The sequence below is a fragment of the Pseudorasbora parva genome, chromosome 25 (genome assembly GCF_024679245.1).
Source record: "Pseudorasbora parva isolate DD20220531a chromosome 25, ASM2467924v1, whole genome shotgun sequence".
Lineage (NCBI taxonomy): Eukaryota > Metazoa > Chordata > Actinopteri > Cypriniformes > Gobionidae > Pseudorasbora > Pseudorasbora parva.
The window spans coordinates 35,110,222-35,182,310 of NC_090196.1; the positions used below are offsets into that span (position 1 = coordinate 35,110,222).

The following is a 72,089-nucleotide window of genomic DNA, read 5'->3' on the forward strand; positions in this document are numbered from 1 at the left end:
GACTGAGAGCCAGGCCTTCTCGTCCAACATCAGTGCCTGACCTCACAAATGAGCTTCTAGAAGAATGGGCAAAAATCCCCATAAACACACTCCTAAACCTTGAGGAAAGCCTTCCCAGAAGAGCTGGAGCTGTTAGAGAGGGTGGGCCGACTCCAGATTAAACCCCACGGATTAACAATAAAATGGAATGTGCGTGTAAAAGCAGGCGTCACAACACTTTTGGCAATATACTGTATATATAATTTTTTCTATTACTATTTTGGTTTGGTTTCAGTGGAACATCTTTTAAAACTCTGTTGTCGTCATTCAGGTCCATCAGGGCGGATTCCTCTGGAGATGTTATACGAGAAGCTCCTTAAACCTCCGAGTGGTTTTGGCCATGAGACACACAGCCGATTGGACCAGCTTTTGTCTCGGACAGACCCGTCTCATGGCCTCAGACTCCAGAGAAAGCGACTCACAGCCTCAGAATAATTCACACACGCCGAGGCTTTCTGCTTCCCAGTAAATCCCGTTACTTGGCTCTGTGAATGCGGCGCTGCAACTGTCCCAGTTTCAGAGGAATCCTCACACCGGAACGAAGCTCTTGATGGTGTTTTCTCCTGCAATCCCACCCAGAGTTGAATTTCATCAGAGGCCATTAAATCACAGGCCAGAATTTACTTAACATACACACACAGTCTAACAAGAGCAGCTCAGAATCCTGCGGGAAAGTTTATTTGTGGACGTCAAAGAAGCATTTCAGCAGTTCCAGCTTTACCATTCATCACACAAACCAGAGCAGATTTATCAATCCTGACACATTCAGTGCATTAAACACACACACACACTCACACACACACACACACACACTCACACACACACACACACACACACACACACACACACACACACACACACACACACACACACACACACACACACACACACACACCATATCTGTCTTCAACAATAAACACACTTTCAAAATACAGTTATGACAACGTTTTTACAGCTTGCCATATATTTCCAGTCATTATGGGATGGATATTCCGGCTCATGTGACATTTTAACTCGCATGAGGAGAACTGAATTATTGTTTTAATGTTTTCTCTTCCTCCTCAAGGCCACAAAATGAGGAGAAACGACACGCTGCATGTGCTGTAAGGTATTTTATAATACATTTATGAAGTGATTTCATGTTGACCTTAAAAGAAAGAGACAACAGCAGTAACACGAGGAAGCCCAACGGCCTGCTGGGAGTGTGTGTCTGGGACGAGGCTTCGCTCCAGCGCTCTGAATTAATGGCAGAAACACCAGAAGGGTCTGAGAAAGACAGCGGAGATGCACAAAAACACCAGATTTAGAGAACAAAACACTGCGTCAAATGAGCTTCTTCCTCTGTGGTTCTGTCTGGTTTTCCTGCACAAATTTCGAAGCGTTCTCACATTAAGACACATTTACTGGAGAAGCAGAATGACTGAAGATATGAAGTCTTGTTTACTGACTAAATCACCAAAATGAACGGAGTTTGTACGGCCAAAAATGAGTGCAATCGAAATGAATGGGATACAAATGTCCCTAGTGGAAGCGTTTGGTACTGCGCCTAAACAAAATCTGACTGAAAGCTCATTTTCTGAGATATCATCCTCAAATCTGTAACACAACTTATATATACATACACACACACACACACACACACACACACATGATTTTCTCACAGATTTAGAGGAAAAGGGCACGTCTCAAAAACAGAGGCTATCGCGCTTTTTCTGTAATAGGCCCTCAGCTGTGCAATAGTCTCCCAAATTATATTCGAGCTGCCTTTTTTTATCCATTTTTAAGTCTACTCTTAAAACGTATTACTTCGCTCATGCATTTAATATTCCGTGACTTGCTATGCAATGATCGTTTATTTTTAATGCACTTCATCTATTATATTGTGTGTTTGTTGATTGTCTTGTTGACTGTTCTGTTTTGTGTACTCTGTGCAGCACTTTGGTAGACTTCGGTTGTTTTAAATGTGTTATATAAATAAACTTTGTATTGTATTGTATTGTATTGTAAAATATGTTTTGGAAAATATGTATTTCATTAAAAAATTTAAGGATTTTTGTACATTACAATAAACGTACAATAGAGTTTACTTTTTTACTTTTTTTACCGTCTTTAAAAAAAGACCAAACTTCAGTCTGTGCTTCAAAGTATTCAACATTTATGACTATTTAAGTTGGAAATTTCATTTTCAGTGAATAAATGGATTGTAACTACCGCATAAATATAATTTAGTACCATGACATCCTCTAAAACCACAAAATATTAAATATACAAAAACATCCAAATAAAACGTAGTACATTTGTTTTTATTTTTAAATAAATAAAAAGCATCAGAGTGTAATTATGTTTAATAATAGAAACTGAGAAATAAGACTAAAATACGGAAAGAAACGCAGGAGCACTCATCAAAACAAGTCTCAGTATTGTATATGCAGTCTTGCTTCTAAATAAGTGTCTTGTTATAACTGAAAAGCAAGAGAAAAACCTCATCACTCATGGGATATTGTGCAGTGCCGAGCTCCATAATTCAGTCAGACTGGAGTTTAGTGGCATTAGTGGCTGATGTGAGCGAGTCAGACTCATATGAGTCCGCACAGGCCGAGTATTGTGTCCTCCAGCCTCCCCCTCCTCCTCGGATCGCGCTCCGCTCGCCAGGAATCTGCCAGGGATCAAAGCCGGGAATGCAGAACACAACCAGAACCATCGCGGAAATTTGTCCAGTAGACTCGAGAGCCGCTCGCCTGATGAAATGAGGAAATCATTATTTAGGCCTGAAATATTAGGTTTTTGACTTGCATATAACGTCTCCATGCATATTTGTCAGTCATGCATCAATGAGACTTAATATGTTTTAAATACACTATTACCAGTGTTATACATCTATCATCAATTGATCAAATCTGTTTTAAAACTAGTTTTGTTTATTGGTTTTATGTTAAATGCATGGACATTTGTATGCCATAGATCTTTAATTTAAGCCTTAAAGTGTGACAACATGTCTTTACAGTGAATTAACTCATCAAAATATAAGCCATTTTCAACTTTGTTTGTGTTAAACAAGATTCAAGCGATTTGTTAGGTCAGTTTAATGTAATTTAAGTTGAAATTACTTTAAAAAAAAGTATTTTTACAGTGCATTTAGCATGTTTTATGTAATATTTTAGTAATCACCATAATTAGGAACTCAAAAAATTTGAGTTAACTCAAAATTTTCAAGTTAAGAAATGTAAGTAAACAGAACATGCAGATTTGTTTTATTTTGTACTCATACATTTTAATTGCTCTTAACTTTAAATAAGTGTTAGCTAATTCATACACTGTAAAAAAAAAAAGTTGTTTTTTGTTGGTTTAACTTAAAAAAGTAAGTAACCTGGTTGCCTTAAAATTTTGAGTTTATTGAAATTAAAAATGTGAGCTGATACAATGAAGGAAATTTGTTTCATAAATAGAAACTCAAAATATTATATATCTCAACCACGTAAAAAAATGTATAAATCATGAAAATAGCACAATTTGGCTGCGTCATCAGAAATAAAACACACAATTACCCAATATGCTTACAAAATCTTTTAATTATATTTTAATAAAGGTTGTCGAATCTCAAAAAAAAAACTCAAAAAAACTTTGTATTAACTCAAAATATTAATTTCAATGAACTCAAAATTTTAAGGTAACCATGTAACTTTTTTCTCAATAATTTTTTACAGTGTACATTAAACTTAAGAATATCATGTAATCTCAAATGTTTAGTCGTGGAAACTTTTCTAGCTTTAGCTAGCTAATAGCTTTATTGGTTACGCAATGCTTTGGTAGCATTAGTATAGCATAGCACTTGCTGAATGAGGATAACAGTATAATACATTTATCATATAACTGTCCTCACACTTAACTTTGGCATTTACAGTCCCTTTTGAGTGTCAAAGCATGCTGGGAAATAGAAATCCCAGGCCAGTTTCAGTTCAATTGAAGTTAGTCTAAATAAAAAATAAAAATAAAGTTCATAAAACTCAAAACAATTAAACAATCCAGATCCTTAAAATGTGTCAGTTTTGTGAACTCAAAAAAAGTTCTAAATGCTCTTAAAAGTTCATTTATTTGAACTTATTTGTTTATTTTGAGTTGGCTCAACTCAAACCGATTAATTATTTGAAGCGTTAGGGTTCATCCTGTGGAGACCCATTTTAGAGGCTCAATTTCTGATATCAACATCAAATTTGGAACACAATTTATAGCCATTTCAGTGCAATTTTTTTTTTTAAATATATATATTTTGTACACTGTAAAAAAATGTGGTTGTTTTTTGTTGATTTAACTTAAAAAAGTAAGTAACCTGGTTGCCTTAAAATTTTGAGTTTATTGAAATTAAAATTTGAGTTGATACAATGAAGGAAATTTGTTTAATAAATAAAAACTCAAAATATTATTGTATCTGAACCACATAAAAAATTGATAAATCATGAACATAGCACAATTTGGCTGCGTCATCAGAAATAAAACACACACAATTACCCAATATGCTAACAAAATCTTTTAATAATATTTTAATAAAGGTTGTCGAATCTCAAAAAAATTTCATTGTATTAACTCAAAAATTCTATTTCAATGAACTCAAAATTTGAAGGCAACCAGGAAACTTATTTTCTAAATAATTTTTTACAGTGTAGAAAATAATTCACTGTAATCTTCTATAACCTTTTTACACTTTCATATTTTAAGTTGCTTCCACTGTTGAGTGTATCTTTAAAATGAGACCAATCCCAAAGCATTCATGAAGTACCAGCATTTAAGTTCAGATCAAGGTTAATTGTAAAGTGATTACTTAAGTTACATGTAAAGCCAAGTAAATCACTTAAACAGTTTTCTTATTAGCGAAGTGCTAATGCCGTTTTCTGGATCCAGGTAACTAGTTGTAATCTGAAATGTCTGTGCATTTAAACATTGACCTTTATATGCACTCTCCTGTTCCTGACAGATCTGAAGCCGGCTCTGATTGAGGACAAAACACGGATACGAATCCTTGATGTTGAGCTTGAACCCTAGAGGAGAGACGTCATGTCAAAAACGTCTTATATTACTACTCAAGAGTTTGTTTTCCTTCCTACAGAAGGTAAGGCTTTGTTTTAGACTCTCCCTGATTTAATTCTTTCACTCGTTCTCCAGGGCGCTCCAGACTGAAGATGACATGTGACAGTCACAACAGCACGTTCCTCATGGCCTGATGTCCTGAAATAGATGCTTTAAACGTCGCGGGACAATATAAAGACAACTCCAGCTAACAGGGACGTTGTGGCATGCTTCTCCCAACGTTATAAACTAACTATTTTCCAGTAACATTAATAAAACGTTCATTGAGAGTTATCTTTAATAATGTTCTGTTAGCACATTTTCACATCAATCATGGAATACTTTCTGTCTGAAGTTTTTTAAATGTAACAACTTTGTGTCGGAACATTCCGAGAATATTCAAAAAGTAACAAACAAAACTGGATGTTTTCAAAGAACATTAATTTCATAACCTAATGGGAACATTAGCAAAACATATAGAACACGCACCATATTGCCAAAGGTTTTGGGATGCCTGCCTTTACCTGAACATCCCATTGTTAACCCGTGGGGTTTAATCTGGAGTCGGCCCACCCTCTCTAACAGCTCCAGCTCTTCTGGGAAGGCTTTCCTCAAGGTTCAGGAGTGTGTTTATGGGGATTTTTGCCCATTCTTCTAGAAGCTCATTTGTGAGGTCAGGCACTGATGTTGGACGAGAAGGCCTGGCTCTCAGTCTCCGCTCTAATTCATCCCAAAGCTGTTCTATCGGGTTGAGCTCAGGACTCTGTGCAGGCCAGTCCAGTTCCTCCACACCAAACTCCTCATCCATGTCTTTATGGAGCGACGCTTTGTGCACTGGAGCGCAGTCATGCTGGGACAGGAAGGGGCCGTCCCCAAACTGATCCCACAAAGTCGGGAGCATGAAATTGTCCAAATTGTCTTGGTGAAACATTAAGAGTTCCTTTCACTTGAACTAAAGGGCCAACTCCTGAAAAACAAACTCACCCCATAATCCCCCTTCACCAAAGTTTACACTTGGCACAATGCAGTCAGGCGACTCCCGTTCTCCTGGCGATGGCCAAACCCAGACTCGTCCATGTGATTGTCAGACTGAAGCGTGATTGGTCGCTCAGAGAACACGTCTCACTGCTCTAGAGTCCAGTGGCGGCTGCTTTACTCCACTGCATCCCACGCTTTGCATTGCTCTTGGTGATGTAAGGCTTGGATGAGCTGCTCGGCCATGGAAACCCATTCCATGAAGCTCTCTCCGCTGTTCTTGAGCTCATCTGAAGGCCACAGAAGTCTGGAGGTCTGGAGCTGTTGACTCTGTGACTTCTGCGCACTGTGACCCTCAGCATGTGCTGACCCCGCTCTGTGACTTATTGCACAGGTGTCAGCCTATCACGGTACCACGCTTGAGTTCACTGAGCTCCTGAGAGCGACCCATTCTTTCACTAATGTGTGTAGAAGCATGCTTGATTTATACACGTGGCCATGAAGGGATTGAACACCTGAACTTTGGAGGGGCATCCCAATACTTTTGGCAATATAGTGTATCTTGATTTAAGAATGTTTCGATATTTGAGCTAGAAAAGCTAAAAGTACTAATAAACTGGTGTTGTGCAGTGTATGAGGGGTCATGTGGAGGTTGTGACCCGTTGACCAGTTCTCTAGTTCAGCCTGTCCATCAAACGCTGCTTGATCTTAAGTTTGCGTCTCCACAGCAGACGGGGTTGTTTTAAATCAGCTTCATCTGCTGGATGTTATTCTGCCCTTCAGATAAAATTTCAAAGAGTCTTATTCGGGGAACATACAGATCCCGGATCAAAATGAAACGTCCCAAATCACAGTTCCTTTGTGGTTTGCAAATGCGAGTTATTCCTGCATCGGTAAATAAGCAGCAGGAGCTCTTAAAGGTGTCAGTCGGTCGTTCTGCTCACAGATATCATATCTTCAGACCTGATTTATCTGCCTGAAGACATGCTAACCCATTAGCCCCCTCGCACTCACTCTTATCTGAGGCTTATCTACGCTTTATCTGCCTCGATATTTATGGCAGAGCCTCGTAAAAATGCTTTCAACAACATGATTGAGTTGTAAACTAGCAAAGGCCTCCACTTACAGCGTTTTGTAATGGACTTTCCTTCTACTGTGTCATTTATCTTCAGATTTATAGGCTTCAAGAGAAGGACTAGCAACAATAAACCACAACATTAACAGCAACAACCAAAGACAGAACGTTCCCCTACCGTTGGTTACATTTTTGTTATTTTGGGGAACCAACTCTTAAGAATCATTCACACCAAGAACAATAACTATTAGGAGAACTATATTATCGTCCACACCAGTGCGTGATATCCTGTTTATTATAAAAGCTGAAGTTTTGACATTTTATAAACATATACATAATGTGTGTGTATATATTTATACACTGTATATATATGTATGTATATTATGCACAGTACACACACACACATATTATGTAAACATAATATTTTTCAATAAACTTTTATTTTGGATGCAATTAACCGCAATTAATAGATTTGACAGCACTACTGTAAAGATAACTATAGCGATAACTATAACGATAACTATAGCGATAATTTTAACGATAACTATAATGGTAACTATAGCGATAACTATAACAATAACTATAGCAATAACTATAACGATAACTATAATGATAACTATAGCGATAACTATAACGATAACTATAGCGATAACTATAGCGATAACTATAACGATAACTATAATGATAACTATAGCGTTAACTATAACGATAACTATAGCGATAACTATAACTATAACGGTAACTATAGCGATAACTATAACGATAACTATAGCGATAACTATAAAGATAACTATAGCAATAACTATAACGATAACTATAGCGATAACTATAGCGTTAACTATAACGATGACTATAGCGATAACTATAACGATAACTATAGCGATAACTATAACGATAACTATAGCGATAACTATAACTATAACGATAACTATAGCGATAACTATAATGATAACTATAGCGATAACTATAACGATAACTATAGCGATAACTATAGCAATAACTATAGCGTTAACTATAACGATAACTATAGCGATAACTATAATGATAACTATAGCGTTAACTATAATGATAACAATAGCGTTAACTATAATGATAACTATAGCGATAACTATAACGATAACTATAGCGATAACTATAACGATAACTATAGTGTTAACTATAACTATAACTATAGCGATAACTATAACGATAACTATAGCGATAACTATAACGATAACTATAGCGATAACTATAATGATAACTATAGCGTTAACTATAACGATAACTATAATGATAACTATAACGATAACTATAGCGATAACTATAATGATAACTATAGCGATAACTACAATGATAACTATAGAGATAACTATAATGATAAATATAGTGTTAATTATAATGATAACTAGCGATAACTATAATGATAACTATAGCGTTAACTATAATGATAACTATAGCGATAACTATAATGAAAACTATAGCAATTACTATAACGATAACTATAGCGATAACTATAACGATAACTATAGCGATAACTATAACGATAACTATAGCGATAACTATAAAGATAACTATAGTGATAACTTTAATGATAACCATGATGATAACTATGAAGATAACTATGACTATAACTATAGAGATAACTATAATGATAACCATGATGATAACTATACCGATAACTATACCGATAACTATAACGATAACTATAGCGATAACTATAAAGATAACTATAGCGATAACTTTACTGATAACCATGATGATAACTATGACTATGACTATAACTATAACGATAACTATAGCGATAACTATAACGATAACTATAGCGATAACTATAACGATAACTATAGCCATTACTATAAAGATAACAATAGCCATAACTTTAATGATAACCATGATGATAACTATGAAGATACCTATGACTATAACTGTAATGAAAACTATAGCAATTACTATAACGATAACTATAGCGATAACTATAACGATAACTATAGCAATAACTATAAAGATAACTATAGCGATAACTTTAATGATAACCATGATGATAACTATGAAGATAACTATGACTATAACTATAGAGATTACTATAACGATAACTATAGCGATAACTATAACGATAACTATAGCGATAACTATAACAATAACTATAGCGATAACTATAAAGATAACTATAGCGATAACTATAATGATAACCATGATGATAACTATAACGATAACTATAGCGATAACTATAGCGATAACTATAAAGATAACTATAGTGATAACTATAACGATAACTATAGCGATAACTTTAATGATAACTATAGCGATAACTTTAATGATAACCATGATGATAACTATGAAGATAACTATGACTATAACTATAGAGATTACTATAACGATAACTATAACTATAGCGATAACTATAAAGATAACTATAGCGATAACTATAATGATAACCATGATGATAACTATAACGATAACTATAGCGATAACTATAACGATAACTATAGTGATAACTATAACGATAACTATAGCGATAACTATAACGATAACTATAGCGATAACTTTAATGATAACCATGATGATAACTATGAAGATAACTATAGCGATAACTATAACGATAACTATAGCGATAACTATAACGATAACTATAGTGATAACTATAACGATAACTATAGCGATAACTATAACGATAACTATAGCGATAACTATAAAGATAACTATAGCGATAACTTTAATGATAACCATGATGATAACTATGAAGATAACTATGACTATAACTATAGCGATAACTATAGCGATAACTATAACGATAACTATAGCGATAACTATAATGATAACCATGATGATAACTATAAAGATAACTATATATTACTATAACTAAGGTACATTATATGTATATAACTATACATTATAGTTATGTGTATCATCCTTTCTGTGAATATTATTTGTATTTTGTTTTAAAAACACAAACTAGCATTCCCAGAACTTTTCAGCAAGGTTTTTTATATAAGAAGAACGTTCTCTAAATGTTCTCTACTGGTTATTTTTAGGTTTTAGTCATAAACCATAAGCTTAACCTTTCACAGTATTTTATTTACATGGAAGAGTAATTCATTTTCAGACTGAACCAATTAGCCGGTCAGGATTAGTGTGGGTCGGTCAGCGGGAGCGTGAAACTGTCGAACACATTTCCACTAATGACACACTGGACTGTGAAAGCGTGAGCGAGCGCTTCCGCCACCTGATTCACGACGTGTGCACTGAAAGTTTAATCCCTTAAATAAGATTGAGAGCTCAGAGCGTCTCCCACAGGGTAAGCGCTCCAACAAACTCTTGCTAATTAGGCAAAGATGCCATTTTGCCGTGGACCACTTCCCAACGTCCCACTGGAGAACCAGCTCAAGTTCTTCATCTCCTGCCGGGATTCTCCTCCTCTTTCCTCCCCCTTCATCCCTAGATGCGTTTTTATCTTTGAATGGAAATCTAAAGCTGTTTTCCCCTTCTTCTTTTTTTACCCCTTCCAATAATTAATTGAGAGTTTTCCGGTGTGAAAATGGCTCTTGGCTGAAGGATAATGGCAGTGTGGTTTGTTTGGCTGCACTACTTATGCCATATGAACTTAACAAATGCAAAAAAAAGTCCCAAAAATGAAAACAACAGAAGCTCAAAATGTTCACTTTGATTTAGCGTGTAGCCCAGAAGAAAAACAAACCCTCACTCAACCTGGGCTATTAAATAAACTGGTCACTAGATTTGAAGTAATCGACCGGATTGTCCTCCAAAAGAGCGATGCTGTTGCACAGTTTACTCAGGAAATCTCTAGAATAAACAAAGCCAGGAAAGCAAGCAAACAGAAGGAGCCGAACGCCAGTCCACCATCAAACATCAGCTAATCAGACCTCAAACCTGAAGTCCTGAACGCTTGTTTGCTCGAGCTGCTGCTGTACAGCGTCGCAGATTGACCAACGAGTTTGTATTACTAAAGCAAACATGCTTTAGCTTTACTGCATAAATGCCAGCATGCTTTAATTCAATATAAGCTCATGAACTGGTGCAGAGTTTCAGTGCAGAGTTTCTCAATTTTAAAGCATAAAACTGACTTTTTATGCTTTAAAATTGGGACTAAGTCACTTTTTTGGAATAAATATAAATTTAAAATATAATTTTTTTTTGTATTTTAAAAAGAACGCTTTTTTGGCATATTCTCATGACATTTACCCAACTTGACCTCCATATTCTCATGCACTTAACAGGTTTTCTCTTTACCCCCCAAAAAAGTATTGGGCCGCCCCTCCAGATCACTGAGTTCAGGTGTTCAATCCCTTCTTGGCCACAGGTGTATAAATCAAGCATGCAGACGCTTCTACACACATTAGTGTAAGAATGGGTCGCTCTCAGGAGCCGCCACTGGACTCTAGAGCAGTGAGACGTGTTCTCTGAGCGACCAATAACGCTTCAGTCTGACAATCACATGGACGAGTCTGGGTTTGGCGGTCGCCAGGAGAACGGGACTCGCCTGACTGCATTGTGCCGAGTGTAAAGTTTGGTGGAGGGGGGTTATGGGGTGATGTTTTTTTTCAGGGGTTGGCCTCTTAGTTCCAGTGAAAGGAACTCTTAATGCTTCACCAAGACATTTTGGACAATTTCATGCTCCCGTCTTTGTGGGATCAGTTTGTGGACGGCCCCTTCCTGTCCCAGCATGACTGCGCTCCAGTGCACAAAGCGTCGGCCCATAAAGACATGGATGAGGAGTTTGGTGTAGAGGAACTTGACTGGCCTGCACAGAGTCCTGAGCTCAACCCGATAGAACAGCTTTGGGATGAATTAGAGCGGAGACTGAGAGCCAGGCCTTCTCGTCCAACATCAGTGCCTGACCTCACAAATGAGCTTCTAGAAGAATGGGCAAAAATCCCCATAAACACACTCCTAAACCTTGAGGAAAGCCTTCCCAGAAGAGCTGGAGCTGTTAGAGAGGGTGGGCCGACTCCAGATTAAACCCCACAGATTAACAATGGGATGGCATTAAAGCTCATGTGCATGTAAAGGCAGGCGTCCCAAAACATTTGGCAATATAGTTTACATTTAGAGGAAAACAAAAATGACTGAAGATATTAAATCTGCCAATGGGGTCAGAAAAAGAAAGTTTTTAATATTTCTTCTGGCTAGGATACATAAACTCATAAACCTACTTTATTTTTATTATTATTATTTTTTTTTTAACCTAATCTCTTCAGTCATTTTGCGTCTCCATTAATGTATGTTGATTTAAGAATATTTAGATATTTGTTCTTGAAAACAAAACAGAAATGCTAAGTAAGGGAAATATTTTGCACTGTAGAACTTCAGAAATTGCACGCGTATTACGCAGCCGTCTGTGCGCGCGTTGCGTCATGTGACACGCGGACGCGCCGCGCGCTTTAGGTACGCGAACCTCCCCAACACACACACACACTTACAGAGCTCACACACACACACACGCTCGTTCCCCTCATCCGAGTGTGTTTCAGATATGCAGTTTAAAGCTCCGGATCAGCAGTGACCGACGCGCGGAGATTTTACCGACGCCAAGAGCGCGAGCGCGGATCTGCTCGGCGAATAACGAGGATTTGTGCTGGAAACGGGATTGGTTGTTTTGGGTCGGACAGGAGAAATATTCGGGTAAGTTCTGATGTTTAGCGTTTCATGCGTGTGTGAAAGACTTGTGCTCTATAATGGATACAGTATAACTGGGTCTGTTTAGCTTTTTGTAACATTTGCATTCAGAGACAAGCTCAGACTGATGTCTAATGTTATTCGGGGCGTTTTGTTTTGAAGTCTGGAAAAACTCTGTGGAAAAGCTCAAAGGAAAAGTGTCCCAAGAGCTTCTGGTCTATTTCTAAACTCATTATCCAGGTCATTTTCTACAGAAATGGCTGTGAAGTTGCCAGATACACTGAAGGGTTTCTTGCGTGTGTGTTTGGACTCAGCTGTGCCTGTCACTTCAGTGACAACTGCTCCGTCCCAAACACTGAGTTATCTGCCATCTCCAGGGTTCTGATCCTAATCTTAATCCAGAGTTTTCCATCAGACTCCTCAGGGGCTGTTCTTTGCTGTTCCTCATTGATCTGTACCGCTGCCTCTTTCCAGAATCCGTGGGAAAAGATCAGTGCAAAAATGACACTTCTGTCATCATTTAGGCTACTCGTCCTCAGCTCTTTCTGCCACAGAACAACAACAAAAAAGAAGGTAATTGTGGCTTTTCATATCACAACTTTTCCTCACAATTTAGAGTTTATATCTCACAATTTGGACTTTCTTCAAAATTGCAAGATATAAGCTCATAACTGAGAAAAGTCAGAATTGCGAACTCAGAAATCAGAGATAATTGCCAAAGTTTTGATATTTCCACTCAAAATTCCAAGAAAAAAGTCCAAATAGCAAGATTTAAACTCCAAATTCATAAGAAATAAGTCAGAATTGGGAGACTTAAACTCAGATTTTCAGAGAAAAATTGCGAGATTTAGGCTGCATTCACGTGCTATCAGAAGATTCTGACTTCTGAAGTCGTGATTACGAGATAATTGCATTCAAGTTTCAAAATGTCAGGGCTTTCATGTGAAATTTTTACCAAGGAAACTTGTCTTTACAATTTAAGCAGCATTAAACTACTAAGAATTCAGAGAAAAATGTTGTAATTGCGAGATTCAAACTCAGAATTAAGAGGAATTTTTTTGTGGAATTATGACATAAAAAGTTGCAATTACCATTTTTACTGTTTTATTCCGTGGCGGAAGCAAGCAGAAGAATTGACTCAAGAATGAACTACAGTGCATATGGGCTACATTTATGATACTTTTATGGGTGTTATTTTTAGGAGCTTGATAGTCATGTTAGCCTATTCATTGTATGAAAAAAATGCTGCATGAAGAATTTCCAGAACACCTCTTTAGTTTTCCACTGAAGAACGGCAGTCAAACAGGTTTGGAGCGGCGTGGCGGCGAGTAAAAGATGATGTTTTACTGTGATAAGCGCAGTTTGAGCCAGAAGGGAAGTTGAAATCAGCTTTACCGGGGTACAGTAGGAGTTTATCTTCACTCATATCTATGACAGCAGTCATGAAGCCGTTTGCTCTGATGCCAGCTGGCAGAGTTTGGCCCCACAGGGGACCCCAAATGTCAACAGGACTCTGTTTCCATATGTAGACGCATTCACCAACACCAGGCTTTGAGAGACACATTCTCTCTTCACCCCCTTGAACTGGGATTGAGACGAGTGAGGCCTTAAAAGCCATCAGGAGAAACTGCCATTGATGCATGCTTGAAATAATTACTGATCTTTTAGAGCTCAGGGTGTTAAACGCCTCTTAGTGATGATGGTGAAGTAGTTTAAGATGGTGGCGCTCTCTTGTGGTGCTGAGAGGCGATGCATGCAGACTGTGTTTTAGTGAATCTTGCAATCCTTAGTGTGTTTAAACTTCTTTAGTGGCTTTTCTTCTTTATTTAAACCAGTGTTTCTTCAGAAGAGGTCTGAGGCTCTCAGCAAACTTACAATTAATGATGATTTAAACTCAAGCTTAGACAACTAAAACTCAAGATGGTTCTGATTTTAATTCCCCCCGTCAGCAGCTGTTTTCTGTCTCTGAAGAACCACGAATCACACGGAAAACCTTACTTTAAAAGTGATTGCTATACCTGGAAATGTCATGGAACTGTAATAATGAATATGCAGATTTGTAGTTGTCGGTAGTTATTGGGTAGAAATTGTGAGTAAAAATATAAAATTGCAAGTTTTAACTCACTGAAAAATACAGAAGTGCAAGTTTTAAATTAGAATTCAGAAAAAATGTCAGAATTCCAAGAAAAATGATAGAAAACTCAGAATTTCAGGAAAAATATAGAATTGCAAGTTTTAAACTCAGAATTTCAGGAAAAAATATAGAATTGCAAGTTTTAAACTCAGAATTTCAGGAAAAAATATAGAATTGCAAGATTCAAATTCAGAATTTCAGGAAAAAATAAAGAATTGCAAGTTTTAAACTCAGAATTTCAGGAAAAATATAGAATTGCAATATTCAAATTCAGAATTTCAGGAAAAAATATAGAATTGCACGTTTTAAACTCAGAATTTCAGGAAAAAATATAGAATTGCACGTTTTAAACTCAGAATTTCAGGAAAAAATATAGAATTGCAAGTTTTAAACTCAGAATTCAGAGAAAAAATATAGAATTGCAAGTTTTAAACTCAGAATTCAGGAAAACAATTTAGGATTGCAAGATTCAAACTCAGAATTTCAGGAAAAAATAAAGAATTGCAAGTTTTAAACTCAGAATTTCAGGAAAAAATATAGGATTGCAAGATTCAAACTCAGAATTTCAGGAACAAATATAGAATTGCAAGATTCAAACTCAGAATTTCAGGAACAAATATAGAATTGCAAGATTCAAACTCAGAATTTCAGGAACAAATATAGAATTGCAAGATTCAAATTCAGACTTTCCGGAAAAAATAAAGAATTGCAAGTTTTAAACTCAGAATTCAGAGAAAAAATATAGAATTGCAAGTTTTAAACTCAGAATTCAGAGAAAAAATATAGAATTGCAAGTTTTAAACTCAGAATTCAGGAAAACAATTTAGGATTGCAAGATTCAAACTCAGAATTTCAGGAAAAAATAAAGAATTGCAAGTTTTAAACTCAGAATTTCAGGAAAAAATATAGGATTGCAAGATTCAAACTCAGAATTTCAGGAACAAATATAGAATTGCAAGATTCAAACTCAGAATTTCAGGAACAAATATAGAATTGCAAGATTCAAACTCAGAATTTCAGGAACAAATATAGAATTGCAAGATTCAAATTCAGACTTTCCGGAAAAAATAAAGAATTGCAAGTTTTAAACTCAGAATTCAGAGAAAAAATATAGAATTGCAAGTTTTAAACTCAGAATTCAGAAATTTTATCAGAATTTGCAAGATTTAAACTCACAACAACAACAACAACAAAAAGAGTAATTTCAATGAATAGTTTAAGTTAGGAATCTCATAACCTCAGGATTTCTGAAATGTAATTATTTTAGTTTAGTGATCATTTTAGAGGAGCTTTGAATACTGTAGTGGACTTATTCGGCATTAGATCTGTTCAGTTCATGAGGCGTGTCGGATTGCTTGTGTTTAGTAACAAAGGCAATAAGAAAAACAACCCTTTTTTGCTTTCAAATAAATTATTTATAAAATTATAGATAAAACATTTGTATTATTTCTGTGCATTTCCTCAGAAAATGTGCATCAACAACCGACATTAGTTCAAATAACAGCTTAGTATGCAAACCACACAATACAAAATAAAGATAATTGCGACTTTTCATTTCCCAGTTCTGTTTGTATAGTTTATAGCTCGTAAAAAAAGTCTTAATTCTTCTCATAATTGTGAAATAAAAACAAAAAAACTGTTTTTTATTTTTGCTTCCGTGGCAGAAACAGGCTTTGACTAGCAAATGCATGCCTCTTGTCACCTGTCATGTAAGAGTGTTGGCAGTCTGCAACTATGATCATGTTAATGTGGATGTTCAGCGTGAGAGTCCAGCCTCAGACGGAGTGTGTTGAGTGTGAGACTGGAGTTTGAGCCAGTGTGTGTTGATTTAATGCCTCACACACAGAGCGGCGCTTGTGTCGAACCCAAACCCTCCGGCAGGCTTTATAGAGCCGCTGAGAGACGGCACGCGTGGAGGGCGACTGGACGTCTGAAGAGAGAATAAAGCGTCTTTCATGGCCGAGCGCAGGACTGGCCACGCATTGAGATCATGGCAGAATGATGGGATTTATGACATGAACAGCAGCGAAACTGACTGCTGTGAGCATTGAGCTTTCGTTGTTCATGTTGATGAAGAATAGTGAAGCTCATTTAGGCTTCTTCCTCTGTGTTTCTGTCAGCTTTTCTCAGCACAAATATCTAAACCTTCTTCAATCAAGACACATTTACTCGAGAAGTAAAATGAGTAATGCTTAATTCAGTTTATTGATATTTGTTCTGACCCCATTGGCAGATATTTTTCTCGTTTTAAGCTCAAACTTGCTTGTTGATGGCTTTTCCTTAATATCTTGTCATTTTGCTTCTCTGGTAAATGTATCTTGAAGAACATCAGTTCTTTGCAGTGTAAATTATGAGGGTAATGGTTTCAAAGTTGATGTATTTTTTTATCATCTGAAGCATGCTGTACTTTAATACTGCTACAAGCACACACAAACACACGTTTGAGCCAGGTTTATTTAACACAGTTTCACTTTCAGTAAATTAGTTTAGGCTTGCCTTTGAAAATGTTGTTTGTAAGGACACTATACATTATACGGAAGAGGATTAGGGCCAAGCAATAAAAAAATTAAATAAAAAACATCCTGAGATTAAAGTCATTATAATGAGAGAATAAACTCCTTATATTACAAAAAAAAAACGAAATACAATGTTGAGAAGAAAATTATTACATTTAAAGTATAAAGTCATTGTGTTTCAAGAAAAAACTTGAAAAAATTAGTTTAAAAAAGATTTTTTTTTGAGAATAAACATCAAATTTTGAGAATAAAGTCGAAATAAAATATTCTCTGTGTAATAAAATAAAAAATATAAATAAAATTTCACTGTGTTTCGACAACAAAAAGAGAGAAAAGTAGAAAAAAACAACATTTTGAGAATAGTCGTGTTTCCACCAAAAAAAAAAAAAAATTGGGTGGAAAAAGTGTAAATAAAATGTTGAGAATAAACATTAAATTGAGAATAAAGTTGTTGTGTTTTGACAACAAACTTACATTTATATTAAATAAAATATAAAATATTCTTCATTTTGTTTATTCTCATCAGTCGTTGTGTTTTGACAACAAAAAAATGCAAATTTTAAGAAAAAAAAGTTGAAATAAAATGTAGAGATAATCTGAGAATAAAGTCGTCGTGTTTCAGGAAAAAAAACGTGTAAAATGTTGAGAAAAAAATAGAAAAGTGTTTTGTTGAACACAACTTTATTTGCAAAATTTAATACATTTATTCTCAACATTTCATTTAGACTTTTTTTCCCAAAATGATATTTATTTATTTATTTATTTATTTATTTATTTATTTATTTATTTATTTATTTATTTATTTATTTATTTATTTATTTATTTATTTATTTATTTATTTATATTTTTATTTTTTGTGGAAAGACTTTAATTTACGTTTTTTGTTGTCGAAACACAGCAACTTTGTTGAGAATAAACGTAACATTTTAATCATTGTAATTTAAATATTGCATTGCCAGGTTTTGAACAGTATATTAAATGTAATACCAGGAAGAACAGAACTTTGGACAAATGCTATGGTAATTTAAAACATGCATACACAGCCATAGCTAAACCACCTCTGTCAAATTCCGACCATAACACTGTCCATTTGATCCCTATATACAAGACAGCCCTAAAGAGCTGTAAACCCTTGGTTAAATCCATTAATGTATGGTCAGAAGACGGCATAGAAACATTGAAAGGTTGTTTCTTATCCACTGACTGGGATATTTTCTCTACGGAGTCAAACTTGGACAATGCCACAGAATCTACCACAGATTATATAAAATTCTGTGTAGACACTATTATCCCAAAACGTAAAATAAAAATATATCCCAACAACAAACCATATATCACAAAGGAGGTGAAGGACTGCATAAATAGGAAAAAACTAGCATTTAAGGCAAAAGATCATTTACAACTTAAAACTGTACAAAGGGAGTTGAACCAGAGGCTCAGGGAAGCGAAGGAACATCATAGGGAGTCGATAGAGGTAAACCTCCAAAAAATGAACTCAAAACAATTATGGGACTCAATGAAAACCGTTACTAACATGAAACCCACAAGGAAATATTTACATGTTGGGGATGAACTGGCTAAAGCTAATGAATTGAACTATTTTTATGGGAGGTTTGACATTCATAATGTCTCAGCGGAATGTGACATGGTGCTTGATAGTGTTGCTATTGATGATGCTGATAGGCTTGAGATCAACAATAAATCCATCAATAAGGTTTTTAAGCAAATCAATGTAAATAAAGCAACAGGCCCGGATGGCATTTCTGCTTTTCTACTAAGAACATTTGCAGATGAACTGACGCCTGCATGGTGTCCTATCTTCCAGAGGTCCCTACACTCTCACACTGTACCCACACAATGGAAAAAGGCAATCATAACACCGGTCCCTAAGAAATCCCACCCACTGGAGAATAATGATTTCAGACCCATTGCTTTAACTTCTGTTGTAATGAAGTGTATGGAAAAGCTCATTGTGAGCAAATTACAGATGGATGTAGGCCCACAGTTAGATCCTTTCCAGTTCGCTTACAAACGACAGAGAGGCACTGATGATGCGATCAACAGTATAGTGCATCTAGTGACTAAACATCTTGAGAACCCTAGAGCCTACGCTAGATTACTGTTTGTGGACTTTACCTCAGCCTTTAATACATTGCAGCCCCATGTTCTCTTACAGACACTGCAGCGGTTGAGTGTCAACCCATTCATTATTAGGTGGTACCATTCATTTCTGACCAATCGTAGTCAGCAGGTCAGTATAAATGGGACGTTGTCTGAACCTATGACCATCAGCACTGGCGCCCCTCAAGGATGTGTTAGTTCCCCAGTCCTGTTCACACTGTACACTAATGAATGTACATGCAGGACTGCTAACAACTACATGATTAAATTCTCTGATGACACAGCTATCCTGAGTTTAATATCAGACGCAACGGATTTAATAGCATATAAACATGAGATCCAGAATTTTGTTCAGTGGTGTGACAAACACTCTCTTACAATCAATATTAAGAAAACAATGGAGATGGTGTTCGACCCCAAATCCATTGGTGACCATTCACTAATGGTCATCAATGATCAGAATATAGTCCAAGTTGATTCTTACAGATATTTGGGCATATTCATTGACAGTAAACTGACATGGAGTGTCCATATAGAAAGTATCTGTACTAGGGTCCAACAACGATTACATTTTCTTCGTAGGCTCAGGGTTTTTGGTGTTCAGCAGAAAGTGTTGTTTCTTTTTTACCATGCTGTAATTGAGAGCATTATGAGATATGGCATCGCAGCTTGGTTTGGCAACCTCAGTGTACAGTTGAAAGCCCAGATTACACGGCTAACACTGAGAGCCATGAAAATCATGGGAGTTGAGCAGCATCACACACTTCAGGCCGTCTATGATGAAACAGTTATCAGACAGGCCCAAAAAATTATATCTGACCCCACTCATATCCTTCATCATGAGTACCAGCTACTTCCCTCGGGAAGACGCTTTAGAGTCCCTAAGTGCAGACTCAACCGCTTTAAGAACTCCTTTGTACCCCTGTCTATTATAGCCTTAAATAAGCATTAAGGTTACCTCTGAGATGTATTTTAAATTTTAGAACTGTAGTTTAAAGGGCAATGTGCAGTTGGTTGTTTGATTGTAGTTTGTATATGTATTGCAGATATTGTGTGCGTGTGTGTAAAGTGCGTGTGTACAAGTGACATTCATGCATTTATTTATTTACGTATTTATTATTATTTATTTTTTTATACAGCAGACAGTGTTTTTGTATGTGTCCAAGACAAATTTCCTTCGGGATAATAAAAGGTCAATCAATCAATCAATCAATCAATCAATCAATTGAGAATATTTTATTTCAACTTTATTCTCAATTTTATGTTTATTCTCAACATTTTATTTCAACGTTTGACGTTTCAACGTTGACTTTATTCTTGAAATGTAATAATTTTCTTCTCAACATTGTATTTGCTATTTTGTTTTTGAAATGTAACGAGTTTAATCCCTCATTATAATGACTTTAATCTCAGGATGGTTTTATTTCATTCGTATTGGTTGGCTCTAATCCTGTCCTTATAAATCCATGTTTATATTCCTGTTCTGAATAGTGTTCAAATGAAAGGGTTTGCTGTGTAGTGACAGGAACTAAAACACATTTACAGTGTTTAGATTACATTATTGCAGAATGTAGTAATAAAATAAAAGACTTATCTGTGATTTATTGAATTTTTTTTTCTTCTCTTAACAATGCAACTTTCACCGAGTGTGACTTGTTTTCTGGACAATACGGAATTTTAAAGTCAAGTTTCTTCCATATTTTGTCTTATATCAAGTGAAACGCTTCTCAAACAAGAACAAATGCAGGGCGGGGCTTGAGCAAATGCAAGGCGGGGCTTGAGCAAATGCAGGGCGGGGCTTGAGCAAATGCAGGGCGGGGCTTGAGCAAATGCAGGGCGGGGCTTGATCAAATGCAGGGCGGGGCTTGAGCAAATGCAGGGCGGCGCTTGATCAAATGCATGGCGGGGCTTGATCAAATGCATGGCGGGGCTTGATCAAATGCAAGGAGGGGCTTGATCAAATGCAGGGCGGGGCTTGATCAAATGCAGGGCGGGGCTTGATCAAATGCAGGACGGGGCTTGATCAAATGCAGGACGGGGCTTGATCAAATGCAGGTCGGGGCTTGATCAAATGCAGGACGGGGCTTGATCAAATGCAGGACGGGGCTTGATCAAATGCAGGACGGGGCTTGATCAAATGCAGTGCGGGGCTTGAGGAAATGCAGGGCGGGGCTTGATCAAATGCAGGGCGGGGCTTGATCAAATGCAGGGCGGGCCTTGATCAAATGCAGGACGGGGCTTGATCAAATGCAGGACGGGGCTTGATCAAATGCAGGACGGGGCTTGATCAAATGCAGGACGGGGCTTGATCAAATGCAGGGCGGGGCTTGATCAAATGCAGGGCGGGGCTTGATCAAATGCAGGACGGGGCTTGATCAAATGCAGGACGGGGCTTGATCAAATGCAGGACGGGGCTTGAGCAAATGCAGGACGGGGCTTGAGCAAATGCAGGGCGGGGCTTGAGCAAATGCAGGGCGGGGCTTGAGCAAATGCAGGGCGGGGCTTGATCAAATGCAGGACGGGGCTTGATCAAATGCAGGACGGGGCTTGATCAAATGCAGGACGGGGCTTGAGCAAATGCAGGGCGGGGCTTGATCAAATGCAGGGCGGGGCTTGATCAAATGCAGGACGGGGCTTGATCAAATGCAGGGCGGGGCTTGATCAAATGCAGGACTGGGCTTGATCAAATGCAGGGCGGGGCTTGATCAAATGCAGGACGGGGCTTGAGCAAATGCAGGGCGGGGCTTGAGCAAATGCAGGACGGGGCTTGATCAAATGCAGGGCGGGGCTTGATCAAATGCAGGACTGGGCTTGATCAAATGCAGGGCGGGGCTTGATCAAATGCAGGGCGGCGCTTGATCAAATGCAGGGCGGGGCTTGATCAAATGCAGGGCGGGGCTTGATCAAATGCAGGGCGGGGCTTGAGCAAATGCAGGGCGGGGCTTGATCAAATGCAGGGCGGGGCTTGAGGAAATGCAGGGCGGGGCTTGATCAAATGCAGGGCGGGGCTTGAGGAAATGCAGGCGGGCTTCATTGTGTCTGTAGGGAATTGTGATTGGATGGTTGTGGTTTGCTATTGGTGAGTGTGAGTTATTCTGACTCAAGAGACGCATTAATTATGAAATATTCCATAAAAAACAAGAATTGTCAGATTTGATGTCATGCTGACTTTAACACACATTCCTGCTCTTATTACGAGTGTCTGATTATTCCAAAGGAAAACTAGCTTGTCTTCCTGCATTCCTCATCCTGACGCCTATCACCACCTCCTGCCCTAATATCCCATTTCACTGGGAAATATGTTCGATTATGGAAATATAATGCATTTCATGTTGACTTTAATCAGGCAGGAACAGTCCGAGCTGATTTCCTCTGGCTGTGCGAGTGATAAAAGCCTCATTAGCCGAGACTTTCTCAAGGATTATTGGCAAAGCGCTGCCAGGATTCGGCTCAGGCCTCATTAGCACACGGGCCGCTGGGATCAATCCCAGGCTGATTATATTTGGCGATCGGGATCTGACACATGCTACGCATTATTCCGGCCGGATTACGGGAGGCTGTGTGTGTGTGTGTGTGTGTGTGTGTGTGTGAGAGGCAGCGGATGGGGATATTTAAGAATAATGAAGAGAGAGTTCCAGCTGATAATGACCCTGGTGTGTGTGTGTGTGTGTTCATGTACTGTATGCGGATGTGGTGAGCAGAGGTCAGAGGTCACACTACAGGTGAGTCAATATTGACAGAATGACACGGTGAGGACAGAACATGATTCAGAGACTGTGTGCGTGTGTGTGTGTGTGTTCAGATGGACGGAGGTGATCAAAGAGGAGTTTGTTTGGAAGGATCACACCGTCTTCCTGCTTGAGGCTGAAAAAAAAACATTAGAACAGCGGAAAACCAGATGTACACACACACACACACACACACACACATATTCACAAATACAGTCGCACAAACACATACACACACTGAGACACGCTCTCTCTCACTCACACTGACACATACACACACACACACACACACACACTGAGACACGCTCTCTCTCACTCACACTGACACACACATACACACACACACTGAGACACGCTCTCTCTTCTCTCACACTGACATACACACGCACACACACACACTGAGACACGCTCTCTCTCACTCACACTGACACACACACACACACACACACACACACACACACACACACACACACACACGCTCTCTCTCTCTCACACTGGTGTGTGTGAGTGTCTTCAGTGGAGTTAGTGTGTGTGTGTGTCTTCAGTGGAGTGTGTGCGTGTGTGTCTTCAGTGGAGTTAGTGTGTGTGTGTCTTCAGTGGAGTGTGTGTGTGTGTGTCTTCAGTGGAGTGTGTGTGAGTGTCTTCAGTGGAGTTAGTGTGTGTGTGTCTTCAGTGGAGTGTGTGTGTGTGTGTGTCTTCAGTGGGTGTGTGTGTCTTCAGTGGAGTGTGTGTGTGTGTGTCTTCAGTGGGTGTGTGTGTCTTCAGTGGAGTGTGTGCGTGTGTGTCTTCAGTGGAGTGTGTGTGTGTCTTCAGTGGAGTGTGTGTGTGTCTTCAGAGGTGTGTGTGTGTGTGGAGTGGCTCTTTCTCCATTGATTTACACTTGAATTTGGATCAAAGGTTGTGAAGGGGCTGAGCTTTAGGGCCAGTAAAGTGAAACGTGACTCAAAGGGGCCACTGTAGGCCCAGAGGTCAGAGGTCACCGGCCTCACACCTTTAAACCAAAGCCACGGTCAGGTCCATGATGAGCGGCTAATGAAGCCGCTTTGAGGACTGTGGGTCGTTTGGTTAACGAGAGCCCTCATCAGAGATCTGAAGCTGGATCTGGGCCTCTTTCCTCTGGATTCTGACTTTACTGCCTCTCTTAATGATTTAAATTGTGCCCAATTAAGTGCGTCTGAACTGCAGACGCTAAACGAGTGCAGCGGAGCGTGAGCTCAATGATCTGCGTATGAAGAGCTGTGATGGAGTCCTAATGAGCCCACGCTGGGGACGGGCTTCTCCAAGATGCACTTACTAGATCAGAAAAATGACAATTTGTTTCTTGTTTTCTGGGGATAAATATCTAAATATATCTAAAATAATATCTAAAAATATCTAAAACAGGCAAAATGATCTGCCAATGGGGTGAGAAAAATAATCTTATTTCTGATTGAAATCTTGTTTCTTGTTTCCGTCCCAATCAGAAATAAGATTATTTTTCTCACCCCATTGGCAGATCATTTTGCCTGTTTTAAGCAAAAACTCTCTTCATTTAGATATATTCCCCCAGAAAACAAGAACAATATCTCATGTCGCTTTACCGATCTAGTAAATGCATCTTGATTTAAGAATTGTTAGATATTTAGACTAGAAACAAGAAAAAAATACTGAGTAAGAAGAGCATTTTTTGCAGTAATAATATTAAATATATGAATTATCATAAATATATTTTAAATATAAATAAAAATTATTTATAAACCATCGGTCATGTTTCACAGCTTTGAATTCGTGTTAATTTTTACTGCCCTTAATTTAAAGCGCTTTTTTAGCGTTCGTGGCTTCGAGACTGTTCTCCAAGATGGCTGCCGTCTATAATCGCGTAATGTACCGTCTTTATAAAGTATCTTCTTATTAAACTGTTTGTACTCTTACAGTTCTCAGTGCTTCAGGTCTGCATGTAGGGACCCTCATCATGCTGCCGTGTTAGTGTGAGGCTATTTTGAGCTGTTAGTGGTATTAACTAGCGGTTTAATTTCACTTATTGTCTGCCCCATACACTCGCGTTATAAGCTAATCTGTGTTTAGAGATAAAACTCTTTACATTCGAGTTCCATGAAAACGCATCCCAGAGAACGATCTACTCAGTAACCATCTGTTCATTACCCCTAGGTTCATTTCTCACCGGAGTTGTACTTTAAGTAAAAAATTCAGATGTTCTTAAGAAAATATTTGAGAACCTCTTAAGAATTTGCACTTAGGAACATTCTTACGAACCTCTTAGAACTTATTTTAAGCATTTTCTTAACTTCTTCCTTAAGAACATTTTCGTGAATCCGGCCCCTGAACATGTCTACAGTATTAAAGTTAAAACTGTTCATTTAAATGAGCATAAAGGTCCTGTTCTTCGCGATTCCATCTTTCAAACTTTAGTTAGTGTGTAATGTTTCTGTTAGAGCATAAATAATACCTGTAAAATTATAAAGCTCAGAGTTCAATGCCAAGCGAGATATTTTATTTAACAGAAGTTCCCTTTCAAAGCCGACAGCGAGCGGCCGGTCTGGACTACAGCGCTGCACTTCCTGCTGTGATGACGTCACTAGAGCCGTCTGTTGACGAACCCTCCGCCCACAAGAACACGCAAAATAGGGGGCGTGGTCTCGTTGCTCTCCCACGTGGAGAAGAGCGCATTCAGCGCTGTCATCGCCCCGTTATGGGAAGAGGCGGGACCTTTCCGGGGAAAGTGCGCTAAGCTGCTGTCCAATCACAACACGGGAAGCGCTGGCCCAATCAGAACTCGTTACGTGTTTCTGAAGGAGGGACTTCATAGAGCAAGGAAATCATCAGGCCGTTTGTAGGACAGAGGAAACAGCGCTGGACAGATAAGGCAACTGTGTGGAAAATACTCGAAACATGAACTCATGTTATATTGCACACTGTAAACATAATCAAAGCTTCGAAAACACACGAAGAACGGGACCTTTAAAGACAGTAAAAAATGTATTTAACAAGCATCAATTAAACAAATGGCCGTGCTGTATACTTTTCTCATTTAAATATATATTTTTATACATTTTACTATTTAAAAAAAAATCTAATACATTTTTTATTGCATTACAGTAATGAGAACTGAAGGTAAATGTTGAATGTAAATGTAATAAAAGTGGTGTAATCTATCCTAACGGCCCTGAAGCGGCAGCAGAATAAGGTCTCCTGATGGTTTGTGGAGCTTGAGCGGCAGGTTTCCTCCAGGGCCGCTTTAACAGCTCAACTAAAGAGCTGATTGCCAGTCTCTGTCTTTGTTGTGTAAGTAAACCGTTACATTGACACTAAACCGTCAGCAGCACAAAAGCCCACTCGACCTCAATGCCCTCAGTGTGTGTGTGTGTGTGTGCAGACGGTCATTGTGTCGTTATAGTCGGCTCTATAAAGCAGCTTCCTGCCCTTAAACACCCCGGGGTGCTGCTCCGTCCACAATGAGCTCGCCTCTGTCATCGTATGGGTCAAAAGGGTCCATTTTTGGATTATGCCAAAAATCATTAGGATATGAAGATCATGTTCCATGAAGATATTTAGTAAATGTTCTACCGTAAATATATCAGAAGTGTATTATTACTGTTTTTAAGCCAGCATTTTTCAGAGTGTAGTAATATGCATTGCTAAGGACTTGATTTGCTCAACTTTAAAGGAGATTTTGCCAATATTTAGATTTTTTTGTGTGCAGATTTTCAAATATTGTCCTAACAAACCACTCATCAATGGAGAGATTATCTCATAATTGACTGGGTTTGTATGGCATTATAATATGACGTCTGGTTGACTTCCGTCGGAGATTTAGGCCTGTAGTTTGATCACTGCAGATATTCAGAGTGATAGTTGGCAGATTTCATAGTTGACACTTTTCAGTCCTTTTGAGTTCATTTAAATCATATTTTCTTTCCAGTAATGACACACTAAATTAATGAAAAGTGACAGTAAAGACATTTATAACTTTCAATTCAAAGAAAAGCTGTTATTTTGAGCTTTTTATTCATCAACGAATCCTGAAAAACAGAATCTGTCAGTTTCCACAGAAATATGACCTGTTTTCCACACTGATAATAATCATAAGTGTGTGTTGATGATCATAAGTGTGTGTTGATGATCATAAGTGTGTGTTGATCATCAGATCCTCATCTCAGAATGATTAGTACAGAATCTGGGCCCGGTTTTTTAAAAAGTTTAGTCCAGATAAAATTGATCCGGATTTAGTAATCCTTTTTGTGCGATCCGTGATCACGCAATCCAGCTTACTTTTGGAGCCAGTTTTTTAAAGCAACATCGGATTGGATCAATCTGATCCGGATAGGAACTTTTCAGGATCACCAAATCTGGATAACCAGTGCCCAAACAGGATAGAGAATCACAATGTAGAACTATAGATATGTAAAGAGCAACACGTAGAATAGCCAGTGTGAGGTCAGTATAAGTGAATTTTTATTTGAAATGAAAACACACACACATTAAAAATAAAAATAAATAAAAAATCAGTGATTGCCATTCTTTGCATTTTTTGGTTATTCTGTAATCATTGCATGCATCACTTATAAATATTTAAATATATAAAAAAATATTTTCGATTGTGATGAATATATATATCAGTTAGTGACAGAATAAAATGTATTGTTTTTGGTCAGTTTTGACAGCTGTTTGGGGGATTATTTCATGAGGCCAAACTCTTTCTGTTTTGCCGTAGACCTTTACTGAAAGGCTGAATACGTTAAAGCCTTCCTAATCACTGTAGCCTGACGGATGAACAAATACAATTAAAACCTTATGAATAAATAGGATATATTGTAGGATACTGCATGATCCAAATATAGTATTATTTGATACATTTTTAAAGTTTTCACATTTTGGGCATGATATTCCTCGCTGAATCCAGCCTTCTGATGGGATCATTTAATCCGGATTTTTTGGGATCAAAGTGATCCAAATCCTACAAAAAAGTTCTGAAAAACCCAAACCAAAGGTTTGATCCGGATCCCAGATTGGATCCCGTGATCTAATCCGATTGTGATCCGATTTTCCTTTTGAAAAACACTTTTTCAAGATTTGATCCAATCCGTTATCCAAAATCCTAGTGGATTACTTTTGAAAAACTGGGCCCAGGTGACACTGAAGACTGGAGAAATGATGATAAATCGGTGATCAGTGGCGTACATTTTTTAAAAGTGGGACAGGTGTGTGTATGGGGTGTTAGCATTGCTAATACAATGTTATTTCAGATGTAAAATATGTGCAATAATTGCAGAAAAAATTATATTAAGATGTCCAGAAATACATTCAATAGTTCATTTATTGATGTAGATCTCGTTTAATTCTGACATCTAAACACTATATAGCGTTAGTGCCAAGATTCTCACTGGGCTATTCCATCTTCAGTGGATCAATCAGTCAAACGTATGGCTGGTGGATCATATTTTTGACGCGATTAACACGGTTTCGAATCCGCCTTTTGCAGAGCTTGCTCTTCTCTGTTTCTCATCACAAATAACATCGGAAAGGCATTCCGACTTTCAACAAAAAGTAAGAACATTTTCTAAATGTGGAAATAAAGTGCCTAACGAAATGTTTAATTATAATAAAAGCATTTATTGGGTTAGGGGTCGGTGTAGGGAGGGCTTTTATGGTCCCTTTAAGGCGGCATCCATTTAATAATTTAAATAAAAATAATAATTTACCGAATATCCTCAGTGTTTGTACATCAAGAGCAGGGACAGTTTTTGTGCATTTTGTGTATCACTGAGAACAGCGGCAATGAGCTACAGATCGCCTTATTTAACAAACCAATGAAATGATGCTCTTCTAGTTAAAGGTGCACTATGCAGCTTTTGTCCACTGGAGGGCGCCTATGCAAAACAAATGCGTAGTTTGATGACGCAAATTGTGAGCGCAGCATCTTGGGAGATGTGGTCTTCTCCTCACAGCCGGTGGAAAATAGGACTCGGGCAGAAATCACGTTCATGCATGCGGTTATTAACGTTACTGTAGTGTAAAGCAGAGCAGGACCGAGTGTTGTGGAGCTGAGCACAGCTGCTGGAGCGATTGGTTATTAACGTTACTGTAGTGTAAAGCAGAGCAGGAGCGAGTGTTGTGGAGCTGAGCACAGCTGCTGGAGCGATTGTTAAACAAATACCCGCCTCGGGAATACTGTGACTTTTATTATGACGGGACGGGACACAGTCGCCGGCTGCCTGCACAGATCCGCTCTTCCGGTTATGATTTTGAGGTAATGGAGCTCTGTTTATCATATTAGATACATTTAAGTGTGTTTAAAACGATGTTATGACTTTACTCCGTGCGTTCACTTGTTCACACTGCTAAGAGTAAAGCGCTCCTGCCAAATAAAAGCCGAAACCGAGGGTAGCGCAGATATGACGCGATTGACAGGCGACTCCCTCAAACGTTATGCTGAAAGGTCCCGGTCCGCCGTTAAAATAGCAATTTTCTCACAATTTACAAATAGTTTTAAACATCTGGGATATTGTAAGAACTCAACTGAACAAAATATATAACACTGGCCTAGTGGTTTTTGGATATTTTACTGCAAAAATACTACATAGTGCACCTTTAACCAGAGATGATGTGTTTGTCTTAGTTCGGTTCATCCGTGCAGCAACATGTCTCAAAAAGTGGCGAGGACACGCCCCACCCGTAAATCACGCCTATGGCTTTGATCACAGGAATAAATACACTTTACTATATATTCAGATAGAGAACCGATGATCTACACTGGGGGAATATTTCACTGCTTTACTGGAGTTCTGATCAGATTAATGAGCAGAAGAGACTCTCTCAGAAACATTAAGCAAGGTCAAGTGGCAGTAGCCGAATCTTCAGTCCCTATCCTCTAGATTTAATTCTGCACTCCAGAAAATGGCTGTGAATGTTTTTGACCTGTGTTTGTCAGTGATAATCTCTCTAAGTCAATATCAGGCCAGCGAGGGCTACACAGGTTGACCTCTCGCTGTTCTTTAGGGCCACGGGCATTGCTTTTTACAGTAGGATAACAGCGTTTTATTGTGCTTTATGGCTGTAGCTTTGTTAGGCCTGTGTTCTGATAACGGCCATTGGCAGGTCATTAAAGCCCCAGAACAGCCTCTCTTTTATGATAAGGAGTGGACACTACTGAGGACTATCTGGAACAATGGCTGTTAATGGTCATAAATAGCAGCCAAACTCAGGGCCATCGCGCCAGTCTGACCGCATAGCATGCTGGGATACCTCCGGCCAATACGCTGGCCCTTGAAAGAATACACTGCAAAAAATGCTCTTCTTAATTAGTATTTTTGTCTTGTTTCCAGTCCAAATATCTAAAAATTCTTGAATCAAGATGCATTTGCTGGATCAGTAAAATGACATAAGATATCTTTTCTTGTTTTCTAGTGAAAAATATCAAAATGAAGTGAGTTTTTGCTTAAAACATTTAATTTCCTTTATTTAACCAGGTAAGTCAATTGAGAACAGATTCTCATTTACAATGACGACCTGGCAGCATTAAAAGCAGGTATAATACAGTAAAAATATAAAATCAATACAAAAATCAATAAAATAAACATACCATATAAAACACACAAATAACTAAAAACAAGTACAGCGATCTTGTATCATTGACCAAATTGAATTCTTAAAGGAGGATAGTGAAATAAACAAACTAAGCTTTAAAATAAGAATAATCTTATTTCTGTTTGGGACGCAAACAAGATTTCAATCAGAAATAAGATTATTTTTCTCACCCCATTGGCAGATCATTTAGCCTGTTTTAAGCAAAAACTCTCTACATTTAGATTTTATTTCCAACAAAACAAGAAAAAATATCTTATGCCGTTTTACTGATCTAGTAAATGCATCTTGATTTAAGAATTATTAGATATTTAGACTAGAAACAAGACAACATTACTGAGTAAGAAGAGCATTTTTTTTTCAGAATACCAATGTCTGTTTAGCAGGAACATGTGATAATCGGCCCACATTAGGAGTCTGAATTTAGGACGCTGTCAAATATGGGTCAATCCTGAGTCCTAGAAGAGCCCTCGAGATCATGTTAAGCATTGGATGTTAACGGCGGAGGCTCTTCCGAATGGAAAGGTCAAAGCAGCCTTTCGTTTTTACGGCCCGAGAGTTTGGAGCCAGGTGTGAGGAACCACTGTGACCATGAGGAGGCCGGAGGGGCCAGATTTACGACCCCCGTTGTGCTTAGAAAAAGGATCCCAGGTCAGGGATGTGTGACTTGACCTGTTTTATATTCATCAGGAATCCTTGTTCAACCCTGAACTGTGAAACAAGAGCCACAACAGCGCATCGGCGTGATGGATTGGTCTATTTCCAGGCCCGTCCTGAAAACCAGCACAGATAGAGCACTCTTCTCAAGGGTTTTGGGAAACCAGTGGTATTTTTGGCTCCGGAGTTCGTGCAAATGACTTCATTCACATCCGTCAGAGATTCGACACACTACGGCTCATTCACATCACTGATTTTCTTGCTCGAATTTGTCTGGTTTTCCAGTATAAATATCTAAAGTCTTAAAACAAGTCGGCAATTTCGGAGGCTCTTTTTGTCTTAGTATTTTTGTCTTGTTTCTAGTCCAAACATCTAATAATTCTTAAAACAAGAATTATTTACTAGACAAGCAAAGGTAATTGTCTTGTTTTGGGGAAAAATAACTCAAAATGAAGAGAGTTTTTGCTTAAAATAAGATAAATAATCTGCCAATGGGGTGAGAAAAATAATCTTAATTCAAACAGAAAACAAGATTATTTCTCTCACCCCATTGGCAGATTATTTATCTTATTTTAAGCAAAAACTCTCTTCATTTTGAGGATTTATTCCCAAAAACAATAATTTTTACTTGTCTAATGTTTCTTAATGTAAGAATTGTTAGATATTTAGACTAGAAACAAGACAAAAATAATAAGTAAGAAATTCATGTTTTGGCGTGTAAGAAACAGTTGGAAGCTCCCTCATCATTCAGTCAAACGATTCGTTAAAAAACGAATTAAATTCATGTAGAAACATCACTGTGTCGCTCTGAGACGTGGAATGGCTCTTTGGATTCGTTTGGAACTATTTTCATCGATGAAATAGTGCAAAAACAAGACGTTAAGCAGGGTTTCCACGCGCCTATAATTGACCTTCCAATACCATGCCATTATTAAATGAGGGCCCCACAAAAAATGCTTTTCTTACTTAGTATTTTTTTCTTGTTTCTAGTCAAAATATCGAAGAATTCTTACATTAAGAAACATTTACTAGACAAGTACAAATTATTGTCTTGTTTTGGAGAAAAAATAACAAAAAATTAAGATAGTTTTTGCTTTAAAAAAGCAAAAGAATCTACCAATGGGGGTATAATCTTGTTTTCTGTTTGAATTAAGACTATTTTTCTTACCTCTTGTTTTAAGTTCAAATATCTAAAACTTCTTACATTAAGAAGCATTTACTTGACAAGCAATTGTGCTGATATTCGGGAAAACGGCACTCGATGGCCTGATATTAATATTAAAAGCAAGAGCTTATACAAGGACATTTTTGACACATATCTTGAATTTTGGGGGCATTTTTATTCATTTTAGTGGCATTTTTGTTTTCAGGAAAAAGATTTTTTTTAAAAAGCATCTAACAATTCAAAGTAAAAACCAGTTTGTTGTTCTGAAACCATTGCACTTTTCTCACATTAATCTGAGAAGAGCAGCTCCAACTGAGATGAATATATTGCTCGGTTTACTAACACCGAGAATCTAAATGAGACCAAAACTATGTTCCAGTGGTTGTGAATGAAAGACGATGTGGTCGAAGTGACTTTTTCCAGTTTCTGAAGCTGTGAATTCGAATAGAGGACCAAAAAAAGTAGCAGTCGACTTGATCTTGTAAATCTGACCGCAAACAATCCTCCATTTGGACTCAAAGCCAATCTCTTGAAGTCCTACACTCTTCAGTATGTTCCTCAACGTTTCGGATGCATGAGAAGCCTTTTAGCGAGTCAGAGGGTTTGTTTATCTTTCGCTTAAACCAGGGGGTACAAATCCCCTCTTCCTCTTTGTTTCTGTAACACAAAGGGCTGTGCTTTGGTCCAGGTCCTGCTGTGTTTGCACCTCTGTGGCCTTGAACGCAACAATGGTGTTGTCCTCCAAAAAACCTCCATCCCATTACCAGCTCTTTTATTCAAGGCAGCCGTCGTAAAGAGCTCAGTGGACATCGCCACACTGCAAAAAATGCTCTTCTTATTTAGTATTTGTTTCTTGTTTCCAAATATCTAAACATTCTTAAATCAAGATGCATTTACTAGATCAGTAAAACGTCATCAGATATATTTGCTTGTTTTCTGGGGATAAATAAGTGAGTTTTGGCTTAAAACAGGCAAAATGGTCTGCCAATGGGGTGAGAAATATAATCTTATTTCTGTTCGGAAACAAGAAACAAGATTTCAAACAGAAATAAGATTATTTTTATCACCCCATTGGCAGATCATTTTGCCTGTTTTAAGCAAAAACTCACTTCATTATGATTTTATTTTTAAGAAAACAAGGAAAAATATCATGTCGTTTTACTTGTATAGTAAATGCATCTTAACGTAAGAAGAGCATTTTTTTTTGCAGTGCATCTGTTATAGGCTTCCTATATTTGTAGGTTAGATTTGATGTTTTGGGCTGCAGTTGTTGTCCAGTTTGGTAGGACAAGATCATTGGCCAGTTAACTGAGCTGTTGAATCTGACACTTCTTGCAGACCCCAAGGGACGTTTCCATTTTCATGAGCACAAAGTTGTTGGTTTGTGGTGAAATGCTAAAGGTAACAACAAAGACCACCCTGGGTAGAAGAATTGAGTTTCATAACTTCCTCAACCATCCCTCATTCAGGAAACCACAAAGCACAAACTCAGAGCTTCGTTTGTTTGAACAACAGGAAGGTCTTCACCTTTAGCACATTCCACAGGAAATTAAGGCGAGATGAGGCGAACTGTCTTTTCCAGGCAGGACACTGAGGTTTTTGGGGTCACTGTTTGGGCACATAAGGTATGGTGTCCATAAAGGCAGAATTCAGTTGCAGTCGGTTTCCAGCTGTTCAAATTTGTTTTTCTGTCAAAAAACCTTGTTCCTTTGGGTCTCCTGGTGGTTTGGCAACTGGTTTTTGAGTTCAGATCCTACACTGCAATAAATGCTTTTCTTACTTAGTATTTTTGTCTTGTTTCTAGTCGAAATATCGAAGAATTCTTACATTAAGAAACATTTACTAGACAAGTACAAATTATTGTCTTGTTTTGGGAAAACAACTCAAAATGAAGAGAGTTTTTGCTTCAAAACTCAAAATAATCTGCCAATGTTTGAATTAAGATTATTTTTCTCACCCCATTGGCAGATTATTTTGAGTTTTGTTGTATTTTCCCAAAACAAGACAATAACTTTCGCTTGTCTAGTAAATACTTCTTGTTTTAAGCATTTTTAGAGGTTTGGACTAGAAACAAGACAAAAATACTGAGTAAGAAGAGCATTTTTTGCAGTGTAAAAGTAACTCCAGAACCAGCCTTCCTGGTGTCTCAATGCCACTGAAAGACAAAAAGTGTGTATTTCCCCAAACAGTGTGTATGCTAACAGCTAAACACCCATACGGAAGTGGATTGGGACGGCCTTTCTGATTTGCATGGTATATGCTGTAAGGTGCCATGTGGAGACTTTAGGCATTGTGCTCTGGATCCGCTGACATTGTTGACTTGAGACGTGAAAGAGTGACTTTTGACTGAAACAGCATTTAATGCATAACGGGACCACATGATATTTGGTCGCACCACATCATATTTTTAAATTCACTCAGAATGTACATGCATAGACTTGGCCACCAGATTCCCACAAAAGGTCACTATGAAACTTATAATAAAATATATATTTGTAGAAACAACTTAATACTTGATACTTAATACTTTTTTTTTTTTTGAGGTCACACCACATTATATTCAAATGAGGCAACTGCATACCAAATGTTTTAACATTTACCATTTTTTCCAAATTTGAGAGAGTTACAAATTGGTATATGATGCATAAATGGATTTAATTGGATTGCAACATAAAAGTCAAAAATTTGGTAATTTCTTGATGATCGCACCACATGATATTTTATAAAATGGACGTAATTGGACAATGTCTTGTATATTATGAAAGAAATAAAAAATTAAAAAAATGCTTTGCAATTTTGTGCCGGATTACAAAACACTTTGGAAAGCATATCAAAAAGTGTAGAAATAAATTTGAAGTAAATTCAAAGATGTTTCCAAAACAGAAATTATGGCCGGATAGTCGCACCACATGATATTTTGCAGTCTGGTCTCATTGGAAAAACGTACCTGTGGCAACGTTTTCACAAATCACAAAATACGAACCAATAGGTACATATCACTGCAGTTTCAAAGTAAAATGCCCACTAGGTGGCACTAAAAGCGTAGTTTTTTTCCGGAACACCCACGCTAAACCCTAAACCTACCCGATAGTGTTAACAACAGCAAATGTGACAAATTAAATCATATTTCATTTTAGCTTGTGTTTGGAACTCGTCTTTGAGCTCTTTTATTATGACTCGCTTCTCACAGGATTCGTTTCAGAGCTTCAGCATCGCAAGTACAAATCTGTACCAGCCGAGCTATCGAGCAAGCTTAAAGGGTTGATTAACCCAACATTGTAAATTGTGTGATTAATTCCTCCTGTGGTTGGCCAGCCGTCAGACCTCCGCTCATCTTCACACACAGATGAAGATATTAGTGTTGAAATCCGATGGCTCAGAAAGGCCTTCATTGACACCAATGTCAAGACAAAGATTCGAACCGTTATGACTCAGTGAATCGATTCATGATTCGGATCGCGTGTCAAACTGCTGAAATCACGTGACTTTGGCGATTCCGAATCATGAATCGATTCACTGACTCATAACGGTTCGAATCATGAATCGATTCACTGACTCATAACGGTTCGAAGCTTTGTTCTGAAATCGGCCATCACTATATAAGTCATTTAGTGTTTTTGCGCACTAACTCTATTCTGGCCTCTTCATCAATGATTGTCGAGCCGCTGTAGTGAGATGGGCTTTGTAACGACGTCTTTAGTGCCTTTATGGGTCTTGAGAGAGGAAATGACATTGGTGTCAATGAAGGCCTTTCTGAGCCATCGGATTTCAACACTAATATCTTCATCTGTGTGTGAAGATGAGCGGAGGTCTGACGGCTGGCCAACCACAGGAGGAATTAATCACACAGTTTACATTTTTGCCTGAACTAATCCTTTAATAGGTCAGAAAATCTGAACATATGGAGCTGATTAAGTGACTCAAACTCCAAAATGTATTCGTTTACAAATCGTGGACTATGGTAAAAAAAAACCTCGATTTAGAAATGTTTGCCGTTTTACTGCCTCTAGTACGTTTTTTTGTGGTTTGCAAAAACGTTGTCACTGGTAAACGTTTTGCCAATGAGACCAGGTTGATATTTTGACACATTAAATAACAGAAAAAATTACATATAACGAATGTTTTTGGAAAAATGAAAGTGAGTAGATACATGGCAGAGGTACTATATATATTTATATATATATGGCATCTTTTTATGCATTTAAACCAGTTTTTTAGCAATCGAACAGAGCATTGACCCTTGTATGCATAAGTACATGAGTATCCCAGTGCGTTTAGACCCTAAAAGAGTCGCTGAAGAAACCTGCGGAAGGGCTGGGAGAAACTGAGCATTGCTGTGAAGTGTGTGTGTGTGTTTGAAGAGAAGGGGGTTTGGTTTAAAGGGTCTGGAGCCCACGCTGAGGGCCGAGTTTGGGTTTTCGGGGGAGTGGCTCCGCAGGACTGCAGTAAATGGAAGAGACATCTGCTGGAGTTGCTCTTCACACACTCTACTGTACGCGTCCTGTGGGCTCACACACACACGTGTCTGCTTTGGATTTAGATGGGATGAGGCTCAAACTGAGAACATGTAGTCAAGGAACCACGGGACTTTTGGAGAACACGGTTTGATTCGGAAAGCATTGCATTGCCTGAAGACGTTGCTGAGCGAGCAGGTATGGTTTTGAGACTTTGGTGCGTGTGTCACATTTTAAAAGACGGCTTTGAGTGCACATTTAACCTATATTTTGATGTGTCACGTCCTACTTCTGGTTATATTTGGAAGCTTTTATAAACTAGGGCTAATTGTAGGTGGTGCAGCACAGATTTGAAGACTCTGTTGAAAAGGAAAAAGGTGTCAGAGGTGTGTTGTGGGTAAATATCAGACGCTTGTAGTCATCTGGTCAGAACGCAGGTGGTCTTTCTCTAATGTCTTCAGTCTGTTGGGACAAGCCTCGAAACCATTTGGTCCTGGAATAACACTCCAGTTCTTCAAAGTTTGGCCAAAAGTTTGGGAGGATCACCCAAACTCTCCCAGAGTCGACACTGCCAGCCTTTATAAAGTCTAGTATTCTCTGATATCAACTTTTTTTTTATGTTTGATAACCCTAGACATGTCACGATCTTGGCAGTAGAGCATCATAAATATATTTTCAGTGTTTTGGAGGGTAAAATCTAGTCATCATAACTGGTAATCGGACTAATAACGTGCAATCAGTTGATTAACAGAAGTGGTTGATTCTAGTGGGGACATTTTGGGGGAATATTGAATTTTGAGGAGCCTAAATATCATGAGTGCTTTTTAAATCTTAATTTTCCATCATTTAAGTGCCTCATGTGTAATATATCAGTATTATTTAGGCTATACTCGAGTTAAAACATAGATCTAATTATTTCCGCATATGATCTTTTAAGGGTGTGTGTGTTCAAGCTTCGAGGTACACTGCAAAAAATGCTCCTTACTCAGTAATGTTGTCTTGTTTCTAGTCTAAATATCTAACAATTCTTAAATCAAGATGCATTTACTAGATCAGTAAAATGACACAATATATTTTTCTAGTTTTGTTGAGAATAAAATCTAAATGAAGTGAGTTTTTGCTTAAAACAGGCAAAATGATCTGCCAATGGGGTGAGAAAAATAATCTTATTTCTGATTGGGACGGAAACAAGAAACAAGATTTCAACCAGAAATAAGATTATTTTTCTCACCCCATTGGCAGATCATTTTGCCTGTTTTAAGCAAAAACTCACTTCATTTTGATATTTATCCCCAGAAAACAAGCAAACATATCTTATGTCGTTTTACTGATCTAGTAAATGCATCCTGATTTAAGAATATTTAGATATTTGGACTGGAAAACAAGACTTTTTGCAGTGTAGTTTAAGTTCTGGTTTGCTGTTGTTCTGGACCTGTTTGAGAAGAGTCAAAGATGCTTTTGTACTGAAGTGTTTTTGGAAGTGACATGTCATAACAAACGTCTGTATTTGTTGGATTGAAGTTTTATTGCTGGCTCAATAAAGCCGTTGAGGGAAACTCCTCATTTGTGGAGCGCAGGAATCGTTCTCATCGCCTGCCAGTTGTGCTGTTCTTAACATTAAACCCATAGACAGAATTCCAGCCATGATTTAGGCCTGAACCGGGCCAAGTCAAACAGGTCCTGACGGGCCGGACTAATGGAGCGCCATTGGTGCCAGTGGATCTGCTGAACATTTCCACATTTACCAGGCTTACTGAAGACTTGTTTTTACTCATGCACACAATTCATAATAATCTTATTAACCACATCATTTTTTATGCACCCATAATGAGTGCCATTCTGACTAATTTAGCTGAAAAAAATATGTGGAAGTTCCTCAGTAAAGCCATGTTATGTTAAAAACGTCTCTCAAAGTGCAATCTGTTACTACACTGCAAAAAATGCTCTTTTTACTTACTCTCTAAAAAATGCTTGGTCAAAGACAACCCAAGTTGGGTTGGAAATGGACAAACCCAGAAATTGGGTTGTTTGAACGATAGTAAATGGACCCATTCAAACAACCCAATTTCTGGGTTTGTCCATTTTCAACCCAACTTGGGTTGATTGTAGTAATTTAGTCTTGTTTCTAGTCTAAATATCTACTATTCTTAAATTGAGATGCATTTACTAGATTAGTAAATTTAATAAGATATTTTTCCTTGTTTTCTTAAAAATCTAATCTAAATGAAGAGAGTTTTTGCTTAAAACAGGCAAAATGATCTGCCAATGGGGTGAGAAAAATAATCTTATTTCTGATTGAAATCTTGTTTCTTGTTTCCGTCCCAAACAGAAATAAGATTATTTTTCTCACCCCATTGGCAGATCATTTTGCCTGTTTTAAGCAAAAACTCACTTCATTTAGATTTTTTTTCCAAGCAAACATATCTTGTAATTTTACTGATCTAGTAAATGCATCTTGATTTAAGGATTTTTAGATATTTGGACTGGAAACAAGAAAAAAATTCTAAATACGAAGAGCTTTGTTTGCAGTGTAACTACCACTATGCTCACAGTAATTGAAGTGAATGTGGTTTAACCCAATGCAATTTCTGTGAGAATAGTTACCTCACACATTTCTACACTTCCCTGAACCAACATTGTGGAAATGGGCTATATAAGATGTAATTTGTTGGGGCTTGACCTGGTGTCCTCATTTGCATTGTCGTATCGTTTTAATTAGCCAAGTGAAGGTACACTCTAAAAAAAATGATCTTCTCACTTTTAGTCTTATTTCCAGTCTTAATATCTAACAATTCTTAAATCAAGATGCATTTGCTAGATAAGTTTAAAAAAGAGATGCATTGATTCCCTGAAGGTCTTGATGAAATGTGTTCTTTGCTATGCTGAGGGTCCATTACCATATGAGTTGCTGGCATTACCCCTGTGTGATCACCCGGGGTCCACCCATATCGGCCCCCCATTGAGCGCCATTCAGGCCCCCGTGGGTGGATCTAACAGATATGCATCTCAGACCTCCAAAGTCATGTTAACAAGCAGCTCTACAAGAGAGGCGGCTGTTAAACACTCGGGGCTGGAGGGCTTTTTCAGGGCAGACAGGAACTGGCTTTGGTTCCCCGAGGTCCCAGCGATTCACTCACAACCACTCAGTCGTAAAATGGCTGTTTATTTTCGATGAAACATTACTGTAGTTTCTCTCGACTTGAGTTGTTGATTAGATCAGGAGGCTCAGGAAGTGATGCTGATGGCATCTAAGACAGAAATTAACATACTTAAGGAGACTGTTTGGCAAAGGGTGTTTCCAATTTGAGCTCCTTTCCTGTGTCATTGACTTCTTTTGAAGAAAATATCATATCCTAGAGGATTTTGCACCACCAGAACACGTGTGGAACATGGAAGGAAATATATCTTCTGATATGATTACATAACTAACGTTAATGATTGAGGAGTCTCTACCTTTATTCAGGTCTTATAAGACGAGTACTTAACTAAAATGAAGTACTTGGGTGAAGAAGTCACCGTCTTTAAACATTTGGGTCTCTGATGGAATTGGTTTTTCAGGGAGTCTGTATGATTTTCACTGAATTCAACTAAAGATAACTTAAGGCCTGAACAAAAGTTGGGTCATTTCAGTTCATCTATGGATGGGATTGTTGGGGTCAGTCACAATTGCATTTGCTTCAAAATCTCAAATGTAAACTACCACAGATAAAACATCAGTGAAACTGTGTTGCAATACATTTATCCAGTGTTAATCGATAGTTAAGCACTCTGGTGATCTTTGTATTGTGTTCTTGTGTGCCTTACTAAATCTAACGAAGCAACTTTTTTGCTTCTTGGTTGAGAATGAAACCTTTAAAATTTGTTCCCCCACATTCTGGCATTGCTTTTTTGAAAACTAAGCATGTTTTCCCTCTTAATATTTCACTGTATCCTACAAAAAAAGTCCAGTCATTCTGTTTGGTGTGTAATATGACCATTCTTGTTACGTTTCGTGAGAGTCGCCTTTTCATTGTTGATGTACACTGCAAAAAAATGCTCTTCTTATTTAGTAATTGTGTCTCGTTTCCAGTCTAAATATCTAACAATTCTTAAATCAAGATGCATTTACTAGATCAGTAAAACGACATAAGATATTTTTTCTTGTTTTGTTGAAAATAAAATCTAAATGAAGAGAGTTTTTGCTTAAAACAGGCAAAATGATCTGCCAATGGGGTGAGAAAAATACTCTTGTTTCTTGTTTCCGTCCCAATTAGAAATAAGATTATTTTTCTCACACCATTGGCAGATCATTTTGCCTGTTTTAAGCAAAAACTCACTTCATTTTGATATTTATCCCCAGAAAACAAGCTAACATATCATATGTCATTTTACTGATCTAGTAAATGCATCTTGATTTAAGAATTTTTAGATATTTGGACTGGAAACACGGAAAAAATACTAAATAAGAAGAGCTTTTTTGCAGTGCACGTATTGTGGATGCATCTTCTCGTTCTAGTCTAAATTGCTGTGATGTGGACCTACCACCTGTCATTAGGTTCATTCCATCATCTCACCTGTTTTCATTCCTAAAACAGCAGCTCCAGAGATCAAAGCATCAGATGATGTGTCACTCAGCAGGATGTGATGCGGCGTGGCAGGTTTTAAAACACTGTCCTCAACAAACAGCACAGGGGCTCGAGGAAAGACATGGTGCTCAAGCATTACCATATGGCTTTGTTATGCTTGGTGTCCTGAATGGACTTCAAAGGAGTGACAGCGAAGAACGCAAGAGATCTTGAGAAGTTTCAGTCCCGTGTCTGTTTGAGCTGAAAGAACAGAGTCAAGTAAACTATGATTTTCGGGGAAAATCGTATATGGCATGCATTAGTGCTCAACTTGACCAGAGCGTCCCAAGGTACTGCAAAAAATGCTCTTCTTACTCAGTATTTTTGTCTTGTTTCTAGTCAAAATATCTAAAAATTCTTACATTAAGAAACATTTACTAGACAAGTAAAATGTATTGTCTTGTTTTGGGGGAAAATTACTCATTAAGACCAGCAAAATAATCTGCCAATGGGGTGAGAAAAATAATCTTGTTTTCTGTTTGAATTAAGATTATTTTTCTCACCCCATTGGCAGATTATTTATCTTATTTTAAGCAAAAACTCTCTTCATTTTGAGTTATTTTTTCCCAAAACAAGACAATTACTTTAGCTTGTCTAGTAAATACTTCTTGTTTTAAAAATTTTGAGATGTTTGGAACAAGAAACAAGACAAAAATACTGAGTAAGAAAAGCTTTTTTTTCCAGTGTAGAAGGAAATGGAAAATACCAGAAAGCTTCCACAGTGATGATGAGTCAGGAAAATGCATTAAAGTAAATAGACTGTAAAAGAGTTAGGATGGTTGAAGTTTGGAGGGAATGTCCGACCACATCACGGCAAGACTCGCACAATAGCAGTAACAATAAAACTGCCATCGTTTTATGAGCAGAATCTATTTAACAGGCCTGGGCTGGAAGTCACCATAACTGAAATGTTTTAGGTCGCTGCATTATTCCAGTCACGTTATTGTTCTCATCCCAATCCAAACGTATCTTACGAGTGTTTTATCGTGTTTTTTCCGCAATCCCTGACACACTGTTCCCTCTTAACAGAGGTGGACAAATACACAACTTCATTACTTGAGTAAAAGTAAAGTACTACTGGTCAAATATTACTCCGTTACAAGTGAAAGTTGTAAAAACAGATTTTACTGAAGTAAAAGTACATAAGTATTTGTTTTTAAAAGTGCTTAAGTGTATTAAAAGTAAATTTCCTATTTTATGTCGCCGCATTATTGTATTATAGTTGTATAAATGCACATTATGCCATCATGGTTTAAGCCAGTCAGTAATACTCCATCTGACATACTAGCATACGACTAACTTAAACTCATTTAAATACTTGTAGAAAAGTTACAAAGCTCTTTATAAAGCTGCTGTCACTTTAAGGCCGAATGCACGGATCCAATACACTGATACACATCTGATATTCTCACACTGTTCACCTTCACTGAAGACAGAATCAACTTTGTTTATGTGAATACTCCACTAAATGAGCATTTGGACATCCGTCTTCTTCCATTTTACTCTAAACTATAAATCAGTGTTTACAGAAACGACTTTCGACTTCGAGGACCTTGATAGAAATGTAGTGGAGTAAAAAGGACTATATTTGTCTTTCAGATGGAGTGAAGTTAAAGTCATAAGTTTACAGAAAAAAGAATACTCCAGTAAAACACAATAAATGCAGTTATTTATTGTCCACCTCTGCCTTTTAACCACTCCAGGAGGTCTTTCTGATGAACCTCGAGAATTCGGGCAGTTTTCACGGAGCCGTGAGGCAGCTGGATATGGAGCAGAAGGTCAGCAAACTCACATTTGGCTTCCAGAGGAGCTCCACCTCGGATGACGACTCTGGCTGTGCTTTGGAGGAATACGCTTGGGTGCCACCGGGACTTCGACCAGAGCAGGTAAACCAATCTCTATGGGCTTATAAAGTCTAGAACTTATTGGGATATTACCTCCACAATGTAGAGCCTTTAACTTGCACTAAAGGACAACTCCGGTGAGAAATGAACGTAGGGGTAATTAACAGATGGTCAGCAAGTAGATTGTTCTCTGGGATGCGTTTTCATGAAATCGAATGAAGAGTTTTATCTCTAAAAGCAGATTAGCTTATAACGCGAGTCTATGGCGCAGATAATAAGTGAAATTAAACCGCTAGTTAATACCACTAACAGCTCAAAATAGCCTCACACTAACACGGCAGCATAATGAGGGTCCCTACATGCAAACTAAAGCATTGAGAACTTTGTAAGAGAACAAACTCGGGGCGGCAGTGGCTCAGTGGTTCATGTAGGTTGTCTACAAACCGAAAGGTTGGTGGTTCAATCCCCGGTTCCACCTGACCAAGTGTCGAAGTGTCCATGAGCAAGACACCGAACCCCAGCTGCTCCCGACGAGCTGGATGAGCCTTACATGGCTGACACCGCCGTCGGTGTATGAATGGGTGAATGTGAGGCAATATGTAAAGTGCTTTGGAGGGCCATAGGGTCTGTTGAAAGCGCTATATAAATGCAGTCCATTTACCATTTACAAAGTTTAATAAGAAGATACTTTATAAAGACAGTACATTACGCTTTTACAGACGGCAGCCATCTTGGAAAACACGAACGCTATGCTAAGTGATGAACTGTGACTGAGTTTTATATAGGACGCCTTCTTCCCTTGTAGTTAGTCAACTATATATTTTAATAAACCGATATAATTCATGCATTTCCTTGTAATTAGATTCAACAAACTTAATTTCTATCGATCGCTCACTTAGCACAGCGCTCGTGGCTCGACTCGCTGAGATTGTTTTCCAAGATGGCTGCCGTCTATAATCGCGTAATGTACCGTCTTTATAAAGTATCTTCTTATTAAACTGTTTGTACACTTACAAAGTTCTCAGTGCTTCGTTTTGCATGTAGGGACCCTCATTATGCTGCCGTGTTAGTGTGAGGCTATTTTGAGCCTTGTTAGTGGTATTAACTAGCGGTTTAATTTCACTTATTATCTGCCCCATAGACAAGCGTTATAAGCTAATCTGTTTTTAGAGATAAAACTCTTTACAATCGATTTTCATGAAAACGCATCCCAGAGAACGATCTACTCGGTAACCATCTGTTAATTAACCCTAGGTTCATTTCTCACCGGAGTTGTTCTTTAATGCAACACACATCAGGCAGGAAATGGTTAGAAGGCTGCATGAAGCCAAAATGGCTACATTGTTTTGAGAGGGAAAAACCGCGATAACAGCCATGTCACAAAATGCAAAGCAGTCCCATGTCTTCAGTTTCAGGGAAAGAGTCTGCTCTGTAATGGCTAAATAGTATCATGCAGTTCAAGATGTGATATCTTAACACAATGTGCAAGTTGTTATAAAGTAAATACACCAGATGTGATCTTTATTAAAATTCCAAACTGTTGGTCAATCATTCTGTCAGCAGAGCTCGTCGTAGTCATTGAGATGTAGAGGACCTTACTGCATTTTTGCAGGCACAGCTAAACACTGAAGGAAGCACCCCACAGGCATTTGGGAACAGGAAATGCTGCTTTTTATTTACAAACTACTTCATGGAAAATCTGCAAGTCATTATCTCAAGCTGCCAGACAAAAGGGCTTGAAATGATGAGGAAAAGCAGTTTGCTAACAGCCAAGCTCGCAGCCACAGGTTTTTTTTTTTCCTGGCATTGTCCGCAAAGGCCCGAAGGCGCGCTGATGTGGCGCAGTCGGTCACACACACTGCAAAAAATGCTCTTCTTACTCAGTAATTTTGTCTCGTTTCTAGTCTAAATATCGAATGATTCTTAAATCAAGATGCATTTACTAGACAAGTAAAACGACATACGGTATTGTTCTTGTTTTCTGGGGATAAATATCAAAATGAAGTGAGTTTTTGCTTAAAATAGGCAAAATGATCTGCCAATGGGGTGAGAAAAATAATCTTATTTCTGACTGAAGTCTTGTTTCTGTCCCAAACAGAAATAAGATTATTTTGCTTATTTTTGGCAAAAACTCTCTTCATTTTGAGTTATTTTCCCCCAAAACAAGACAATTACTCTTGCTAGTCAAGTAAATACTTCTTGTTTTAAGAATTTGTAGATGTTTGGACTAGAAACAAGACAAAAATACTAAGTAAGAGCATTTTTTTGCAGTGCACTTCCCCCGGCTGTCCTCAAGAACACCCTTGAATAAAATCTGAAGAGAAAAGCAATTTGAAGACCCCTAAAATCCCAGTGCAGCTTTTGTGTTAAATGCAAGAGGAACTGTAATGCCTTTATAGCAGCCATTCTGTGAATTGCCCTGCAGATTATAGGTGATCATTGTGGGCAAGAACACAAACACTCAGGAATAGTGTTGTTCAAGTGCCTCAGGCTCAGTTCCAGAGGTAATATCGGCTTGAAGTGAAGGCTGATTTATGGTGCCGCTGATCATCAGGTTTAAATGCCATTCCAGTAGACTGACTCAATAGCAGCAGGACTCTCTTTATGAAGGAAAAGACAAGCACAGTCCAGCTCTTTATCTGGGGGATGTTACGACCAGCACTCATAAAGAGCTCCCACTCACAAGGCATAGGTCACAGTGTCATAGAAGCACAATAGAGTACAGTAAAAACCTTTCCTCGGCACACAACTGCTGGCTCAAGTTTCAGAAAAGGTCAGTTAATGGAAATGGTAATGTTGACAGGTACACAGAGACGACCTAACCTGGTACACATGGTATTAACTTTTGTCTCTGGAGATCCTATCACAAGTGCTCAACGAAAAAACACACCAAGTTTGATCGTATTACTTCAGACTAGGGATGACGCCGATGCATCGATATGCGGAGTCGGATTCAACCACCGATCTCACAGTCGAATCTTCGCGGGTGTGCGACCCCTTTAATCTCAGTGCCGCGCTTGTCTTTAAAATGCGAACCCATTGCCCCACTTTATATTACGTGGCCTTAAGTACTATGTACAATAACTACAATGTACTTACTGTGTTCAAATTGTATTGCAAAGCACTTTAGCTGATATTGAGGTGGAAACGTGTAGAGTTAGGGACAGGTGTGTGTGTGTGTGTGTGTGAGTTTAAGGGTAGGGTTAGGTGTAAGGGAAGTGCCAACTGTGTAATTACAAATGTAATTACAGACGTAATTACATGCAGGTATTTTCTAAAATGTAAGTACAATGTAAAAACATGTATGTACACAATAAGTGCACTGTATCAAATGCTTATTTAAAATGTTAGTACGTAGTAGTTAAGGCCACCTAATATAAAGTGGTTCCCACATTGTTTTCAATGAGTGTACACACACACACCGGTGGCAGCATTCGGCGCCTGTCCACAGCAACTCAGGAAGTTGTTTAAAATCCTGCCACGCCATTTCAAGGTTTTATATTACATTTATATTATATTTCTCACAAATCGTCAATGTACTGATTTGACCCTGTGCTACAAGATCATCATGCAGCTCTTCTGTCAGAAGTCGATAAAAAATTGAGCTCGCATGTATATAACTTACGCCTCCGGTGTGTGTGTGTGTGTGTGTGTGTGTGTGTGAGCTCGCGTTTATATAAAGTGCGCGTCCGGTGTGAGACCCCTTCAGGCACAATCGGCTTAAGAACGTGCAGTAAACACACTCAAAGTGTTCTTTTCCTCTCTAGGCAGGTTTTTTTGTTTAGGTTTATTTATCAAAATGTTCTTTTATATATTTGTGTGATGTTCTGTATTTCGATCGCGGCTTTAACATGTTATGTTTATCCAACACATTACAGTTTATTTAAACCTAAATAAGAAAGCCATTGACCGTTCGTCTGTCAGTTGACAAGCAGTTTTGGTCGCTTTATTAAAAGTTGTTGCTGTGAGCAGTGTGTAAAGGAGAATAAAAATGGTTTTAACTTCCTGCTGACTAGTGTCGTGCCCCTCCCAACCCATTCTCACACACACACACACACACACACACACACACACACACACACACACACACACACACACACACACACACACACACACACTGCCCCTAAACCTACCCATCACAGGAAACATTCTGCATTTTTACTTTCTCATAAAAACTCCTCCTGTGTGATTTATAAGCCTTTTGTAAAGTGGGGCCATGGGTAATGTCCTCATATTTCACCCTCTCCTGTAATACCTGTGTCATACCCATGGCATTATACACATTTGGGTCCTCATATGTCACAAAAACAAGCCCACACACACACACACACACACACAGATGATTCGACTATCATTCGACCATAGAAAGATTCGACAATTCTGATTCGATTGTGTAAATCCTTATTCGGGGACGGCCCTAATTTGAACAGATGTTGGGCTAGTCTAGTGTAACTGCTTTTTGGACTTTATCCATATTTTCAGTGGAATGACTGACCTGAATTATCTCCCGTCCCACCTCCAGGTCCAGCTTTACTTCTCTTGCCTACCTGAGGACAAAGTCCCTTATGTGAACAGCCCCGGGGAGAAATACCGCATCAAGCAGCTCCTGTACCAGCTACCGCCTCATGACAATGAGGTGAGTTTACAGAAACAAAGGAAAGCTAGACCTTCATCAACAGCTATGAAAGCCTCCATTGTTTCCCCAAAAACGCCGCAGTCCAAAATGCCCACGCATCACATTTCAAAACCCCCTCGAATAGCTCTTCAAACTGCAACGTGGTGTGGGTGTTTTTATCTCCATGGGTTTAGCGCTTCACCACATTCCCTGCCATCACAGAAAGAAGCTTTGTCACTTCATATCTCTGTGGGCTCTTGCACAATGACACGCTTGAGCTGAAGATTGTATGATGTGTTTGGGAAGACTCAATCTGAGACGTAGTCTTTTAAGAATCACAACTTAATGCATAGTTTGTGTTTTTTAGCGTGCAACGCTTCATTTAGCTCTTTACACGGCAAAAAATGCTCTACTTACTTAGTATTTTAGTCTTATTTCCAGTCTAAATATCTAACAATTCTTAAATCAAGATGCATTTACTAGATCAGTAAAACGAAAGGAGATATTTTTTCTTGTTTTGTTGAAAATAAAATCATAATGAAGTGAGTTTTTGCTTAAAACAGACAAAATGATCTGCCAATGGGGTGAGAAAAATAATCTTATTTCTGATTGAAATCTTGTTTCTCGTTTCCGTCCCAAAATAAGATTATTTTTCTCACCCCATTGGCAGATCATTTTGCCTGTTTTAAGCAAAAACTCACTTCATTTAGATTTTATTTTCAACAAAACAAGGAAAAATATCTTATGTGATTTTACTGATCTAGTAAATGCATCTTGATTTAAAGGTGAACTATGTAGTATTTTTGCAGTAAAATATCCAAAAACCACTAGGCCAGTGTTATATATTTTGTTCAGTTGAGTACCTACAATATCCCAGATGTTTCCAACTATTTGTAAATTGTAAGAAAATTGCTATTTTAACTCAGGACCGGGACGTTTCATCATAGCGTTTGAGGGAGTCGCCTGTCAATCGCGTCATATCTGCGTTAGCCTCGGTTTTATTCGGCAGGAGCGCTTTACTCTTAGCAGTGTGAACAAGTGAACGCACGGAGTAACGTCATAACATCGTTTTAAACACACTTAAATGTATCTAATATGATAAACAGAGCTGCTTTACCTTATAATCATAACCGGAAGAGCGGATCAGTGCAGGCGCCCGGCGAATGTGTCCCGTCCCGTCATAATAAAAGTCCCAGTATTCGCGAGGCGGGTATTTGATTAACAATCGCTCCAGCGGCCGTGCTCAGCTCCTCAACACTCGGTCCTGCTTTGGGGACCGAGTGTTGTGAGCACACACTTTGCGTCATCAAACTACACATTTGTTTTGAATAGGCGCCCTCCAGTGGACGGAAAGTTGCATAGTGCACCTTTAAGAATATTAGATATTTGGACTAGAAACAATAAAAAAATACTAAATAAGAAGATATTTTTTGTAAATTGCAGTGTAAATCAAGATCTTGAGGTATTGTCCAACAATAGTCCTCATGGTTAAATTTCCTGACCGTGCATAAAGGTGCCTCTAGATAGGGTTGCATTAGAGAAGAATGGGAATGAGTACAGATGGTTTGCCAAACTGATACACGATCAAGCAAATCTGAGAGAATTTATCTTTTTCAGCAGTGCATTTAAATGTAGACTTTTGTTGGGTCCAGATGTGCATTTGGAAACCAGACTCCCTGTTGCCTTTCCACACACTCAGAACACATTGCATGCATTTGTATTTGCAACATTAAGCACATTACAATAACACTTTGTTAGCTCAAAAGACCTTGCCTGTGGTCCACAAGGGCTTCTCTCCTGATAGTTTGACAGCAGACACGTTTTAAACGTCTCCCTCAGGTGCGATACTGCCAGTCTCTGAGTGAAGAGGAGAAGAAGGAGCTTCACATGTTTAGCGTGCAGAGAAAGAAAGAAGCCCTCGGGCGAGGAACTCTGAGACTGCTGCCAAGGACGATGCTTCATGCCATGTGTGAACATGTAAGTGTTTAAACCAAGATTAATGTGATGCAAGAAGTGACTGTTTGGGTGTTTTTACCCCTGCCTCATTTAGTTCGGTTGAATCGTCCTAGAGTTCGTTTTTCTCTTTAGTGCGGTTCGTTTGGTCAGGTGTGAAAGCAGCAATCGCACTCGGGTGCGCACCAAAAGCAGACCAAACAAGCGAACCGAGATCTCCTTGAAGAGTTAGGGTTAGTTAGGGTTACACTCTTCACCTCCTAGAAGAGCTGGTCTCGGTTCGCTTTCAGACGAACTCTGGAGCTGAGAACGTGATCCGACCTGGAACAGAACCAACTGCAAAAATACTGATACATTTTGGACTAAACCAGCTGCCGTAGTCGGCTTTGCTCTGCATTATGTGCATGACATTACCTGATAGATCGTTGGCGATATTTTCGGAAGATGAGCAAATCAGCGTTAATAAGTCATGCACGCCTCAAATTCACTGCAAAAAATGCTCCTTACTCAGTATTTTTGTCTTGTTTCTAGTCAAAATATCTAAACATTCTTACATTAAGAAACATTTACTAGACAAGAACAAATTATTGTCTTGTTTTGGGGAAAAAATAACTCAAAATTAAGAGAGTTTTGCTTAAAATCTTGTTTTCTGTTTGAATTAAGATTATTTTTCTCACCCCATTGGCAGATTATTTATCTTATTTTAAGCAAAAACTCTCTTCATTTTGAGTTATTTTTCCCCAAAACAAGACAGTAACTTTTGCTCGTCTAGTAAATACTTCTTGTTTTAAGATTGTTTTTAGATGTTTGGACTAGAAACAAGACAAAAATACTAAGTAAGAAAAGCATTTTTTGCAGTGTGTATAAATGTTTGCCCTTGTTTCGGACCAAATGAACCGAACTAGAGATGAGAAAGCACCCTTTGAGGCTGAGTGTGTGTTTTAAACGTCTTCAGTGTGGAGAGAACGTCAGCGGAGGGGAGATGGTGGTGTTTGCTTCACGAGCGGGACCTGGTCAGTGTTGGCACCCATCGTGCTTCACATGCTCCACCTGCAGTGAGCTCCTGGTTGATCTCATTTACTTCTACCAGGAAGGGAAGGTCCATTGTGGACGGCATCATGCTGAACTGCTAAAGCCACGCTGCTCCTCTTGTGATGAGGTGAGTTTATTCATAGCGCATGTTCAAATGTCAAAGCAAAGGGAGATATTATATTTGAAAATGCTTTTCTTACTTAGTATTTTTGTCTTGTTTCTAGTCCAAGCATCTAAAGATTCTTAAAACAAGAAGTATTTACTAGACAAGCAAAGGTAATGGTCTTGTTTTGGGAAAATAACTCAAAATGAAGAGAGTTTTTGCTTAAAATAAGATAAATAATCTGCCAATGGGGTGAGAAGAATAATCTTAAAGAGATAGTTCAGCGTAAAATAAAAAGTCTGTCATCGTTTACTCTCCCTCATGTTGTTCCAAACCTGTATGTGTTTCTTTCTTCTGCTGAAAACAAAAGAAGATATTTTAAAGAATGTCTCTAACCAAACTGTTGATTTGCCCTACTAAGTATTTTTTTCCTACTATGGAAGTCAATAGGGTCCATCAACTGTTTGGTTAGAGACATTCTTTAAAATATCTTCTTTTGTTTTCAGAAGAAGAAAGAAACGCATACAGGTTTGGAACAACATGAGGGAGAGTAAACGATGACAGACTTTTTATTTTACGCTGAACTATCCCTTTAATTCAAACAGAAAACAAGATTATTTTTCTCACCCCATTGGCAGATTATTTATCTTATTTTAAGCAAAAACTCTCTTCATTTTGAGTTATTTTCCCCCAAAACAAGACAGTAATTTTTGCTTGTCTAGTAAATGTTTCTTACTGTAAGAATTTTTAGATGTTTAGACTAGAAACAAGACAAAAATACTGAGTAAGAAGAGCATTTTTTTGCAGTGTAATCTTGGTGCCAAACTGGAATCCGTTTAGCCTCTTGTAGGATTTTGCATTTGTGGTAGTCTGGGATGCAGGGCCGTGCACAGGGGGGTGGCCCGGTGGCTAGAGCCACTGCCCCTTTGCCCTCATCGGCTAAGGTGCCCCTCTTGCCCCCTTCCCTCCCTCACCCTCAGAGGATTTCCATAAAAGCATTCGGTTCCGCTAAAAATCCACTAGTTCCGCTAATCCTTTCCGTGTTTTCCCGCTCGCTTCGCGCAGCATCGCTCAAAGTCTGCGGCTGTCTGCTCTCTGTGGAGACGGCTGTTCAAGAATGTCGTCCCATTAACAGGTATATTACCAACTACAATCCACAACGTTGAATTGTTTCAACAGTGCAAACATGGATTCAAAGCTCCAGCATGCCACTCCTGTAAAATAGATTTCCGATTATAATCAATTTTACGAGTTAATAGGCTACTAGTATCTATAGCCTAACATACTTCATATTTATATTTTATTTAGACCATATTTATCGTATACACAATTAAAAAAAACGTAATACAGGCTATTATAAATATACATGAGTTGTATACAATAGGGCTAAACACAGAAAAATAGGGTGTCAAAATTGCACCTTTAGGGGTACAACAGCTTGTCGCTGGGGCAGTACCCTTAAAAGGACAACTTTGTACCTTTTTTACTCCTAAAAAGTGCATATTAGTACCTTTGAGTACAAATGCGTACCTTAAGGTACTACTATGAACCTTTTTGTGGTAAAAATGGTACAAAGTTGTCCTTTTAAGGGTACTGCCCCAGCGACAAGCTGTTGTACCCCTAAAGGTGCAATTTTGACACCCTATTTTTCTGTGTGAAGCACACCCTAAGAAAAATGTGCTCATTTTTCAAAAAAGTCCATACTTGTGCAAAAAAGCAACGTTTGCAGTATTTTCTGTTAACATTGAATGAATGAGATTCCATAATAATTTTATATAGTGTTGTAACAACTAAATATATGTGTATTATATGATTATTATCATATTTTTTATTATAAATATGATGTTGCCTCTAAGATGGACACCCAGCGTAAGATATTTACCAGCCGAATCTTAACCATGTCATGTCAACAAATGGAAGTCAGTCAGCTGTTTATCATCATGTTAAATATGCCTTTTACCCCAAATACCATACTTTTATATATTCTGTTATTAAAAATCTGTTGAGTATGATTTACAAAAATCATAAACAAGACCTTTGTCTCAAAATATATTCAATTTTAGTGATTCTCATTTGCTACTTAAATCTCCAATAAAAAATTTAAATAGAAAAGATATCAAATTAGCCCAGAATCAACTTTTTGGAAGAATAATTAGAACAACAGAAATTGAATTAGCACTAAAGCCTAACAATTGTATTTACAGTATGATTGTAAAAGGTTTGTTATTCATTTTCTATATTAAGATGATACTCAATCCCCTTATAGTGCCCCTTTTTTTTGGTTTTGGCCACTGCCCCTCAAAATATATGTGCACGGCCCTGCTGGGATGTTGTCATTGAAACTCAGACACACCATGCCTTTTTAATGCATGAAACTAGACCGGTTATATCATGAATGCTCTTATTCATTAGTTGGTGTCACAGATTATTTTTGCAGACGAGTGCACAGAGGCAGAGGGCCGTCACTGGCATATGAAGCACTTTTCCTGCTTTGAATGCGAGACAGTCCTGGGCGGTCAGCGGTACATCATGAAGGATGGTCGGCCCTTCTGCTGCGGCTGCTTCGAGTCCCTGTACGCCGAATACTGTGAGGCCTGTGGCGAACACATCGGTAAGCCCAAATGTGCCGCAAAAAATGCTTTTCTTACTTAGTATTTTTGTCTTGTTTCTAGTCAAAATATAAAAAAATTCTTACATTAAGAAAAAGATACTAGACAAGTAAAAATGATTGTCTTGTTTTGGGAAAAAAGAACTCAAAATAAAGAGAGTTTTTGCTTAAAATAAGCTAAAGGGGTGGCTGCATGTGATTTGCCTTGTTTAACTTTAGTTAGTGTGTAATGTCGCTGCTTGAGCATTAACAGTCTCTGCAAAGTTACAGCGCTGAAAGTTCACTGCAAACGGAGATATTGTCTTTTAAAGTTACGGCAGTTTATTGCCTACAAAAATGGCCGGATTGGACTACAACGAGCTTCTTCCTGGGTTGGTGACATCATAAACCCTCGCTAGTCTCCGCAGATGTGACTTCTGCCCGTAATGGGAAGGGGCGTGGCCTTAACCTGTGCTTGGCACTTCAGCCAATAAAAACACAGGAAGCTACATTTGGCCATCTGACCAATCTAAGACCATTGCGTTTCTCAGAGGGAGGGGCTTCAGAGAAGCAGGAAGCAGACGAGCCGTTCAAAGCACCGACAGCGGTGTGGAGTAAAGGGAGGATAGAAGAAAAATACAGCGGTTAAAAAAAAAGAAGTATTGAGACACGTTATACTGCGCCGCATAAACACAAGCCTAGAAAAAACCCACAGAACCTCCCTTTAAAATAAGCAAAATTATTTAATGGGGTAAGATAAATAATCTTGTTTTCTGTTTGAGTTAAGATTATTTTTCTCACCCCATTGGCAGATTATCTTATTTTAAGCAAAAACTCTCTTCATTTTGAGTTATTTTCCCAAAACAAGACAATTACTTTTGCTTGTCTAGTAAATACTTCTTGCTTTAAGAATTTTGAGATGTTTGGACTTGAAACAAGACAAAAATATTTTGCAGTGTGTCTCTCTGATGTCTCAACGTCATTCACCACAAACCACGTTTCGCTTTGGCCTTTAAGAAGCTGACCTTTACCTCCTGTTTATTTTTTCTCCAGGGGTGGACCATGCCCAGATGACGTATGATGGCCTTCACTGGCACGCCACAGATGCTTGTTTTAGCTGCGTTCAGTGCAAGAGCTCCTTGCTCGGGTGTCCTTTTCTTCCCAAACAAGGCAGGATCTACTGCTCCAAGACCTGCAGTTTAGGGGAGGACGTCCATGCTTCTGATTCGTCGGATTCGGCCTTCCAGTCCGCCAGATCTCGCGAATCTCGCCGCAGTGTGAAGATGGGAAAAAGCAGCCGGTCTGCAGACCAATGCCGACAGTCTCTTTTATTTTCACCCGCAGCCAATTACAAGTTCCCCGGACTCTCAGGGAACGCTGATGACACTTTGTCCAACAAGCTGTCGCAGCTAAACTTTGCAGACAACCACTTTTGGAGAAACAGGGAGGAGCAGGAAGCTCCCGAGGACCATGAGGAATGGGCCGAGCATGAGGACTACATGACTCAGCTCCTCCTCAAATTTGGTGAACATGGCATGTTCCAGCAGCCGGAGGACACTAGGCCTAACGACCTTTGGATGACTGACTCGGATGCCAAAAACAAGACTGAGCCAAGAATGCCCAGCAATGCTGGGAATGGCATTCTGGCCTGTAAAAGATACAAGGCTGATATGTACTGGGCTCAGTCCCAGGATGGGCTTGGGGACTCTGCGTATGGAAGCCACCCTGGACCAGCGAGCAGCAGAAAGCTTCAGGAGCTCGATCTGGAGCATGGAGCCAGCTTTAAGCTTGAGGATAAGCAGTGGTATAGTGACTCTCTGGAGTGCATCACGGATGAACTTAAGCAAGCCGAGCAGAACATGAGAGACTCGATGGACTCGTTGGCGCTCTCTAACGTCACAGGTGAGGCTAAGAGTGAAAAGTGTGTGAGGCAATTTGGGGAATGGATATACAGTCAAAACACACTGCAAAAAATAATTTTCTTATTTAGTATTTTTTCTTGTTGCCAGTCCAAATATCTAAAAATTCTTAAATCAAGATGCATTTACTAGAAAAGTAAAATGACAGGATATTTTTGCTTGTTTTCTGGGGATAAATATCTAAATGAAGTGAGTTTTTGCTTAAAACAGGCAAAATGATCTGCCAATGGGGTGAGAAAAATAATCTTATTTCTGATTGGGACGGAAACAAGAAACAAGATTATTTTTCTCACCCCATTGGCAGATCATTGTGCCTGTTTTAAGTAAGTAAGTAAGTAAGTAAGTAAGTAAGTAAGTAAGTAAGTAAGTAAGTAAGTAAGTAAGTAAAATTTATTTGTAAAGCACTTTTCATAGATAAAAATCACAAAGTGCTTCACAACAAAAAGAGGAAATACACAACATTACAGTTTTAAGCAAAAACTCACTTCATTTTGATTTTATTTTTAAGAAAACAAGGAAAAATATCTTATGTCGTTTTACTGATCTAGTAAATGCATCTTGATTTAAGAATTTTTTGATATTTAGACTAGAAACAAGACAAATTACTTAAGCCCCTTTCACACTGCGATTCCGGCAAACACACGGATAATGCGACCCGGCATTTGTTCCCGGGCCGCTAGATTTGGTCCATTCACACTGCCAGCGAAATACCGTAATATGTGCGCTTTCACACACAACCCGTAACGGTCCCGGGTCGAGTTGACACGTGACATCCTGATGTGATGTATAACGGCGAGCGATCTCCGCTTCAGCGCGGATAGTAAGGAGCTCCGTGGTCTCGACTTGTGTCCAGTTTGCGCTCATTTCTGCTTGTTTAATTTTAGTTTCTTTTGTAGACGAACACTCTCTGCGTTTAAAACACCGACGAGCTCTTCTGGCACTGCAGGGTTGTGTTATTGAAGAAACAAGCTCTAGGAGTCGCACGATAACTACGCACACGCTGCGGCATTAGTTTCGGCTTTTGTTCACACAGCGCTCGTCCCGGGTCGAATACCCCAATGTCACTAGGTCCCCGACCCGGGTCGAATTCGGTAATCAATTCCGGGACGTGGTGCTTTCACACAGAAGGCAACCTGGCAATGCTCCGGGAATATTGCGGGTCCGACGTGCAGTGTGAAAGGGCCTTTAGTAAGAAGAGTATTTTTTGCAGTGCAAAAATGATGCATACTCCAGATGTAATGTTTCACTGGTGGGTGCAGGACACTATAGTTCATTTACATAAGTGAAGAAGCAAAATAAAGTCAAATGTGACCTATAATACCCACATATTCTTCATACAGTGACAACCAGAAATTTGGGAGCGAAGTGATTCAGACACTTTGTTCTGATCATGTTTTGCTGAAGTGTTTTTCTTTAATTCCTAATGTGACCTTTGACACCACAGACTGAACAAAATGAAGCATTTCCTGGCCACTGGTTGGCCTTGGTATTATCTAACTGTGTTCTTAATTTTAACAGTTGATTATAATTCATTACATCCCTTTCTATCAACATTATCTGACATTATCAAGACGAAATTGTTCTGACACAGTTCTTGTCGTATTACCATTGTCTTAGCTATAGTGAATAACCAGTGATAATGTGAGAAAGTTTTGAAGCTGTCTGAATAAACTTTAGTTTGACTGTATATTAGTTACGCTAGTAGTTTTAGATGTTGTCTTGGAATTGAAATAGAGAATTGTTAAAGGGGTGGTAGATTATGATTTTACCTTTTTAACTTTAGTGTGTAATGTTGCTATTTGAGCAACATCTGCAAAGTTACGATGCTCAAAGTTCAAAGCAAAGGGAGATATTTTATATTATGGGAAAACAGGTGTGTGTGTGTGAGTGTGTGTGTGTGTTTGTAATTCTTGTGCCAAACTGGAATCTCACTGCAAAAATGCTTTTCTTACTCAGTATTTTTGTCTTGTTTCTAGTCAAAATATCTAACAATTCTTATATTAAGAAACATTTACTAGACAAGTAAAAATTATTGTCTTGTTTTGGGAAAAAAATAATTTAAAATGAAGAGAGTTTTTCCTTAAAATAAGATAAATAATCTGCCAATGGGGTGAGGAAAAATTCAAACAGAAAACAAGATTATTTTTCTCACCCCATTGGCAGATTATTTATCTTATTTTAAGCAAAAACTCTCTTTATTTTGAGTTATTTTTACCCAAAACAAGACAATAATTTTTGCTTGTCTAGTAAATGTTTCTTAGTTTAAGAATTTGTAGATATTTTGACTAGAAACAAGACAAAAATACTGAGTAATAAAAGCATTTTTTGCTGCAATGTTAGCCTCCTGTTGAATTTGGCATGTTTGGTAGTCAGGGATGTTTTCATTGAAAATTTAATTTTAAAATTGTTCTTCTAGAGTATTAAATGTCATTTTTTTTTTGCACTGTTTAATCTGAACTTCCGTGATCTTTTCAGGTGCTTCAGCCGATGGGGATATAAAAGAGAAACAATTGCTCTACTCGTTGCAAAAGTTCTCTGATCTTGACAACACCAGCAACATGGGCACGCTGAATTCATCAGTGCTTCACAGGAGCACAAACTCCCTAAAAAGCCTGACCTCCGAGCTTGAGCGTGCGGGTGTTGTCGAGGAGAGGGAACAGGAACAGGTGATAAAGGAGGATCGGCCAAATCCACCTCACTTACCTGTGTTAAGAAGGTCCAAGTCCCAGACCAAACCTCAGCAGGTAAAGTTCTCAGATGATGTTATAGATAACAGTCGATACGATGAGCTGGAAGTGCGGCAGCATCCAATGAGCGAGCGCACTCGTAGACGAGCTCACCATTTTGAGGAGCAAGACCAAATGCGCCACAGGCATCACCACAGGCGAAGAAGGAGTCGCAAGTCTCGATCCGACAATGCGCTTCACTTGGTGCCCAAAGAAAAGGCTCGTATGTGCTTTAAGGAGGACCATCGCAAGCACGAGCCTAATGTTCAGCATAGACAGCCTCATTATGCCCACGCGGACTCGGATTTGCACAGCCAGGCAGCAGAGAAGTTTTTACGTCTTTATGGGGATGAAGACGATTGGTGCTCTACTTGCTCCTCTTCATCGTCTGAATCAGAAGAGGAAGGCTTTTTCCTGGGCCAGCCAATCCCACAACCAAGACAACCTCGCTACCAATATTACGCTAATGAACTTCCCATTGGCACAAGGACAAAGTCCAAACAGAAGAGAGGACGAAAGGGCAAAAACTGTATCATTTCATAAAACTGGCAAGGAAGTGCACTGCAAAAATACTGTTTCTAGTCAAAATATCTAAAAATTCTTACATTAAGAAACATTTACTAGACAAGTACAAATAATGTCTTGTTTTGGGGAAAAATAACTCAAAATGAAGAGATTTTTTTTAACCTAAAATAAGATAAATAATCTGCCAATGGGGTGAGAAATATAATCTTAAAACAATATTATTTTTCTCACCCCATTGGCAGATTATTTATCTTATTTTAAGCAAAAACTCTCTTAATTTTGAGTTATTTCCCCAAAACAAGACAATTACTTTCGCTTGTCTAGTAAATACTTCTTGTTTTAAGAGTTTTTATATGTTTGGACTAGAAACAAGACAAAAATACTAAGTAAGAAGAGCTGTGTTTGCAACAGTTGATCTGCATCTTAATACGCCGCTTATCAAATGCCATTCTGGAGATAGTTTAAGCTTTATTCTGGAAAACATCTGGATCCTCAAGGCATTGGTTTCTCTGTCCTGGACATATTGCCGTGGTCTTGCCGTAAAGTGACGTTGTTGGCCAACGCAGTATTTAAACCATGCTTTCTTTCCATGCATATTAGGTGATAAGTGATTATAGTCTTTGAACAAACCAGAAGAATATACTATTTATAAAGCCGCTTTTAGAGACTAATGGAGAGGATAATTTAACGTTGCAAAAATGAATGTGTATATATTGTAAAATGTTGAGTTAAAGCTAATATTTTTATATCCCTGAGTTTCAAAAGGTTTTTTTAAGAATGTTACTGAAAAAAGTACTAAAGAACAAAGGCTTGCAGCGACTCCACTTTTGTTAATCAGGGTTTTAAAAATAAATATGTAACGCCATGGTCAGCATTGCTGCTCAATTTGTACTAAAATTACGTATTAAGCCTATTTGAGTGTCATTTTATTGATGGGTCACACAGACAGATTGCTGTAATCTGTATAAATGCAAACTGGAACGCAAGGCTAATAATAATAAAAAAAATGAGATATATATAAATATATACATGCACATTTTGTGTCTACTATGTCTACATGAATCGCTGTCGAGCTATAGCCAATTTAGTAAAAATGGCTCCTCCCAATTGGAAAGTTTTGGTGGTCTTTAGGGACCGTGAACCCAAACTTCCACTTTTTTGTATAACTTGACATTCAGACTCAAGCGAATCTGGCTGCGCTGGTTTGGCTCCGGTCAGGCCAAAAACCTAGGACTAGTTCGCAAAATGTACTCGCTTAAATTGGTATTCAGTGTGTATACTACCAGCCCAAATCTCTACGACTTACGGTTTGGTCTGCCCAAACAGTTTTAGAAGGAGAATGATGCATCATGGGAAAATTAACTCTTACAATAGGCTTTCAGGCTTTAACCCTTAAATGCATGACTGTTTCGCCAAACATTCTTACATATTCGGGTCGTTAGCGACCCGGATCTATATTTAACATGGATAGAGCTCTACCTGTCGTGATAATATATAAAACTCCTGATGTTAGAGTAACACTTACAGAAGAATAAAATCAAACCTATTTCGTTACCTTTTGGAGCTTGGAAGGGTTCAGTTTGAGCAGATGTTTAACACCATCATCATCTGTCCGCGTCAGAGCTCGTTTACCAGTATATTCAGCATCTGCTCATATTCGTCATCTCAAGCATATTCTCCAAACTCTTATTCAACGTCTTCAAAATCAATATTATGATCACTGACAGCTTCTTGAGCACATCCATCTTCAGAGACAGTGGCACTAATATCTGATTGTGTTTCATACTTCCTCTCTGCTGTAAATCACTGAGCCATTTCAGGTTTTGCAGATTATAATTATTATTGTTTCGTTTTCTGTCAGAGGTAACTATGAGTGAAACGTCACTTCATCGTTGCATATCAGACATCGCCATCTTGTGGAATAAAGGTGAATTGTGCCCGATTTCGTCATTATAGATTCATTTATCATAGTGCAAAAAATATATACGTACAATCCTACACACCTCGGGTCGTTAGCGACCCTATACAATTTTGACAAAAAACTAGTGAAAAAACAGGCATTCAATTATAACTATAATTTTTTTCTTGTTATATTGTTTAAAATGGATTGATTGAGGAATACTAAGAAGGTTGATGTCTAACTTTAAAAAAATAATGAGGAGCAGGGTAGTGAATGACGTCTCAGGTCGCTAACGACCCGAGGTATGCATTTAAGGGTTAACCCCTAATAAAAAGGCCCTAAAAAGGCCTATAGGAGTTAGAGGTGCTGGTTACAAAAACTTGATCAAACGTTTTGACATGGCCGTCAGAGAAGAAAACGGTAGATTTTTGCATTTTCAGCTCATTTATCATGGAAATGTGGTTGAGTTTGTCCATCTGGGATGCACAGGATGTGTTTATATCTTCCATCTGCATTATTTTCTCATTGTGCATTGACATTTTGTAGTTTTTTATTGGCATGTACAATGATTGCAGCTTTTTAAAGCCTTAAAGTATCCAACAAATGTTCGCTTTATGCACTCTTAACCTATATATACTGTGACAAAGGAAAGCTAAATAACACTGTTAACACTAATCAACAATTTAATGACACATGTTGCAGTCTTTTCAGAACGGTATCATCAAGTAACAGCACAAATGCAACATTTTAAATGGAGATGAAAACATGAGAAGAACGAAAGTGTGAGTAGTATTGGGGAATCGCCACATGGATGGTTCAATACAATAAAAACTTGTGAACAATAGAAAATATAAGGTGAACTGTGAATTAAAAGCTTAATAAAACGGCTTCGTCCAATGACTAGATCCAATCAAGTGCTACCAGGTGAGGAAGCGTGATGAGTTATCAGGTTATGGATTGTGGTTTGAGCAGTACGTTCACCTCGGAGATGAACTGGTTGAGGTTTTCCAGGCATCTCTCCCTGATATCCACCAGGCTGTTTTTCAGCGCTGTCAGGAGCTTCAGTTCCAGAGTTGGATCTTTGGATATAAGCATCTTCACCACCATTCCCAAAGTCTCGCAGTCCTGTTTGTACAACTGGAAAAGACGGACAGCTGTTGGACTCTTAACACAGAGTGAGGTACTTAGATAAACTAGATTATTACTTATATTGCTGCGATACACTGCAAAAAATGATTTTCTTACTTAGTATTTTTGTCTTGTTTCTAGTCAAAATATCTAAAAGTAAAAATTACTGTCTTGTTTTGGAAATAATAACTTTAAGCAAAAAGTTTTTGCTTAAAATAAGATAAATAATCTGCCAATGGGGTAAAAAAAATAATCTTGTTTTCTGTTTGAATTAACCCCTTAAGTGTCACTGGCCAACCGGTGGGCCCATTTGCCACTGCATATTTAAAACATTATAAAACATTATATCCTATATTTATCCTGATCTAATGTTGACAAACTATATATCATTTGAAAGCTTACGAACTCAAGATTCATCCTGTGCAAACTGTTTTGAAATCAGACCTTGCGTTACCATGGAAACGGTGCTCTAAATTATTCTAGCGGGCTCCTGCCCAAGTGGCATCGTCATGTTTCATATTTATTTAACTAAATTATAATAAAAACCTTTTCTAATCTTGACAAAACGCATTTCGTTGGAAAGGTCTGAGTCTCACGGTTCTATATCTGCAAACTGTTTTGTGATATTTACACAAAAATATATACATTTGACAGGAAATTGCATTAAAAAAAAATAATCAATGGAATTTCAATGACACCCGGTGGCTATTTGTGGTGCAGCGCCTAAACAACCTCATGGGAACTTCAATTTTTGTGATATCAACTTCAAATTTGGAACACAAATTGATTAGACATATGGCTTTGATTTGATAGTAATTTTAGAGTACACATTATTTTGTAACATATGTTTTATATTAAATATTAAATATCTAGTACAGTATATTTGATTTACAGTACATTAAAGCTTCCATACCTTTTTTATACTTACATTTTTTGAAGTGATTTCACTTGAGCAATACTCAGCTGACTGTCTTCTTTGAGACCAAAATGAGACCAAACTTATGTATATATTCCAAAGCATTCTTGAATTGCAACCATTAAAGTTTGGATAGTGAATTTTCATGTATATTTTCAAAAAGAGGGGAGATACTTAAGGGGTTAAGATTATTCGGTTTACCCCATTGGCAGATTATTGTACTTATTTGAAGCAAAAACTCTAAATTTTGAGTAATTTTTTCCCAAAATAAGACAATTACCTTTGCTTGTCGAGTAAATACTTTGTTATAATACAAAATACTTTTGTTGTTTTAAGGATTGTTAGATATTTAGACTAGAAACAAGACAAAAATACTAAGTAAGGAAAGCATTTTCTGCAGTGAAGACCTGCACAGAGTCAGAAGAAAATGTTGTGTATCTTCAATTGTGGACGGAAATCTGTGGGACTGTGGGTTTAATTTATTGTAGGAGAATTCAAACTCTGGGAAATTCATTGGTTGCTTGTTCTGTGCTGGTCTATGACTGATGTGAATTTAGCGGATCTATCCAGTGAATATGATCAACAGGAAGAACTGCACTCCAACATCCACTTAGTTCTTTCAAAAATGTATGTGCTCATTAATGTATATTTACTTCTTTCAAGTAATAAAGTATTCTGGTAAGTTTATAATATGCCACTGAAAACACATACGGGTGAGGGGCTCGAATGGCGGTCGCCATGTTGCTCCTCCATCTTGAAAGTACAGCAGCCAAAGAGGGACATACCCGTAAACTCAAGCTTCGCCTTTCGCGTTTAACACTCAATGGCACCGTGTCGAATGTGAAGAGGCATGTTAATCTTGGACTAAATCGGCCACCGTAGGAGTTAAAACGAAATCAGAATTGAGAGGAACAAAAACTAATATTCACTGGATGGTCATAAACCTTTACACCGCTAGATGGGGAAAAATATCACACAGTGGAGCTTTAAATCAAGATGCATTTACTAGATCAAGAAAATTACATGAGATATTTCTGCTTGTTTTCTAGGGAAAAATATAAAAATTAAGTGAGTTTTTACGGAGCCCTGCACATGACATGCAGAACTAGTAGGCTAAATCGTGCACAATTTATGAATCGAGGGAAAGAAATAGTAAATTGTGCGCAATGTTTACATTTGTATTCTTTCATGTCATGTGCGGGGCTCTGTAAGTTTTTGCTTTAAACAGGCAAAATGATCTGCCAATGGGGTGAGAAAAATAATCTTATTTCTGATTGGGACGGAAACAAGAAACACGATTTCAATCAGAAATAAGATTATTTTCCTCACCCCATTGGCAGATCATTTTGCCTGTTTAAAGCAAAAACTCATTTTGATTTGATTTTCAACAACACAAGAAAAAATATTTTCCGTCGTTTTCCTGATCTAGTAAATGCATCTTGATTTAAGAATTGTTAGATATTTAGACTAGAAACAAGACAACATTACTAAGTGAGAAGATCATTTTTTGCAGCATATTAAACATTGTTTATATGAGTAAACTCCATCCACGGGAATTGCCAAAACAATCTCATGGCAATTCATAACTATCTTATGTTTGGGCGAGCTGGTGGCCAATTCGTATAATTTCGTGCAATTTTAAGAAGAGCATTTTTTGCAGTGTTTGTTGGCAGGTGATGACGTGTCTCCAACTTTGCCTTTCAAGAGCTCCTCAAAGCATTCTCCCTGTGTACTAAACGACACTTTGACCTCCAGCGAGTAAGTCGTTCAGCTGTAAACTTAACAGCCATGCGTTTGGAGGCCAGAGACTATGGGAAAATGTCCAGCAACAGGTGTGTGAGTGTGTGTTTGCATGGAGACCTGAAGGCAGGAAAAGTGTTGAGGCTAGTTAGAGCTGCTAAGTTATTTCACACCAGACTTTAAAGGCCAACAAATTCTCCCTGGGTTTAAAGACGTGCAAAAACGGTGCTTAAAAGGTTTATTACGCCCTGCAAATGTCTCAAGTGTGACGTCCGAGGTGCGATTGGTGTTTATTTGATCCGTGCTGTAGGGAAGGTCTGGAGTTCATGGACATAAATGCAGATTAACACATCCTGTCCGGATTTAAAGGAACGTCTTCACTGCAAAAAATGCTCTTCTTACTCAGTATTTTTGTCGTGTTTCTAGTCAAAATATCTAAAAATTCTTAAACTAAGGAACATTTACTAGACAAGCACAAATGATTGTCTTGTTTTGGGAACAAATAACTCAAAATGAAGAGAGTTTTTGCTTAAAATAAGATAAATAATCTGCCAATGGGGTAAATAAAATAATCTTGTATTCTGTGTGAAATAAGATTATTTTTCTCACCCCATTGGCAGATCATTTTGCCTGTTTTAAGCAAAAACTCACTTCATTTAGATTTTATTTTCAACAAAACAAGAAAAAATATCATGTCGTTTTCCTGATCTAGTAAATGCATCTTAATTTAAGAATTGTTCGATATTTAGACTGGAAACAAGACAAAATTACTGAGTGAGAAGAGCATTTTTTGCAGTATATTAAACACTGTTTATACGAGTAAAATCCTTTCACAGGAATTGCCAAAACTCTCAGCAATTCATAACTATCTTGTGTTGGTGAAATGGTGGCCAATTTGTATTATTTTGTACACTCTTGTGCGATTTTCAACCTGCTTTACGCCCCATTGACGGTTGGGTATAGGGGTGGAGCATCATGCTTAAAAAAAATCATGTTTGTATGAATTGCATAATTAAAATTCATATGAAACAGGCTTGGTGTGATAGTCAGTGTTCAGGCTCAACACCGGTTACACCACTTTCCCACCGCAGCACCGCCCCACGTTTTCTTATAGCTTGTAATATTTTTCTTATTTAAAGCTTAAAGTTACTACATTTTGATATTTTTTCCTTAATATCGTCAGTCATTTTGCTTCTCCAGTAAATGTATCTTGATTTTTAAAATGCTTAGATATTTGTGCTGTAAAACAAGACGAAAACATTAAATAAAATTTGCAGTGTGGTGCCGCCACTAAAAGAGCAATTTAGACACTTTCCAGCTAAAAATATCAGATAAAAGAGAGAAAACGAGGCTGAGTGGTAATTATGTTGACACACATGCTGTTGATGGAGCTGATCTTATATTAAATGAGGACCGATCTTTAAAACCGTATGAGCACTTCATTGTAAGAGATCATGAGAAAAGCATAAAATTACAGGTCCGATGGGTAAATCCTCCAAAAGCGCCTCGTTCTTTGACCAACATCATAAAGCATCCGCAGACTTGAGCCACATCTCAGAAACTGCTTTATAATCAAGAGCGTTTGGGTCTGGAGACGAATTATTCCACACAATCACCCTGGAGCTCGAGAGAGAGAGAGTATAAAGCGGAGGAAAGGCTCACATTTATCTGGAAGCATTAGAGGAACAGACTGATGATTTTAGCTGGAAATTCAACCTCAGTTTTTAATGATAACTCCTAGAGGGAGAAAGAACACGAAACTATGGATAGATATACACAAGAGAAAGGGATAAACATAAACACGGCAAAAAATGTGCTTCTAATTTAGTATTTGTTTCTTGTTTCCAGTCCAAGTATCTAAATATTCTTAAATCAAGATACATTTACTAGATAAGTAAAATTATATTAGGTATTTTTTTCTTTTTTTTTTCTGGGGAAAAATATCAAATGAAGAGAGTTTTTGCTTAAAACAGGCAAAATAATCTGCCTATAGGATGAGAAAAATAATCTTAATTCAAACAGAATACAAGATTATTTTTCTCACCCCATTGGCAGATTATTTTTCCTATTTTAAGCAAAAACTCTCTTCATTTACAGTTATTTTTCCCCAAAACAAGACAAAAATAATTACTTGTCTAGTAAATGTTTCTTAATGTACGAATGTTTAGCTATTTTGACTAGAAACAAGACAAAAATACTGAGTAAGAAGAGCATTTTTTGCAGTTAACCTGCTCTGGTACACAAACTCTTCTAAGATCGGGGTCTAAGCTCAAAGGTCAAGTCTAATCAGAGGACCGGAAATGGCCATTTATTGTAAGTTTAGGTTGAGCGTCTGTCTTTGACTCCTGAGCGTCGTCTCGCTGGTTAATCTGAGCGCGAGAGGAAAAGCAGAAGCGTTCTCAGATCGAGTGGGTTCAGCAGGGGACGAGACGAGGTCTGCTTCCTCTTATCCACTGCGTTTAGTCAGTCAGGTCCAGTTTAAAAACAGAGCCGAGATTGGAGGGGATCTGGCCTCAATCAAAAGGTGAGCCAAGAAGAACGAGAAAAAAAGACGAAAACCAAAGTTTTTCAGGGTTTGAGTGATCCACTTTCATTTGTAACTTGAAGGCTTGAACAGTCCATTACACTGCAAAACATGCTCTTCTTATTTAGTATTTTTTTCTTGTTTCCAGTCCAAATATCTAAATATTCTTAAAGAGTTAGTTCACCGAGAAATGAAACTTCTGTCATTAACTCCTCTCCCTAATGTTGTTCCACACCCGTAAGACCTCCGCTCATCTTCACACACAGTTTAAGATATTTTATATTTAGTCCGAGAGCGTATGCAAGTGTATGCACACTATACTGTCCATGTCCAGAAAGGGAATAAAAACATCATCACAGTAGTCCATATGAGACATCAGTGGGTTAATTAGAGTCTCTTGAAGCATCCAAAATACATTTGGGTCCAAAAATAACACAAACTACGACTTTATTCAGCATTGGCTTCTCTTCCGCGTTTGTGTTCAATCCTCAAGTAATGATTCCTCATGATTCGGATCGCGTGTCAAACTGCTGAAATCACGTGACATTGGCGATCCAAATCATGAATCAATACGCTGATTCATGGCCGTTTGAATCTTTATTGGTTGTTTCAATCCAAATGTGGGTCAAATTTGACCCACATTCAGGTTAAAACAACCCAATATTTTTTAGAGTGTATGCAAGTGTATGCACACTATACCTCAAATAAAGATTCGAACGGTTATGAATGAGCGAATTGATTCGGTTCGCCAATGTCACGTGATTTCACACGCGATCCGAATCACGAATCAATTCGCTGATTCATAACCGTTTGAATCTTTATTTGAGGATTTAACACAAACGCGGAAGAGAAGCCAATGCTGAATAAAGTCGTAGTTTTTGTTATTTTTGGACCCAAATGTATTTTCGATGCTTCATTAATGACATAAATTTTCTGTTTGGGTGAACTAACCCTTTAAATCAAGATGCATTTTACTTGTATTACCTCAAATTCAACGCTATATCCAACAGTCTTCACGCGCTTCACATCCGATAAGGTCAATAATACACGCTCTGTATCTCGTACACACACCAGAGTGTGTATTATTGACCTTACCGTAAGTGAAGCGTGCTCCAGCTGTTGGATTTAGCGTTGTATTTGAGGTAAAAATCATATAAATGCGGCTCGATTTCTCACACAAACTGATGGTTTGGTGTCTTAAGATATCAGTGTGTGGTCATGAGCCACAGGGCTCAGTGTTCATGTTGTCTAAGTGTGTTTGTTTTGCTCTCATAGAATCGTTACCCATTCACCCATTCAAGAACAGATTATAAACGTAAAGGTGACGGAGCGTTCTCTCGAGTGGGTCCGAAACTGTGGAATGATCTTCCGCACTCAGTCAGATTAGTTGTGTTTAAATCATCGCTGAAAACCTACTTTTTAGATGTTGTTTGGGGATCAGTCTGGTGCGGTCGGCCTGTGGGATGGAAGGGATCTAGTATGTTATTGTGTCACTTATTTGTGTTTTGTTTTATATTGTAGTGATTGTTTGTATGAAACTTTTAATTAAGTGTTTTATCATACTATTTGTGAAGCACCTTGGGTGACGTCTGTTGTATTACGTGTGCTATATAAATAAAAAACAAACAAACAAACATGCATCATATGACCGACACACAGCAGCGGCCGAGTTAAAAATCTGCATTTGTGTTCTCCTGAAGAAACACACACACCGACATCTCAGATGGTCAGCAGATAAACATCACAGGCTCATTTTTAGGTGAACTATCCCTTTAAGGCCTAATATAATTTAAACGGATGAGTTATAAGTCCCCCCCCCCCACACACACACACACAGCAGAATGAGCTGTACAGCCCAACACCATATTTTGTCCCAGGCTGTAAACATGTTTTTTCTGCTGTAAAGTTGGCCATTTTAACATGAGGGAGATACAGATTTGACTCCTTTTGGAGCCTCTAGTGGTCAGTCGATGATCTGCAGTTTTAGTCGCTTCAGTATCGGCTTCACTGGACGTTTGGTCTCATCACATCACTAACTAACTCAACCAGCCCCTTTATTCTGCGTATGAATTATTTAAATGAAGGATATTGTGACGTGTTCACCTCAGTAATCGACTGATATAGAGAAGAACTCCCGCTGTAGGGACTGAAGACAGATGATCATGGGAAAATCCTCACGTGTCCTCTTTAATGATTTAGTTATCTAAGCAAACATCTCTCCACTAACCCAAGGGAACTTATGGTTACTTGTCTGAACTTGGTTAAAGGCTGCCGCTTGCCACAGGCATCCCATGAGGCCGTAATGAGCAGCTCCACCCATCGGCGTCTCAGACTCGATTAGAGGACGTTTGGTCCGCAGCCTGTGGCGCTGCTGAGGAGTTATTACACTGCAGCCAATCCGGCTCCGATCGCAGAGCTTAGAGCGCCGGCAGTTTAATGTCTCCTGGCAAACACACCCTTGTGTGGCAACATTATCTGAACAATATCACGTTTGACGTGTGTGTGTGTGTGTGTGTGTGTGTGTGTGTGTGTGTGTGTGTGTCTCTGTGTTTGTGTGCTTGTTTTTGTGACACATCAGTTCTTCTCAGGAGGCGCTTTATTCACGGAGGGTTATAACGTCTCATGCAGTTTCTCATGATCATCTACTCAAACTAATTGTGTGTGTGTGTGTGAGAGATGGGTAAGTTTAGGGGCAGGGGCAGTGTGTGCGTGTGTGTGTCATGGGTAGGTTTAGGGGTAGGGGCAATGTGTGTGTGTGTGAGATGGGTAAGTTTAGGGGCAGGGGCATTGTGTGTGTGTGTGTGTGTGTGTGATGGGTAGGTTTAGGGGCAGGGGCATTGTGTGTGTGTGTGTGTGTGATGGGTAGGTTTAGGGGTAGGGGCAGTGAGTGTGTGTTTGTGTGTGTGTGTGTGTGTGTGAGATGGATAGATTTAGGGGTAGGGGCTGTTCGTGTGTGTGTGTGTGTGTGTGTGTGTGTGTGAGATGGGTAGGTTTAGGGGTAGGGGCAGTGTGTGTGTGTGTGCGTGTGTGTTGGGTAGGTTTAGGGGCAGTGTGTGTGTGTCATGGGTAGGTTTAGGGGTAGGGGCTGTGTGTGTGTGTGTGTGTGTGTGTGTGTGTGTGTGTGTGTGTGTGTCTGTGTGTGTGTCTGTGTGTGTGTCTGTGTCTGTGTCTGTGTCTGTGTCTGTGTCTGTGTCTGTGTCTGTGTGTGTGTGTGTGTGTGTGTGTGTGTGTGTGTGTGTGTGTGTGTGTGTCATGGGTAGGTTTAGGGGTAGGGGCATGGTGTGTGTGTGTGTCATGGGTAGGTTTAGGGGTAGGGGCTGTGTGTGTGTGTGTGTGTGTGTGTGTGTGTGTGTGTGTGTGTCATGGGTAGGTTTAGGGGTAGGGGCTGTGTGTGTGTGTGTGTGTGTGTGTGTGTGTGTGTGTGTGTGTGTGTGTGTGTCTGTGTGTGTGTGTGTGTGCTTGTTTTTGTGACATATCAGGACAAAAATGTGTATAATAACATGTGTGTGACACAGGTATTACAGAAAATGGTGACATATCAGGACATTACCCCATGTCCCCACTTTTCAAAATGCTTATAAATCACACAGGAGGAGTTTTTTTGAAAAAGTAAAAATGCAGAATGTTTCCTGTGATGGGTAGGTTTAGGGGCAGGGGCAGTGTAAGGGGATAGACAATACGGTTTGTACAGTATAAAACCCATTACGCCTATGGAATGTCCCCACAATTCACAAAAACAAACGTGTGTGTGTGTGTGTGTGTGTGTGTGTGTGTCTGTGTCTGTGTCTGTGTGTGTGTGTGTGTGTGTGTGTGTGTGTGTGTGTGTGTGTGTGTGTGAGAGTGATGGGTAGGTTTAGGGGCTGTGTGTGTGTGTGTGTGTGTGTGTGTGTGTGTGTGTGTGTGTGTGTGTGTGTGTGTGTGTGTGTGTGTGTGTGTGTGTGTGTGTGAGCGTCCTGAAGCTCGTCTGTTGTCAGAGCTCTTAGTATTATGGTTTGGCACATGTTTCGTGTGTTTCAGCTTGTCATCTAGTTTGCATCATGTCTCCACAGCTCTCTCCTCGTGTGTGTGTGACATTGATTGTATTTTTTAACCCAAATGACATCATGCTCTGTCTAAACTCTTGAAATAGCGGGATCAGCAGAGATAATAAACACTCAGCTTAACTTACAATCATTTCTTGCGCCATCACAGGAACTCGAAAACCCCAAAGTAAAGCCACAAGTAATTATAATAAAACAATGACATAAAAAAGAAAACAAAAGCTGGTGTTTGTGACGGACAGAGGAAGTCTCCGCCCCGGAGAGGATCTGTATTTATAGAGCTGATATTTACCAGTGAATGCTGGGAAGGTTTGTTAAAGGTTTGACCCCGCTGTGCTTTGTTTGGTGTGGCAGAGTTTGTGTTGTTTAGGAGCGAGAGAAAGACGTGATGTGAAGAACTGATATCTGAGGACCACACAAACCGACTTTACAACACACTGGGAAAGCAATGGTCTGTAGCGCATTACAAATAAAACACACGACTATGGCAGCAAGTGAAGCGTCGAGCTCAAACACACACACTCGAAACAAGCGGAGGTCTGTGGCAATCACAGAACGGGGGGCAATTATTTGAGGGCTGGGACGCATTAGGGAATATTAGGAGGCATTTTATCACTGAGGGTCTAATAGGTCTCATTTACACTGCATGGTTCAAGTGAGCCAATCCTGATGTTTCCCTCTCATGAGGCTCAGATCGGACATAACGTGAACGCGTAAGCAACGCATGAGCTCTGATATCCTCAGATCGGACATAACGTGAACGCATAAGCAACGCATGAGCTCTGATATCCTCAGATCGGACTCAGGCCTCACT

General features: G+C 38.5%; 2 protein-coding genes across 7 annotated transcripts in view; one reads left to right on the forward strand and one right to left on the reverse strand.

The window, feature by feature from the left end:
* The first annotated feature begins 12,496 nt into the window (after positions 1-12,496).
* Positions 12,497-59,148, forward strand: prickle1a (prickle homolog 1a). 2 transcript variants are annotated; one of them, XM_067436016.1, is made up of 8 exons: positions 12,497-12,769; positions 43,427-43,609; positions 48,090-48,203; positions 50,022-50,159; positions 51,091-51,294; positions 53,695-53,881; positions 54,911-55,759; positions 58,252-59,148. In XM_067436016.1, exons 2-8 carry the CDS (start codon positions 43,439-43,441, stop codon positions 59,043-59,045), a joined length of 2,457 nt encoding a protein of 818 aa, XP_067292117.1. In that variant the 5' UTR covers positions 12,497-12,769; positions 43,427-43,438; the 3' UTR covers positions 59,046-59,148. The 2 variants fall into 2 exon arrangements, with proteins under 2 accessions (XP_067292117.1, XP_067292118.1); XM_067436017.1 differs by lacking the exon at positions 12,497-12,769 and adding an exon at positions 37,185-37,317.
* Positions 59,149-61,592: 2,444 nt separating this feature from the next.
* LOC137065136 (periphilin-1) overlaps positions 61,593-72,089 on the reverse strand; it is a 35,009-nt gene continuing 24,512 nt past the window's right edge. For all 5 annotated transcript variants that reach the window (XM_067436701.1, XM_067436704.1, XM_067436702.1 and 2 more), the window contains one exon: positions 61,593-62,064. In XM_067436701.1, coding sequence (XP_067292802.1) covers positions 61,873-62,064 — 192 coding nt within the window. In that variant the 3' untranslated portion in view covers positions 61,593-61,872. The remainder of the gene's footprint in view (positions 62,065-72,089) is intronic.

Excerpts from the sequence above, each read along its gene's own strand:
- prickle1a (XM_067436016.1), top strand. The coding sequence starts at position 43,439 with ATGAACCTCGAGAATTCGGGCAGTTTTCACGGAGCCGTGAGGCAGCTG. Across the intron at positions 50,160-51,090 it reads TTCATGCCATGTGTGAACAT|TGTGGAGAGAACGTCAGCGG; the intron begins GTAAGTGTTTAA and ends AAACGTCTTCAG. Across the intron at positions 53,882-54,910 it reads GGCCTGTGGCGAACACATCG|GGGTGGACCATGCCCAGATG; the intron begins GTAAGCCCAAAT and ends TTTTTTCTCCAG.